This window comes from Durio zibethinus, chromosome 18, assembly GCF_047325235.1.
Source record: "Durio zibethinus cultivar Kanyao isolate XHJ-2024 chromosome 18, ASM4732523v1, whole genome shotgun sequence".
Taxonomy (NCBI): Eukaryota; Viridiplantae; Streptophyta; class Magnoliopsida; order Malvales; family Malvaceae; genus Durio; species Durio zibethinus.
The window spans coordinates 14,752,592-14,824,680 of NC_143179.1; the positions used below are offsets into that span (position 1 = coordinate 14,752,592).

General features: G+C 29.2%; 4 protein-coding genes, 1 non-coding gene and 1 pseudogene across 8 annotated transcripts; 2 read left to right on the forward strand and 4 right to left on the reverse strand.

Annotated features, from left to right (window-relative positions):
* Window positions 1-24,466: 24,466 nt before the first annotated feature.
* On the reverse strand, window positions 24,467-25,521 carry LOC111300602 (PLASMODESMATA CALLOSE-BINDING PROTEIN 5-like). Its single transcript, XM_022896228.2, has 3 exons — window positions 25,026-25,521; window positions 24,916-24,943; window positions 24,467-24,757 (listed from the first exon to the last, which is right to left on the reverse strand). The coding sequence occupies exons 1-3, from the start codon at window positions 25,360-25,362 to the stop codon at window positions 24,592-24,594; spliced, it is 531 nt and encodes a 176-aa protein (XP_022751963.2). The 5' UTR covers window positions 25,363-25,521; the 3' UTR covers window positions 24,467-24,591.
* A 3,630-nt stretch (window positions 25,522-29,151) lies between these two features.
* Window positions 29,152-29,258, reverse strand: LOC149513755 (small nucleolar RNA R71). The gene has a single exon (XR_016330178.1). It is a non-coding gene; the product is annotated as a small nucleolar RNA R71 (small nucleolar RNA).
* Window positions 29,259-30,165: 907 nt separating this feature from the next.
* LOC149513756 (uncharacterized) lies at window positions 30,166-39,276 on the forward strand (annotated as a pseudogene).
* A 1,471-nt stretch (window positions 39,277-40,747) lies between these two features.
* Window positions 40,748-46,033, forward strand: LOC111300603 (extradiol ring-cleavage dioxygenase-like). The gene is made up of 3 exons (XM_022896229.2): window positions 40,748-41,143; window positions 44,381-44,751; window positions 45,669-46,033. Exons 1-3 carry the CDS (start codon window positions 40,904-40,906, stop codon window positions 45,859-45,861), a joined length of 804 nt encoding a protein of 267 aa, XP_022751964.2. The 5' UTR covers window positions 40,748-40,903; the 3' UTR covers window positions 45,862-46,033.
* Window positions 46,034-50,866: 4,833 nt separating this feature from the next.
* Window positions 50,867-53,388, reverse strand: LOC111300604 (cell division control protein 2 homolog C). Its single transcript, XM_022896230.2, has 3 exons — window positions 52,547-53,388; window positions 52,320-52,458; window positions 50,867-51,267 (listed from the first exon to the last, which is right to left on the reverse strand). The coding sequence occupies exons 1-3, from the start codon at window positions 53,236-53,238 to the stop codon at window positions 51,175-51,177; spliced, it is 924 nt and encodes a 307-aa protein (XP_022751965.2). The 5' UTR covers window positions 53,239-53,388; the 3' UTR covers window positions 50,867-51,174.
* A 12,242-nt stretch (window positions 53,389-65,630) lies between these two features.
* LOC111299705 (glucosidase 2 subunit beta) lies at window positions 65,631-70,041 on the reverse strand. 4 transcript variants are annotated; one of them, XM_022895086.2, is made up of 6 exons: window positions 69,669-70,036; window positions 69,481-69,594; window positions 68,489-68,584; window positions 67,729-67,911; window positions 65,983-66,120; window positions 65,631-65,890 (listed from the first exon to the last, which is right to left on the reverse strand). In XM_022895086.2, the coding sequence occupies exons 1-5, from the start codon at window positions 69,787-69,789 to the stop codon at window positions 66,017-66,019; spliced, it is 618 nt and encodes a 205-aa protein (XP_022750821.1). In that variant the 5' UTR covers window positions 69,790-70,036; the 3' UTR covers window positions 65,631-65,890; window positions 65,983-66,016. The 4 variants fall into 4 exon arrangements, with proteins under 4 accessions (XP_022750821.1, XP_022750822.1, XP_022750820.1 ...); XM_022895087.2 differs by having other exon boundaries at window positions 65,631-65,887; window positions 69,669-69,955; XM_022895085.2 differs by having other exon boundaries at window positions 65,631-66,120; window positions 69,669-70,041.
* Window positions 70,042-72,089: the final 2,048 nt, after the last annotated feature.

The window sequence follows — 72,089 nt, forward strand, 5'->3', positions numbered from 1 at the left end:
AGGAACTTAAAAAGATGATTTGAAAGGACACATGGTATGATCAAATGATGAATATGGTAATGGATTGGTCGACACAACTTGTGAGTTATGATCAAATAATGGAAACATTATGGATTAGAGGACATAATTTATTCTGAAATTACTAGAGCTGAGAAGCTTATGAATTGTGATCAAATGATGAGGATTAGTGGATGCTTATGAGTTGTGATTAAATGATATGGGGCAATGGGCAAAATTTGTTCTGAAATTACTAGTGCTGAAAGGCCTATGAATTACGATCAGGTATCAATTGACAAAACTTATTCTAAATGGCTAGTGTTGAGAAGTTGGAAAAGAAAGATGAGAGATGGTGGAGTCTTGAGAACCATATTACCACAATTAATTAGAATTTCATGACATGGACATTCGCATTACATGCATTACGCATTGTTGTTTGGAGAATATTTGAAACTTTGAAATCATGGTTGAGAACATGACATTTGTAGTATTGTGAGGATCTAGATTGTTGCATTTGCATCATTGATCATGACATTCATTACATACAAAATTTTAACTTTAATAAAAGTTTGAAAGTCATCTGAAAAAGAAATTTTAAATTTTTAGATGAAGTCTTTTAAGATAAAATTATGAATCTTCAAATGAGAATCTTTGAGTCTTAAATGAGAATATCCATAAATGAGAATCTTTGACTCTTAAACAAGAATCTTTAAGACGTTTTCAAATGAAAAGTTTTGAGTCTTAAGTGAGAATCTTTAAGATGTTTTCAAATGAGAATCTTTAATATGTTTTCAAATGAGAACTTTGAGTCTTAAATGAAAATCTTTAAGATGTTTTCAAATGATATTAAATGAGAATCTTTAAGACGTTTTCAAATAAGAAGCTTTGAGTCTTAAATGAGAATCTTTAATATTTTTTCAAATAAATATCCTTAAGACATTTTCAAATGAGAACCTTTGAGTCTTAAATAAGAATCTTTAAGAATTTTTAAGTTTTCAAATAAGAATCTTTGAGATGTGAAACTTTGAAATTTGTCGGATGTGAACCTTTGAACTTGAATGAGAAATTTTGAAATTTTGGATGTGAATCTTCAAAATTTGAGCGAAAAGCTTTAAACTTTTTGGATGTGAATCCCAAATTTGTCAAATGTGAACTTTTGAACTCGAATGAGAAGCTTTGAATTTTTGGATGTGAATCTCCAAAATTTGAATGATAATCTTTAGATGTTGCATGTGAGTTTTGCAATTTACAAGTGCGAATCTTGAAATCATACAAATTTGAATTCTTGTGAAACTGAAATCTTGATAATCAAATTTCAGTGAATTCTTACAAAGGTGAGAGGTTTTTACGAATCTAAACCTTTGAATTTCAAACTCAAATTATGAATATTTGAGTTTCCATTACAAATTTCATCAGATCTGATCTACGATTCTTCTAGACATGATTATCGAGGAGCTTTATTTATTTTTTTCAAAGTTATTGTGCCTTTGTTTAGAGGAGCCTTTTATTTGTCAAAGTTATTGTGTCTTTGTTTTGAAGAGCCTTTTATTTTTCAAAGTTGTTATGCCTTTGCTTAGAGGAGCTTTATTTATTTTTTCAAAGTTGTTGAGCCTGTGTTTAGAGGAGCTTGATCTATTTTTTCTAAAGTTGTTGAGCTTCTATTTAGAGGAGCTTTGTTTACTTTTTCAAAGTTGTGGAGCCTCTGTTTAGAGAAGTTTTATGATGTTTAAGGAGTCTGAGTAAAAAAAAAAAACGTCATGTTGATTGGGTTATTTATGTTTTTCCATAATTTTTGTTTCATAAAAAATGTGCAAAGAGGGATAGCTGTAGACACCTTAATCTGTCTGGGGGTCTACTAGATTGGGATTATATTAATTAAAAATAAAAAATAAAAAAATGAGAAAAAACAAAAAAAAAAGGTGATTTAGTTTGTGTGAAATTGTCTGATTTGGTTTGAGATAGGTTTATGTCTGAAGTTTAAAAAGAAATGGGATTTCTATTCGGATTAAAGGTTTTTAGATTGAAACCCTATAAATACAAACATAAATCACATAGAAGAGAACACACAGCAAGACAGATTACATAGAAAAACATAAATCAATAAAAAAATTTTAGAGTTTTTTTGGGTTAAAAAAATGGAGGATTTTTCTAAAATTTTTTTTGAAAATTTTAGATTTTGATGAAATTTTTTTATGTCGGTTAAATTTTTTGGTGACTTTTTTGGCGCCGGCTAAATTTTTCGATGAACCAACCCAAATTTCGATGACTTTTTTCAGAATTCAGTGAAGATTCAACTGGAGTTCTTTAGTTTGTAGAAAGCAAAAGAGAGAAAAAAAGGGAAAAAAGAAAAAGAAAAGGGATATCTGAAGCAGAAAGTTGGAATTTGGCCTTTTATAGCATCTTGAAACGATGTCATTTTGGCGTTAAGTAACTTCCCAAGATCCGTGCGTTTTATCGCTAGACAATCTGACCCAAGCGCGCGACCTACCTTCAACCCGCTTCCTAGCCAAACCCTGTTGTTGAGTCTAGCTGAGCCGATTTCCCCCTGAGCCACACCTTCGAGCCGTTATTTATGCCTCAAGCCGAGCCACTTTAGCCGCCAAGCCGAGCCGTTTTTATTTTTTGGTATTTTTTTTAGTATTTTTGCATGATTAAATTTGTAAAAAATAAAAAATAAAAAATAAAAAATAATTTGTTTGAGAATAAATAATAATTATCCAATAATGAAATTTTTAGAAATTTCAAATGATAAATTTTTATAAAATTTTTAGGTGAAAAATTTTATCTAAATTTGTCCCAAATGGTGAAATAATTTAGATAAAGTTTCAATAACAATAGTTAATATTTATTTTCAAACAAAAAAATAAAAAATAAAAACAAAAAAAAAGTTTTTGGTTGAAAATATTTGATAATTATCTAAGGATGAGATTCTTAAAAATTTTAAATGATAAATTTTTTAAAGAATCTCTGGGTGAGAAATTTTTTTAAATTTGTCCCAAATGGTAAAAGAATTTAAATGAAAGTTCAATAAAAAATAATTATCATATTATTTTCGTTCTAAAAAAAAGAAGAAAAAAAAACAAAATTTCTAAATAAGCTCAAATGGTGAAAAATTTAGAAATTTAAAAAAAGAAAAGAATATCTAAATAGGCCCAAATGATGAAAAATTTAGAAATTTCAAAAAAAAAATATTTTTAAATTGACCCAAATGGTGAAAATTTTAAAAATTTAAGGGAGAAAATATTTTTAATTTAGCCCAAATGGGGGAATAATTAGATATATTTTTAATAAAAAAATAAAAAAATAAAAAATAAATATTTTTTTGACGACGGAGCTTCTTTAAGAAAACAAATGAGATTGTTGAATATTCTTGAGGTAAAAAAATATTTTTAAAAATTCTACCAGATTGATGGAAGAATCTTATGAATTATTTCAAATATTTCAGCAAAAAAATTTGAAACCATTAGAACTAAGACCCTATGATGAAGTTAAAATAAAATAGTACCATCTTTCGAATGGGTATGTGAGGGTGCTATAACATTCCTCACATGTATCCGAACTTCTGAACCCTATTTTGGTTTGTAGACCCGAATCTATTCTTTTAGGGACCCTTAGTCAAGCTTAAGAGCTCTTTAAAAGGATAGATTCCTTAGATGGCCAATACACCTAGTTAAAAAAGATTGGTGACGACTCTATTTGTTAAGTCTAGCTATAGATTTATGGATCTATATGTTATGACAATGAATTCCAAGGGTTAAACTAAGTTCAGCCAAATTTGATTGAGTTTAACCTTGTATGAGTGTGTTTGATCAGATTTGACCACAAGGTATTTTGATTAGCTTAACCCAAATTTCAATTATAAAAATTCATAAATCTTAAAAAAAAATTAGATATAGACTAGGTTGGACCTTAAAAGCATCACAACTAGTTAGAATGTGCTCGGCCAAAATGAGGCATTTACAACAACACATCAAGCTTCATTTAAAAAAGATAACTTAAATGTGAGTATTATGGAAAGCTGAGACACATTAAGAACACTTGTTGGAAACTTCATGGTCGGCTAAGTAAGGGGAAAAGTGGTAAAAGAGTTGGTGCCTCTAGGCCATAAAGTTATGTGTTTGACATTACAGACACCAACTTATCCGAAGGAAATGTTACTACAAGTGGATTATTTAATAAAAAGTTGCAAACTTTTCGACATCTTATGGCTTGACTTGATCTTTACCCGTTATGGCTTTTACTTTTGCTTCCACTTTCTTTGCTCATTTTGCACATCCAAGTATATCACATTAAGCTTTTACATCTTTCCTAATGTTGAAAATGACCTTTGGATTATAAACTTTGGAGTATTTGATGATATGAATGGATCTTAAAAAGATTTCCTAACCTATTTTCCTTGCTTAGGTTAAGATAAAGTACGTATAATTGATGGCTCTTTATCTCTTATAATTGGGAAAGGTTCAATTATTTGTACTTCTACTATCACCTTAACTCTTGCTCTTCATATGCCTAGTTTTTCCTTATAATCTCCTATCTATTAATGCAATTACAAGAGGTTTAAACTATTTAATTACATTTTATCTTTTTTATTATATTATGTAGGAGTTGAGCACAAGAAAAATGATTGGTTATGGTAAAGTGAAAGATGACTTATATCTATTGAAAACATGTATTATTTCCCTATCTTTATCTAAGGGTTAAGCATTGTTAAGTGATTCTAGAGCTGGCTATCAACAAATAATACAATGACATAAGAGATTGAGTCATCATTCTGTCTTTGTGTTGAAAAAACTTTTTCCAAAATTATTTCAACAATGAAGTAAGGAGTCTTTAGTTTATGATGCTTGTGAATTTGTAAAGCATATTATAACTTTTTTTATCCTCCTATTGATAAAAAAAATGTCTTATTCCTTTTGTGACAATTCATTCAGATGTACAGGGTCTTAGCCCATGGTTTCCTTGTCGGGTTATAGATGGTTTCTTACATTTATTGATTGTTGCATTTGAATGACTTAGGTTTATTTGCTGCATGCAAAAAATGAGGTGTTTTCTCTTATTTCAAATCCTTCCATAAAATGATTAGTACTTAGTCCAATGCTAAAGTTAAAGTTTTAAGAATTAACAAGGTATAGAGGATACGAAAAATGCCTTTCAAAATTATTTAGAAAGCCATGGGCTTGTGCAACAGACTAGTTATGTCAATACTATTGCATAGAATGGTGTCTTGGAAAGGAAAAATAGAGACTTATTAAAAGTTGGTAGGTCTTTTATGTTCATTATGAATGTTCCCAAATTTTATTAGAGGGATACAGTACTCTTAGTAGCATCCCTCATTAATAAAATGCCTTTAAGGATGCTGAATTTTAGAAGTCCTTTGGAAATTATTCAAGGTTCCAATTGTTATCTTATCCCTTATAAAGTGTTTAGGTATGTTTGTTTTGTCTGTAAGAAAAACAGTAGAAACTTGATCTTTAAGCATTAAAATATGTTTTTATTGAGTATTGCCTCACTCAAAAAGATATATAAGTGTTATCATCATCCAAGTAGAAAAGTTGTTTTTAGTATAGATTTTACTTTTAGGGAAATGAAATCCTATTTTCTTCCCAACTCATCACTTTTTAAGGTGAGAATAATTGTATAGAAAAGGTGAACCCAATTTATAGGTTATCTATATATAATGGTCAATAGGAGAATAAAGGTCATCGGGATGATGAGAATGTTGGCATTTTAAATACATTGGATGAGAGAGATGGGTAGAGTGTACAAATTGGAGTTATAAAAGTATACTTATAAGAGAAAAGAAGTAGATATAGTTATTGATACTATACCTAGTCAAATGCCATTCGTGGACTTAACTTCTATAGAATCAGGTCATTCTCCATCTAATTCTTATATACCTAACTTTAATTCTCTTGATAGTGATCTTGATATTTCAATTACTATTAGGAAAGGGGTTAGGTTGTACCCAACATTCTATTTCTAACTTTGTTTCATATGAATCTCAATCTTCTTCTTATAAAGCTTTTTTTGTTGTCCTTACATTCTATTTCTATTCTATAAGGATGGAAGGAAACATTTAATGATCCTAAATGGAAAGAAGGCATGGTGGAAGAGATAAAAGTTTTAGCCAAAAATGAAACGTGTGAGCTTATTACTCTTTTTTTAGGTAAGAAACTAGTAGGGTGTAAATGGGTGTTAACTATTAAAAATAATATAGATGGCTCCATTGAGAGACCTAAGGCTCAGTTGGTAGCAAAATGATATACTCAAACTTATAGAATATATTATCAAAAAACTTTTACACCATTTGCAAAGATGAACTCTATTAAAATTCTCTTGTCATGTGCAATTAATCTTGGTTGGGATTTACAGCAATTTGATGTAAAAAATGCTTTCCTACATGGTGAGTTGGAGGAGGAAGTCTAATGAAAATTCCACCTGGGTTCACTTGTTAGAAAATTGAAATGAAGGTTTGTTATTTGAAGAAAGCTTTATATGACTTAAAACAATCACTTAGAGCTTGGTTTGACAGGTTTAGTAAAGCCATGCTAGTTTTTGGCTACAAGCAAAGGAATGTGGATCACACTATGTTCATTAAACATCACAATGGTAAGATCACTATTCTCATTGTATATGTTGATGTTATAGTTATGATAGGAGATAATCAATAAGAAATGTCCTTAAGGTGTGGATGCACAATAATAAGCAAAGCTTGGCAAAGAAAGATAAATTCTCTGCAGGTTGAAGCATTCTCAAGATTTGATATCCATCCTTTTTCTCTTAACATTTCTTTTATCCAAGCAAATTAGTCCTACATATCCTACATGTCTTGCAATGTCGCTTACAAGTACTCTTGTGAGTTATTAATGTTTGAGTATCTCTACCTACTAGTATCATTTATTCTGCTGTATCAGAAATTGCACCTGTTTTTTTTAACTTTTATCTCTCTTTTTGTTTTTCACCTTTCGAAAGTAATGGTAAAAATGCTTTTGATATTTATTACTGGTAAAAAGATTTTTGAAAAATAGATATCTATAAGTTATTTTATAATTAACGAGAGTATGCGATCATTTTTTTCCTTTTAAATGAAGATTGGAATTTCAACTCGAGATTTTTAAATTTGAAATTGACTTTAATATTACAAAATAAATTTATAAGAAGTATACAAATGGGATCCATAGTAATTATTAATAGGGTGAAAATTAGATAAGCATCTTGGATCAAGTTCATAATGAGCTTGTTCATTTAAAAACAACCACACTAAAATTATATTTATAAATGAAAACCAGTAAAATAGAATAAAATGCAATAAGAGATCAATTATATGCAAAAAAAAAAAAAAGTGTCTATATATACAACTTTTTATCAATAATGTTAAACTTTAAATATATACTTAATTTATCACAATTAATTTTCAAAAGATATCAACTTAAATAAATAATCAAAATTAATTCAAGTTATTCTGAAATTTGTGTACTTAATCTGTTGTTCTACATACATATACCATACGTTCGGTTTATTGTTTTGGATTTCGATGGTAGTTTTTATTAATTAATTTTTTTTTGAATTTTCATAAATTTAACCTAAATAATTTTACATAAGTCTTACTCTAATTAACTCTTAGACATGCAAACCAAAATCTACATTTGAAAAGTAATAAATGTCAATCCAGCTTTCATATTTATAAGAGTTTGTTCATCAAGATTTTAATTTAATCATTAAAATTAAGAATATAACATTTTACCAACAAATCACAGTATTGATTTTAGGTTGTATTATTAATTTATTTTCTATAATTACTCTCTTTATTTCATATTAAACATTTACATTTGATTTAAAATTAAGGTTTTTTTTTTTCTTAACAAAAGTAGTAAGTGACTCTACTAATAGACTATCTAGCATAGGTGAATATTGTGTAGGTGACTCTACTAATAGACTATCTAGTGTAGGTGAATATAAACTAAAAGAATCATTAAAATGCAGTCATTTACATTTAATTTATTTTTATTTTTATTTTTATTTTTTTGTTTACAAAAGGAGTAAATGACTCTACTAATAGACTATCTAGCATAGGTGAATATAACCTAAAAGAATTCTTAAAATGCAATCATTTAAGATTCATATATGTTGATAAAATATTAAATTATTAGTTTTCATACATAAATAATAGAAAAAAGTAATTGTGTAAGACCGTTTGCAGGTCTTATAATAGTAAAAAGGTCTTTAACTCGGTCACAAATATAAGATTGATACATATATAATAATTGAATCAATATAACTCAAATTGAAGGCGTATGTATTATAATTAATATATATATATATAAAGAGAGAGAAAGAAAGAGAGAGTTAAGCTTAGGATAATATATATAAATTATGAAAGTTAAATGCAAATTAAAGGGGTTAAATTATGATAATCATAGCCACTAATTGATGCCTCCACCATTCTATTATATAATTAATAAAGCTAGACTACTGCAGCTTGTACACAACTAACCTTTTTTGTGTAGGTTTTTGTTTAGGATTTGTTTTTCTTTTCACATGTGAGATTCCAATACTTTTAAGGTAATTGAGCATCATGTGGATCATACCAAACCTTATTATTTCAATGACTATCTAGGCCATGACTTAGTGAGAAAGACCAAGTCAAAAGAGAGTCGACCTTTAAAGCTTTATTAGAAAGTTTAAACTCTTTAGACAATTAAGTAGAGGCAATTAAAGCTAGGTATGATCTTAAACCTACTTTTGTCCATGACTTTCCAAGCCAATATAATAATGGTCAAGTTTATGGTGGAGTTTACCATAGTGATTGGTGTCCAAATGAACAATACTTCCAATTTTACTTAAACACCTACATTACTCAAACTTGGGAGGCTTATCCTAAAAATGTGTTGGACATTAGTTCTGGGAATTCCTTTAGTTCACTACTTCAATATATCCCAACTTATCCTACCAAACATTCACTTCCATAATGCCCTCCACCACCACTACAAGTTCTTCAAATGCCACACTATGCTCCACAATAGTAACATTTTTCTCCATTACAACACCATTCATCTTCACATCATTTTCTATCAATGTCATATTCACCACCATCTTCTCTATATAAAAAAAAAAAACGATCACTAAATTGCTCCAAACTCAAAAAAATAGCAACAAGACCTAGAGGCATGCATTAGAAATTTTAGGCAATATAGTCAAATTGTACATACCTTAAATACTTGCTTTTTTGATCCTATGCTTAGGACTACAGAGTCAACACCTTGTTGGAATAAGAAGAATGAGCATACATTAAAGAATCATTTGAAGTGAAAAAGGTCTAAGATGGATTGATGATGATCAATAACCCATTATGGTGGAAATGAAACATTTTGTAAAACTTGTAGAAGAAGAGATGGTGGAGGTAGAGGACAAGTTTAGGGCTAGGAAAATTGGTGATAAAGGATCATTTAGGGGAGTTGAGATAGAGGATAGCATTCAAAAAGAAGTTGAGATTAATATTCCATTCATGCCAGTTTCATAAGTTCTTTTTATGATCACTTACCTGATTATATGAAGATACATGAGGTGGATAGATGTTCGATAAGGTGCGCCTACTAGATAGATCATTTAAGCCTTTAGACACATTCTTTCTTGAATCTAATATTAAGCTTAAAGAAGAAGACAAACTCATTAAAGAACTTGTTTAATAGCTTCACCATTCCTTGATTTTATGCCTGAAGCTATAAATATCTCACTCTTAGAGCTTTTTTTAGATAGATTGTCCATGGAGGACAAAATGACTGATATGAATTTTGAAGATGATGGTTTAATTCCTTACATAGAGTTAGCATTGGTCTTGATCAAGAAGAATTTGGATATCATAGTTCACTCATGCTATTTCTTGATTCTTTAAGACTCCATTGTATGATGATTGAAAAATTCATTTGGTTGAAACTCTATTTTTTGACACTAGTAATGAGCCTAGTGAAAAAAGATGAGGATGAAGTACAAGAAATTTTGAGCCAAATATCAAAAGTTGATAATGTAGAAGGTTTGAATGATGATAGTATAGAAAAATTCTCTAGTGGCTTAGAAAATTTTCTAACCTCTACTTCTCAGCTTCGTACCTTTGATTTCTCATCCTTTATGCTCACTTGATTATATCATTCATGGAGAAAATTTTCATTTTAAAGCCAAAACCCATATTCTTTATGGTGGTACCCATATCATTGGTACCAAAGCCAATAACCACCTCTATTGGCCTATATTGCAATATATTTAGATTATTCATAGAGGTGAGATACAAACTACCTTCAAGCACCAAGATCACTTAGAGCTTGCCATTACATATTTGGTGCAAAAAAAAAAAAAATGGAATAGGTAGATGCTGGAACTAAATATGGTGTGATTTTCTAACACCAATGAAAATCAAGCTTTTGACTGTAAATAAAGCTTTTTTTTTTTTTAGGCAACCTAAGTTTTACTTTTCAAGCTTTTTTTTTTTTGTACATGCTTGTGTATATATGTTTTTGCATAGTTGTCATCTTTGTTTATTCGGTTAAGTTATATATACTTGTTCATGTGTTCATTTTTTTCTTTCAATTATATTTTTTCTTGTACATATTGATGTTTGTTCTTATTGTAGGTATTTTCTGTTGTTTTATAAGTGACTAGGAGCTTGAAATGGATAAACTAGTTTTAGCCAAAGCTTTTATGGGAAATTCAACTACCATATCTCTAGGATGACAGGAAAGTTTTTTTATTCCTCTCTTTTATGTTTTATTTCTTTATGCTTACACATTAAGGATAATATGTTATTTACATTTGGGGGTATAAGAAAATTGCTCAAAATTAAATTTTTTTTTTTAATTTTCTTTGATTTTTGCCTTGAAATTGAACTTAGCATGTGGTAGCTTGAATCATTATTATGTTTTTTTTTTTTTATTAGTTCTTCAAGAAAGTAATGATAGGTAGTGATTGATAACAAATATAGCTTCAAAAAAATATTGAATATGTGTGAAATATGAGATGATACTTAGGTTAAGTGAATTCTTGAATATGATATTCGTTTGTGAGTGATGCTTTAAACATCAAATTGTATTTTTTTATCTAGTATTAATTATGTGAGCATAAGATTATTTTTGCATTGATCTTTAGAGTTTTGTTTTATGATTTTAGAATTTATTTTGACCATTTCTCGAGATAAAATCTTAGAGGACATATGATTAGGGAAATGATATAGGTCATCTTTGGATCAATTGAGCCTATCGAGCCGTCTTTGATAACACCTTTCATATTCATCCCATTTGAGCCTTATGATATTCTTTTCTTTGTTTTAAAATCACATTAGAAGCCTATAGCCATAGTTTGATATTTTCTATCTTTTTAGTCGCTTACTTTATATGCAATAGGACATTCATGCACTATTTGTGGGCTTTGTTAATGAGGAAGAGTAAAGCTTGGAAAAGAATGAAAAATTGAAAAAGAATGAGAAATTGGAAAAAAAAAGTGAAAAAGTAAAAGTAAGAGTCTAGTTAGCTTTCATAAGAAAAAAATAATAATAAAGTGGTGAAAAAACAAAGAAAAAAAGAGAAAAAAAATACATAAAATCAAAGTTTGAGATGTGATACTTTAGTCAAACTTACCTTTCTAACCTTGAAAGCCCAACTATGGATGATCCTAAACAAATGCATTATTAGAATACTTGAGCCTAAAAAGACTTTTATCATACCTTGACCTAGGCCTTACATTACAAGCTTATAAAAAATTTAAATAATCCTTGGTCATGTGTTTATCTACATTAGTGAAAAAAGATATGTGATAAGCAAACTTATGGCAGTTGAGTATCCTTTGTTGAACTTTGTTATTAAAGTTTTATATTTTGCATAACATTATTAAATTTTATATTATTAGGATATGTGAGAGGTGTTGATTGCTTGCGGAACCATAGTTAAGAATGATCTTAGTCTTGGTAAATTCTTATATATTAGCACTTGTTCATAATTTTATTGTAGTTATATCCATTTATCAATTTATGAGGCATTCATGTTGAATGAAGCATTGAGAGTATAGTATGATTCTTACTCAATCTTTTTTTGCTTGAGAATAAGCAAAAGCTTAAGTTTGGGGGTTTGATTACATTAAAATTTTAGTATTTTTATATTTATTTTTAGTACAATTTTACTTATATTTTGGCTTGTTTCTTATGATTCGGGGCAAAACTACTCCTAAATGCATATTTATTTCATGTTTAGGTGCAAATTATGAAATTAAGAAATTTTGGACAATTTTGATACAATTTGAAGGATTTTTGGTGCAATTTGAGCAAATGACCTAAATTAGTGCCAATAAGCAAAATTAACATTGAAGGAGTTGCTTGATTTTTTTTTCATGATTTTTGAATAATATTTTCATAGTTTTTTTAGTGAATTGTTTGTTAAAAATATTCATAGAATGTTTGTGAATTTTTTCGAAAAAAAAAATGAAAGGTGCAAAAATTTATTAAAAGTGCATAGGTGCATGATGTATGAAAGAGTGATAGGCCCTTTGGACGTAACATGCTAGTTGGAATGCATCAAGGCTTGGGGTTGATGTGGCAATTTAAAGAGCTATGATTGGATACTAAATTGACTTCTTGAATAGTCAATTCCACATGAAAGAAGAGCTTGCAAAATGTTGAGAAGAAATAATAAAGTAGACCCGTGTGCACCAATCGTGTACTAAGAAGAGCACGAAGGCACCAAAGGACCAACTACTTGGAGATCATTTGTAACTTGTTAGGACATTAGACTCCACTCTTCTGCCTATAAATAGGGGGTGAGGGCTGGCCATAGGAGGAGAGTTAGTTTAGGATTTAAATTTTTTCTTTACTTTCTTGCAAATTACATTTTCTTAGTTTTCAAACGCTTTATTTTCAGCATTTTTCCATTGAATCTTATTGTAATTTTACTATATATTAAGTTTTTTTTTAGTGTTCTTTTAGAATATTTTAATAAAATTTACATTTACATTCATTTTTCAACTTATATCTACTAATTTCTCATGGGTGTTCAAATTTGTTTTAAATCTACCTGTTTTGACCTATCGCAATTTTTCAATCATATCTCTATCAAATCTTCATTGTCTTTGCTCAAGTTCTTTTATTATAGTTTCCTAATCCATAAAGCTACAACATAGTTAAATTCTAGCTTCAAACTTGTGACACATTGATCCAGATTAAGGTTGGAAGTCATGTATAAATGCAGGTGACAAATGCAAGCTAAATGTGAAAATCAACTTTGGTGTGGATCTTCTCTCTACTTTGGTAGTTTGTTTGGCTTTCTTTTTTCTTTAGATCTTTAGCTTTATTAGTCTCCTTGCTTATTTTAATTTTATACAATTTATTTCATGTTTTTAAATGCTGTTTGGTTAATTTTTATTGAACATATTTTATTTTTCCAAATTCTATACTATTTTTGAAGTTAAGTTCATTAAACTGATATTTTGGTTAATTCATGCTATTTTTTTATTGATTTAGGTAGTTAATTCATAGATCTATGTTGTTCTAGCTTAGATGAAGTTCATTTTCATTAAATAATTGTAGATTGAATTTTTCTTTTGCACTTTTCATGAATTTCCAACATATATCAGAATTGGAGTAGTTTCTGTTCCTGTGTTGCTATAAATTTCTACATGTTTTCTTTTGCAATTTTAATTTTTCACTCAGTCCTTTACTTTATTATAAAAATTCTAGTTTAGGTTTAGTTTTATTTGTGCCATTTTGTGAAGTATAAAATCAATTTCTAGCTTGCTTGTTTTTTGCTATTTTTAGTTTGTTGTATATAGTTGGTTGATCTTCTTTTGTATTTGGTTTATTTTTTTTTACTCTTAGATCATGTTTTCATATAGCTTACTTAATGTTTAATTCAAAATTTAGTTCACATTTAGTAAGCTTTGCATGTGTTTAGTTTGAGTGTATGTACACTTTATAATTTTATTTTGGTTATGTTCATCTTAGGCGTCAATTTCAATTTGATGTTTCTTCATTTTCACATAATTTTCATACATACTTTTCATGCATTTTATTTTAGATATTACATATTTTTTCATTTGCATTTTGTTCATTTTTTTTTTTGTTTTCCATGTCTTGTTTTCTTATTTGGTTTTAGTTGATCATTTGCATTTTTTTAGTAGAATTTAATTTTGATATGTTCATGAATATTATTTGATTGAGCCAACTTTAGGAAGAGTAGGGTGATAGCTGGTAAGTAGCTTAAAAAGTTCTACCTAATTTCTGTGGGATTGACATTCCGATCGAAGTCACTTTTACTACTTGTCTAGCTTGTATACTTACAGATTTTCTATATCAAATGCGTCATGAATTGATCAATGGATATAACTAAAAAAAAAAATCATAAACATATGCTAATTTACAAAAATCAACCAAGGCTAAACTCATTCCTAACTATGGTTCCCAAAAGCAAGCAATACATTTCACAACTTCTTGCATATAATCTAAAAATGATATGCAAAACATGAAAAATTCAAGAACAAATATCAATAAAGTATGCTTAAGTTCTATATGTTTGCTTATCACATCTCTCTCCACTAATGTAGATAAACATATGACCAATGATCATTTAAGACTTTCATAAGCTTGTAATGTAAAGTTAGGTCAAGGTATGATTAAAAGATATTTTAGGCTCAAATACCCTAACAATGCAGTATTTTGTCTTGGATTATTCATTGTTGAGCTCTCAATGTAAGAAAACTAAAGCTTATCTAAAAAATCACCCCCAAACTTTGTTTTTGCAACCTTTTTCTTTCTTTTCTTCCTTTCTGTGCTATTTCACCACTTTATTGTTTTCGTTTCTTTTTTTTTTCTTGTTTAAATTTTTTTCTTTTACAAGCTAGTTTGACTTTTTTTTATCTTTTTTTTTAATTTTTTCTTTGTTTTTCTAAGCTCTGCCCTTCATCCCTAATAATGCATAGTCCAAAATGATGTATGAATCTCCCAATGCATAAAGGGTAAATGACCAAAAAGATATGAAATATCAAAACAAAATCTTGGGCTTGTAATGTGGTTTCAAAACAAAACAAAGATTTCATTAAGGTTAAATGGGGTGACTATTGAAATATTATACGAAGGTTGGCTTTAAAAAGCTCAATTGATCCAAAGATGGCTTATATCATTTCTCTAATCATGTGTATTATAAGATTTTACCTTGAGAGATGATCAAAATAAATTCTAGAACATGAAATACAACTTCAAAGACCAATGCAAAAATATATCTCGTGCTCACATAATCATCACTAGATAAAAAAAAAAACAATTTAATAATCAAAATATTAACTCACAAATGAAAACACATACTCAAGAATTCACTAATCCTAAGCATCATCTTTTCCTAAAGCTATACCATTCTCAATGTCTACCTATCATTGGCTTTATGAAAAACTAATTAAAAAAGCATACTAATGATTTAAGTTATAATAAATCAAGCTCAATTTCATGGCAAAACTCAATAAAAATTTAAAAAATTTTGCAAAAATTTATGCAATTATCCTGTACCACCGAACTTAAAAAAACACATTGCCCTCAATGTGTAAGCATTAAGAAAGAAAGCAAAAAAGAAAGGAACAAGAAAACTCCCTTATCAACATAGAGATATAATGATTAAATCTCCTATGAATGCTTGATCGAACTAGTGCAACCTTTCTTCAAGTTCTTATTCATCCCACAAAACAAAGAAAATAACTACACAAAGAAACAACATCAATATGTACAAGAAAAACATAAGCTCAACAACAAAATAAGCAAATGAACAAAAATTAAAATGTAAAACATGGGTTGCCTCCCAAAAAGCGCTTTATTTAAAGTCAAAAGTTTGACTTTCATTGGTGTTAGAGAATCACACGACACTTTGTTCCCAAATCTATGATTGCACCAAAATTTTAGTATTGTCGTTTTCATTTTTAGTGCAATTTTCCTTATATTTTAGCTTATTCCTTACAAATTTTGGCAAAAATAATCCTAAATGCACAGTTTTCTCATGTGTATAAAAATGAAGAAAATATAGAATTTTGGTCAATTTGAATTCATTTTTGGAGGATTTTTTATGCTAATTGTGAAAATGGCCTAAACTAGTGTCATTTAGTTACATTGATAATTGAGGGAGTTTTCTTGATATTTTCTTCTATAATTTTTTTAGCTTATTTCTAGAATTTTTGTATTAATTTTAATGCTAAATTTGTTCATCGAATAAATCGAATTCTTGGCAGCCAAAATGAAGAAGGGTGAAGCAAGAATAGGCACCTAAGGTAGCAAAGTTTGTGGTGTGAAATGTCCATGTGAAGTTGGCACCATTCTTTGGTGATTTGAAGAAGACTTCAAGGGGTGATAACATGGCATTATGGAGAGCTCTTATTGTCTATAACTTGAACTTTTTGGAGGTGGAAAAACGCATGAAAGAAGGCTTGCAATTGAGGAAGAACAAAGAAGCCTACATCCAGCTTTGCACGAAATGAACAAGGAAAAAAGAAGTCTCCAGAAGACCTATTATTTCTAGATTTTTTTGGAGATTTTTTGGGGCTTGATTCATTACTCACCTGCCTATAAATAGGAGTGAAGCCAACCATTTTAAGGAGACTTTTGCTTAGGTTTTTATTTTTCTATTCTTTAGTTTTTGCAGTTTTCTTTTAATGCATTTTACTTTCTTAGCAACTAAACAGCCTTGATCTTCATTTTTTTTATTGATTTTGATTGCACTTTTACATTTCCGAAAGTTATTTTCAATGTTCTTTACGATTTTGACAATGAAACTTGAAATTTTATTGATTTCTAGCTCAAATCTTCAAGTTTTTTTGCTGATCTCAAATCTGTTTCTGCATTTTCACACTTGACCTAGTTGCAATGTTTTAATCAAAACTCAATCATTTCGTAATTTTTTTGCTCCAAATTTTTTTCACAGTTTTGTAGCTCATTAGCTCTAACATAGTAAAAAATAAGCATAAAATTCGTTCCCAATCAATACAGTTAATTCTTGCAAGTTTAGGTTGAAATCTAGATCCAGTGCAGTCCAGGCGTGATCTCCAAGCTTGAGCACGATTCTTCTCTCCAATTGGCTAATTGTTTGATTCTTTCACCTTTGATCTCTTAGATTTACTTGTTATCTTACTTATTTTCATTTTTTTGCAATTTATTTCATGTTTTTGATGGCTGTTTGATGAATTTTGTTGATCATGCTCTGTACTCTACTTATTTGCACACTATTTGAATTCTTAGTTTGTTTAGCTATTTTTTTCTTATTTTGCTGCGAATATTTTGTTGGATTTTATAATAAACTTGATGATTTAGCCTGCCTTAGCTCAGTTTAAGTTCATTCCCTCTAGAGAATTGTAGATATAATTTTTTTTCTATGAATTGTTAGGTTCCAGCTTTCAAATGCAATTTCTGTTTTCATGCTTTTAGCTTAGATCTTGCAATTTTCTTTAATAACATGTACTTTAATTCTGTTTTTACTTAAGTTCACTCACTATTCTTGCAATTACAATTCAATTTTACTCAATTTGAAGAAGTTAGATCCAATTGCTGTTGATTTTCGGTTTTCCATGTTTAGCATTAAAGTGCAGTTTGCAATGTCTTCTTTAATTCTTGCATTTGCATCACTTTAATTCACTTCTACTTTGTTTCAATTCATTGCCTTATATTTTAGCTACTGTTTTTGCAATTTCTTTTAGTTTACTTAGTTTACATGTTGCTTTCTTTTACTTTGTTTACATAAGCACGTGAGATGTCTTGTTTGATTTTATTTTCTTAGAATAGTTTAATTTTCATGCTTATTCTTTGATCAAACCAACTTTAGGAGAGTGCAGGGATAATAAATACTTAGCTTAGGAATTTATTTACCTAATCTCTATGGGATGATATCTTGATCGAAAAGACAATATTATTACTTATACGGCTTGTGCACCTACAATTTGACCTAATCAATCTACCCATTTCATTATTTTTCTTTGCACCAAATATGTAATGATAAGCTTGGAATGACCCTAGTGCTCAAAGGTAGAATTGTAGTCCACCTCTATGATTAATCTAAGAATATTGCAATATGTTGTAACAAAGGTGGTCATTGGCTTCAGTGTCAATGATATGGGTACCACTATGGAGAATATGAGTTTTGGCTCTAAAATGAAAAATTCCTCCATGGATGGTATATGTTGAGTGAATATAAAAGATGAGAAGTCAAAGGTATCAAATTGAGAAGTAAAAGCTGGGAAAATTTCTAAGCCACTATAGAATCCCTCGATATCATCATCATCCAAATCCTCTACATTATCAACTTTTAGCATTTTTTTTTCAAAATTTCTTCTATTTTATCTTCATCCTTTTTACCAAGCTCATCAATGTTATCTAAAAGTGGGTCTTTAACCACATGCATTTTCAAATTATCAAACAATGGAATTTCAAAGAATTAAAGAAAGAGCATAAGTGAACTATGAGGTCCAAATTCTTCTTGCTCAATACCATTGGAAAGACCTTCTTGCAATTTGAAGTAGGGAATTGAACCATCATCTCCAAATTCTATATCATTCACTTTTTCCTCCATGGATGGTCTATATAGAAGAATCTCTATGAATGAGGTGTCTATAGCTTTAGGCATAAGATCATGGAATGGAAAATCCACTAGGCAAGTAAGTTCTTTACTAATGTTTCCTCCTTATTCTTATGCTTGATACTAAATTGAAGAGGGAATGTGTCTAAAGGCTTAAGTGCTCTCTCTAGTAAGCTTGCCTTATCAATACATTTATTCACCTCATGCATCTCTATGCAATCAGGTAAGTGATTTTTAAGAAACTCTGAAAATGGCATAAGTGGAATATCAAGCTTAACTTCTTCTTGAATGCTATCTTTATCTCTATTCCTCTAAATGATCCATCATCATCAACTTTCCTAACTATAAACATGTCTTTTGCCTCCCCTATCTCTTCCTCCACAATGTTTGCAAAATATGGCACACAATGGGCTCATCATCATCATCAATCCACATCGAAGATCCTTTTGAGCTCCTCTTCTTCCCAACAAAATGTTGACTCTACAATACTAGGCATTGAATTTTGAGGGCGAGTAATTAAGGTATGTGCATTATAACCACGTTGCCCAAGAGTCCTCATGAATGCCTCTTAGTCTTGTTGGAGTTTTTAAGTTTGGAACAATTCAGTAAGCATCTCCTCAAAGAATGGTGTCTTTTCTTGTGTTGGAGGTAATTCTGAATTTGATGTGGATGGAAAGTGATATGAAGATAAATGGTACTGTGATAAAGAAAAATGTTGTTATGGTGGAACATAGTGTGGCACTTAAGGGACTTGTAATGGTGGAGAATATTGAAGTAGTGGAGGGTTTTCTGGAAGTGAATGCATAATAGGATAAGTCGGGGGTGTACTGAGGTGGTGAACTAAAGGAATGCCCTAAACTAATGTGCCACATATTCTTAGGGTAACCCTCCCAAGTGTGAGTAGTATAGATCTTGTGTAAGATTGTAATTGTTGGGCATATGGACACCTAGCACTATGATAATCTCCACCATACACTTGAAAATTATCATGTTGGCTAGAAAAAGTTATGCACAAGATTAGGCTTACGATCATACCTAGCTTTAATGGCCTTTAGTTGATTTTCTAGAAAGTTATTTTCTGGATAAATCTTTAAGGGCTGACTCTCTTTTGGCTTGGCTTTCCTCACCGGGCCATTGTCCTAGGTGGTTGTCAAAATAATAAGGTCTAACATGGTCTACATGATGCTCAACTACCTCATAAAGATTGGGATCCCACATGTGAAAAAAAAAATCTTAAACCAAAACCTATGCAAAGAAGGTTAGTTTGTAAATAACCTAAGGAAACAAAAACAAGGCAAGTTAGTAAATATCCTAACAAAAGTACACTAAGGGGAAGAGCATGCTGAAGGATGATATTAGCTTAAGACTATTGACTTCTAATACCTGATAATGATGCCAACAACTTTATTAAGGTATTGTGCAAGAGCATAGGCCATTTAGGTAATAATAGTAATCGAAAGGTCAAGATGTTGATCCCATGAGGATTTGGTAAAGAAATTCATACACTAAGTACTTATTATCCGCATACCCTATTTAAAGTTGGTTCAATCAAAGAGTAAACGTGAAAACTAAGTACTAAGAAAATAAAAGCGAATAAAGCATCAATATGTAAAATAAGCAACATGAACCAAACAAGAAATACATGAGAATTGAACCAAACATGATATAAATGGTAACAATACAATAACCTAATCTAAGTGAAAACATGTTTGAAGTGAGAATTAACGAAATAAAGACACCAAATGCAAATACCATGCTAAAATCAACACTAATGTGCAAAATTGGAAAATTGAAATTTAACTACTAAATTCTAGATCTAAGTTGGAGCAAATTGAATGAACTTGCATGAAATATTATAAAACTGTGAATTATCTTAGGTTAAAACAAGATTCAAGTGCAAATTATGAAAGAAAAGTGCAAGATCTACCCAGAAGAAGAAAAACCGAAAATTCAAGCAAAACTGTAAACCACAACTTCAAGTTGAAATTCTACATCTACATCATGTAAAATCAAATGAACATGAACTGAAAATTGAAATAACATTGAAGGAACAACGTGAGAAACTAAATTCAAGAATAAGAATTTAAAGGAATTACAAAAATTGACAAGTAAAAGTGCAAAACAAAAACTGATTTTAGCTCAATAACTGCCAATTCAATGGAGAAAAAGTTAGATTTGGAAATTTATAGAGAGAATGAACAAGAACTGAGCTAAGGTATGATTCACTAACAAGTTTACAACAATATTCAGTAAGAAAATTGCATCACATAAGAGGAAGTCCAGCTAATTGAACTAGAAATTCCAACGGCACATAAATGTGGAAAAAACAGTGCATGTGGATCCTAACAGCAAGTAAATTCATGAAAAGAAATGCAACCAATTGAAAACTAACAAGTAAACATGTAAATCTAAGAGTGTGAAGTGAAAAAGAACCAAACCAAAAGCCAAGAAGGAGCTATGGTGTCACTTATGCAAAGAGCTCCCATTGGTTCAACTGACCTCAACCCTGCCTATAAATACCCCATTCAGTTGCCATTTGAAGGGAGATTTGATTAGAGAGTAGAAATTAGCATAGGAGTAGGAATAGTGTAGAGTAAATTTATTTTCCAGCATTTTCCTCCTTACCAAATAGTTTTGTTGTTTAATTTTCTATATTTAAAGTTATTTTAAGCTTACATTTACATTTCTTAATATGTTAATTCAATTTACATGCATTACATTTCTTTAAGCAAATCCTTTTAATTCAAGCATTACATTTCAAGATGTTCTACAATTTTCAACTCACTGTTTAGCTATTGTTTCATTAGAGATCATCAGCCATTTTGTCTTATTTTACTTCAAGCTTTTATTTAGTTGTTCATGTACTAATTAGCTAGTTCCACAAGAAATTTGGAATTTAAATTCGTTAATTTGAGCTTCCAATTTGAAAATTGTCCAACTCTATTTTGAGTTAGCAACTCTCTGTTTTCCAGATTCCGTTAAGCTTCGGGTTTTGTTAATTTTCAAATGCCATTCAGTTTTTTATTTTGTGTCAAGTTTTTTCCACTTGTTCATCTATGCGTCAAATTTTCCTACACAAAATTTGAGAGCCAAACACCTTGTATTTTGAGCTGGATCTAAAAAGGAATGAGCTGTACTCCAGGTTCTATTTTCTGTTTTCAGATTTGATTGTAACTATTGTTTCTTATGCTTTTCAAATGCGTTTTAGTTTCCATTGGTGTTGAACTTTTACATATACGTTCCTTTTTTACTTAGCTAAGTTTATATGAAATTTGAAGTTCAAATTCTAAGATGTGCTAGCGCAAATCATGAATCAAAGAAATGTTGTCCAGATTTTGATTTTCATTTGTCATGTGCGGCTTTATTATGTTTCTATTGATTTTCTTGGCTTTTGTTGCTAATTGACAATGGTTAATGATTCCTTGTAGGTAGTGACAGTGCTTATGAGATATTATCTAACTTGAATCAAGTCAATTTTATTGTTTTCAATTTTAATTCACTACATGTTTGCTTAATTTCCTGTTTTAGTTTTTCGTTACTTGTACTTTCATTTTCTCTACTTAATTTACTATTTAAATTTCAAATACTTTTACATCTGCATCTTAGCTTAGTTCAATTTCTATTGCATTGTAATATTGTTAGTTCAGTTTCAATTCTCATTCATTCGATATAGTCAAGATATTCAATTTCGGTACTAATCCAAAATATCATCGCAATCCTTGAAAGACAATACTTAAATTAAATACTTTCATTTTATTACTTGATCGATTCATATACTTATGATTTTTTATATTAAAATTATCCATTTAAATTTTTATTAATTTTCTAATTCTAGAATACTTATCACACGTAAGAAATTAAGCTCAAATATTATAAAATATTCAACCTAATACAAATACAGCCTATCTGTCCATGTATCAAACACATTTTCATGCAAATAAGACTCTATCCTAATATCAAAAATTAAACACCAAACAAATATCCAGCCCACGGTGGCCTAGTCAGATGTCAACCTTTAAATCTGTTTGGGATTCTTTTAATATAAAGTAGTATAGCTTTCATTAAAAAAATAAATAATAATTTTTCTAATGTGGCAAATGAGGTGTACATATTTATATAATGAATATTCTTATTATATTTTGTGTAAAATGTACTACTGATAACTAAATCATGGTCATATTTTTAAAATGATATTTAATAATTAAAATTTTCAATTTAGTCATCAAAATTTGAGAATGTGTTCATTCTTATCACCTAGACATTAGTCATTAATAGTGAACTGATATGGCAATATGTCATATTTTTAAAATGATCACTTAACAATTAAAATTTTTAATTTAGTCATCAAAGTTTAAGTTTTTTTATCATCTAGGCATTAGTCTCTAATAATGTATTGATACAGCAATCTCGCGTCAGCTATTAGGTGCCACATGACATTACCACTTCATCTAACCTACCACATGGCATTACTAATATAGCATTATAAATTTTGCAAAGCATAAATTTTGTTGATGTGGCAACACCACGTAACCCTTGACAACCTTTAGAGTGTTGAAAATATTGACTCAAATCTCAAAAAATTTGGTAAGAGATAAGTTTAAAATTTTTTTAAATTGGTTATATATTACTTAATAAATAATAAGACTTGTAAAAGAATAATTTCAAGAAAAAATAAATTCTTAATTGGCAAGTAATTGGCTTATAAATATTGAAAATCTCAATAAGGTTAGGTATAAGAAAAAAGTGTGAGAGAGTTGTAAGATTTTATTGTGAAAGACACCTCATAGGACTAGAGAAGATTGAAAGAATTCTTATAGGTGTGTATAAATATTTGATGTGTAAATTCTCTATAGGAGTAAAGAAGATTGGAAGGGTTCATAGGTATAATGATTATTATGCTTTAGAGTGGAATAAAGGTGAATAAAGGTTCTATATGTATATGTGAATATTTGTTTGGGTTGAAAATATTCGTAAGATTAGAGAAAAATGTCTATAAGTATTGATTACGAGTAATTGTTTGATTGTTAATGATTTTCTGTCATTCAAGAACATAGGCAAGTTGTGTGCTGAATTACATTAAATTATTATTTTTTATATATGGATGAATTATGATTAGATTATGTTCTCGCTTATGTTAATAATCAATTGATTACAATTTTTTTGTTTAATATAAAGACTAACGGTTGATTGAAAAAAAAACTTATTTAAATTTTGGTGATTACATCGAAAAATTTAATGGTTAGATAGTCATTTTAAAGATATGGCCATATTTGAGTAACAAATGATATATTTTAATTTATGTTTCTTTATTCAAAATTAATTCTAGATGTACCAACAACATATTCTATTTTCATAAGACAGAAAATTCTTTTTTCTATAAATGCAATTCAAAATAAAAAATAAAAAATAAAAGCATAATCATAAATTTCAATCAAAATAATAAAAAAAATAACGGCAAATTTCAATTTTTTCATGGAATAATAACAAATTCGCCCTATGATCCAAAATTTTGTACCATTTTATTCACATAATAACTAAAAAAAATATACGCTTCATATTTCAGCCTTCTAAGTTAACACCCTCATGTAAAAGCCCGCATAGAAATGTTCATCCCCAAAAATTTCAATAAAAGTATAATAATATAATCATAAATTTCAATCAAAATAATAACATAAAACGGTAAATTTCAAATTTTACCCGTAGTATAAATGGTATAATAACAAATTTGCCCTTCGATCCAAATATTAATGCCCATTTTCTTCACATAAGAACTTCAAATTTCAGCCTTGTAAATTAACATTCTCATGTAAAAGCCCGCATAGAAATGTTCATCCCAAAAAGCCACAACAAGGTAGCAAAGCTGGAATAAAACAAAAAAGAAAAAACTTGCAGAAACATACACGCAATCCAAGAGTTTAATTTGAAATAACTACACCTTGTCCACAAAAGGCATTTGCCTTACTAATTCAGAACAAATAAAAATAATTGCCAATGGTTTTCAACTAAAACGTGTCATTTTACTCTAAGTTTCTGAGAAGATCCTTACAATAGCAAAAAACAAATGAGCAACAATTAGCGGCCTTAGCCAGGAGTGAGCAATGCGATTAGAAGCGCTCAAATCTGCAGTATCTGGTCTCATCCCCAGTGTTCCCGTTGATCCAGAAATGCTTGCATTTTTCACTGTTTTGCTGCATTACAAAATAAATGTACTAAATCAATTCAATAATTAGCTATTGATGTTTTAAAACATTCAATGGCAGAAAAAGGAGAATGGAAATTCGTTGATGGTTATTCCAAAACAGAAATGAACAATTTTCAAAATCCAAATTGATACTGAAAGCATTACCTGGAAGGAAACTTGCAATCACCATGGCCTGCAACAAAACATAAACAAATTAAGCAATGCATTAACAAATGAAAGGGTTTTATGATTGTTAATGGCAACTCTGAACTGACTAGGGTTTAAGGAAGTGAGAGCGGCAGTGTTGGAGAAGGAGCAAGCGTCGTCAGTCAAACCGTGCTTCATGTAGTAGTCGTTGAAGGCATACGACGCCGTTTTCTGGATATCTGAGAGGTCATAACAGGGTCCACCTTTCTGGATCCGGCTGCAGTCCGCTCCGCCTGGGCCGCACGCCCAGTCCAGCGCTCCCTGCAGCGCCGCGTCCTCCGCGTTGTTCTTTGCGACGCACCAAAGCTCCGTGACCACCGTTCCGCCGCCTTGCTGGGCCATTGACCGTGGCAGCAGCACGAAAATGAGATACACAATTAGAGGAAAGAAGAGACTGTGCGACATGTTATGCAGGAAACAGGCGGTGGATGCTTTGACAAGAGTATTGTTTTGTATAATATTTAATAAGGTAAATGTAGGAGATTAATGGAACAACGACCGTTGGGACATTTAGGGGTTTGAGGAAGTGAGAGATCTAAGGGAAATAAACTATTGCAAAGAAGCGATGAAAGCCAAAGGGTGATTTGGCAGATATGAGTGAGAGTGAAACGAGACATGTGAAAGAGTAAAGTTTTGAACGAGGATCTGTTCCCTTTTGTGGTTTGTCTAGTAGCGGTTACCTATCCTTTTCAGTTTTTCTATGACAACTTTTTTGAAGGGTTAAATACAAAAATGGTTTATTTAGGTACATTTTTTGTATCAGTCTAGTTTTTAAGAAAATAAAAAGTTTTGTATTCAAAATTTTATTCTATCAAATATTTTAATACTTTAATCTAACAATGTTAGTCAAATTACTTATTAATACCTAATAAAATTATAACAAATATCATAAATTTTGAGTCATTATCTAATCATTTATTTTCACTTTAATATTTAAATAAAAAATTTAAAAATATTTAAAAATATCTTTTTAATTCCAAATTAAAAAATAATAATAAAAGGGAAAGAATCAAGGAAAGATAAAAAAAATATTTTGCTGATGTGATAATAACTAACTGATTACACTAGAAATTTAATATTTTCATATTCATTTTTAGTATAATTTTTCTTATATTTTAGCTTGTTCCTTATAAATTCTTAACAAAAATACTCTTAAATGCACATTTATCTCATGTATAAGTAAAAATAGAGAAAATAAGAATTTTTGAACAATTTGAACACATTTTGGAGGATTTATAGTGAAAAAGATTAGTGAAGTCCAAACTAATGTCATTAAGATACATTGCATTTTGAGAGAGTTTTCTTGATCCTTGTTTCTATGATTTTTTTAGCATTATTTCCATAATTTTTCTAATGATTTGTATGTTAAATTTATTCATGTAATGACTTGCATTTTGCAGAAAAATAAAAGCATTAATTCATCCATGTGGCACCATAAGGAAAACAAGGAAAGGCTATATTGACGTTAGTGGAATCAAGCTTCAAATGATTCATATGTTGGCGCCATTTCTTGGCATTCAAAAGAGGCAATGAATAGTTGCTGACATAGCATTTTGGAGAGCTCTTATTGGCCATCAAATGGACTTTTTGGCCGCAAAAGTCAAGAGAGAAAGGTGTGCAACTAACTACCAGCCTTGAAGCCATGTAACAAGGAGAAAAGAAGGATTTAGATGACCCCTCATTCTTAGATATTTTGGAGAGATTTTTTAGTGTTGAAGGCACCGTTCACCTAAATATAAATAGGAAGAAAGCCAGCCATTTTGGAAGATTTTAGCCTAGATTTTAGGTTAAACTTTACATTTTTTGTTTCTTTAATTTTTGCATTTTACTTTTCTGCATTTCATTTTCTTGCATTTTTTTACTTGTCAAACAATCTTTAATTCTAGTTTTTCCAATTGATTCTTGTTGAATTTTCACTTTCTTGATGTGTTTTTCAATTTTTTTAAGACTTTATAATGAAACTTGCAAATTCTTACATTTTCTTACTCAAATTCCTTTGATTTCTGATTGATCTCAGTTTTGTTTTCAAATTCATGCACCTAACTATTTTCTAGTTTTTTAATCAAAACTCCTTGATTTCTTGTTTCTTTTTACTCTATTTTTTTTATAGTTTCATAACTCATTAGCCTTACAATCTAGTAAGATTTTAGTTGCAAATTCAATCCTAACCATTCTAATTAATTTTTGCAAATTGCAGTTGAAATCCTAGAGGTAGTGTAGTCCAAACATGAACACCAAATAGATTCTTGGATTTTTTTCCTCTAGGTGATTTGTTTGCTTGTCTTAAACCTTATACTTTTAGATTTACATATTTACTTGCTTACTTTCATTTTATTGCAATTTAATTCATGTATTTGATGGCTATTTGGATGAGTTTTGTTGATAGTATTATGTTTTTCTCTATTTTAAGTATATTTTTGCTACAATTTTTTTTTAATTTAGTAGTAAACTTGTTGAGGAATGATATATTAGCTTAGCTCAAGTTCATTTTCATTATAAATTTCTAAATCTAATTTTTCCTTTCAACAACTTAGTGAGTTTTGGTTAACTTTCAAATTTAGTTTTAGGTTTTCCTAGTTATTTCTTATATTTTCTTGCACTTTTTGTTCTTCAAATTACTTTTCCTTCTAGTTCTTTAATTGAGCTTTAAATTTTTAATTCATGTTAACTTAAGTTTGCATCATTTAGAGCTAGAATGTTAGTTTTAAATTTGGTTTCTAGATTTTTTTACCATTTTCAATTTTCAACTTCACACTTGAGTTTTACGGTTTTGATTCAACTTTTGCATTTTAAATTTGTTTCTATTTTAGTTCATTCCTTATTCTTGCAATTTGATACTTAAGGCGATGGAAATTACATTAGCTTTAGGCTCATTTGTTGAGCATTGGTTTTCTAAATTTGGTGTGTCATTCTCAATTTTGGTTGTTTAAATGAGATTGGTGCCTTTATTTTTCAATCCTTATTTCAATACCATTTTATTCTTAGTTAGGCTACTATTTTCTTTAATTTTCAAGATGTTTTGATTAATTTTTTAATCATTTTTAGATTTTCTTTTATTAAGAAGTGAAGTTAGTTAGAAAGTAGTTAGAGTTAGTTAAAATTAGTCAATTCCGTTATGTTTGTTTTAGTTATTATTTTTCTTTTTCATGATACTTGTCATTTTCACTCTTATATTAGGTTTACATTTTAATTCATGATTCATGTCATTGCATTTTAGTTTAGCTACTATTTTTGTACATTTTGTTATTTTACTTAGTTTACGTAATGCATGGCTTTAATTGATTTTATTTTCTTAGATTAGCTTAATTTTCATGTTGATTCTTTGATCGAACCAACTTTAGAAGGGTAGGGTAATAATAGATATTTAGCCTAGAAATTTCTTTACCTAATCCATGTGAAAATGATATCTTGATCGAAAGGTCACTATTATTTCTTATATGGCTTGTGCACTTGTAAAATAATCCAATCAAGTTTTTGACGTCACTACCAGAGCTTAGAAGTCAAGAGTCTTAAGCTAATATCATCTTTCACCATACTCTTCTATAGATTAGGTTACATTTAGTGTACCTACATTAGGCTAGTCTTAAGATTGTCACGATTTTAGATGTCCATATCTTAGCTTCTTTTGTTGTTCACTTTTCTTAGATGTATATACTTAGGTTTATGTTTTTAGAATGTTCTTTCAGTCCAATGCTCTTGTGGTTCATGTATGTACTTAGTTAAGAGACATGAGTTGACCTTTGTAGATCTCGAGCTTGAGACTACCTTTAAAAGACTTAGAAAAGAAAGACAAATCGATCCTACCATCATTATGGCTGAGCAAGACACTAGAGCTCTTAGAACTATATTGTGCCTGATCTTAATGGATGTTAACCTAGCATTAAGAGGCTAGCCATTCAAGCCAATAACTTTAAAATTAAACCTATAATTATCCAAATGTTACAACAGTCAGTACAATTTAGTGGTCATATGAATGAAGACTCGAATGCTTATCTTTAGGAGTTTTTGGAGATATGTGATACATTCAAATATAATGATTTTACTGAGGATACCATTATGCTTAGATTCTAACCATTTTTTCTTAGAAATAAAGCTAAGAGTTAGTGAGCCTTGATGCCACTAAATTTCATTACTATTTGGGATGATTTAGTTAAAAAATTCATGGCTAAGTGTTTTTCTTTAGCCAAGATAGCCAAGCTTAAAAATGAGATTACAACATTTACCCAATATGAATCAAAGACTTTGTATGAAGCATGAAAAAGATATAAAGAGCTCCTAAAGAGGTGTCTACATCATGAACTATCGAAATGGCTGAAGATTCAAATTTTTTATAATAGGTTGATATCAAATACTAAGATCATCCTAGATACTATAGCAGCAGGTGTCCAAATGAATAATACCTTAGATAGTGCATATGATATAATATAGCGTATGGCCATCAATAACTGTTAGCAGTCAAATGATAAACAATATCCTAGGAAAGCTTCAAGGGTGTATGAGTTTAATAAGTTTACAGCATTAAATGCTAAGGTAGAGTCTCTAGCCAAATTTTTAGAATCCTTGAATCTTAAGGTCACATCCTCTGAGTCGAGTCCTAATCATTCTAGGTTCACTAATAGTCCTATAGTTTTATGTGACATTTGTGGGGTAGGTCACCTAGGGGAGTCTTATCCTAGTCTAGAGAGTATCCATTATTTAGGATAAACCCTTAGGTAACCTAATAACCCTTATGCTTTTGCATATAACCTAGATTGAAGGAATAACCTTATCTTAGTCTAGTCCATTCAAGCACCATAACAGACCTAATACACTAGACCACCTCACTTTCTAGTTTTTAATAGCCATCATATTAACAGCAGTAACACCCACACCCATAGCATTTTACACCTCTATATCCACTAATGCTACTTTTTTTAAAAAAAAAAAACTTTTAACCGAAGATCTTGTAGGTTCCCTTATTAAAGCCTAGACTTTTATCATATAAACCATAATACTATGTTCTAGAACTAAGCTGCGTCCATTAAGAACCTAGAGACATATATAGGTTAGTTAGCTACATTCTTTAGTACCCGACCCCATGGGACCTTACCAAATAACACGGAGGTAAACACTAAGAGAGAAGGGAAGAAGCAGTGCAAAGCCATTACACATTTGAATAAGAGACAGGTAGCTAGTGGCCCAGTCCAAGTAGGTTTCAAAAATATAGTAATGGAGAAGTTTGATGGGGATGAACCTGAGGGAGATCTAGTTCAAGAAGGGGATAAGGGTAAGAATGTGGATGAAAGTGTCATACCTACCTAGTTACCTCAAACACCTACACATTGTGTTATACCCAGTTCATCTAGGCTTGCTCCTCCTAGAATCAAGTCATCTAGGCCTTATATTCCTTTCTCTCAGAGGTTTGAAAAGTAGAAGAAAGAAAAGTAATTCTTCAAATTCTTAGAGGTGTTTAAGAAGTTACATGTCAACATCCTTTTTGTGAATGCATTAGAGCAGATGCCCACTTATGTCAAATTCATGAAAAACATTATCTTTCGAAAGAGGAGACTTGAGGATTATGAAATAATTTATTAACCATTGAGTATACATCTTTAATTTAGAAAGGCTATTTACAAAATTAAAAGATCTTAGTAGTTTTACTATCCTATGCACTATAAGTAGTATGTCTTTCAATAGTATGTGATTTAGGCTCTAGTATCAACTTGATGCCCTAGGCCATTTTTAGGAAATTAGGCATAAGATAGGCCAAACCCATATTGATTACTCTACAATTAGCTGACAGATCATTGAAATATCCTTAAGGGATTGTGGAAGATGTCTTAGTAAAGGTAGAAAAATTCATTTTGCTTCTTGATTTTGTGGTTTTAGATATTGAGGTAGATCATGAAATCCCAATTATTCCAAAAAGACCTATTTTAACTATTGCTAGGGCTTTGATTGATGTGAAAAAAAGGAGAATTAACTATGTGAGTTCAAAATCAAGAGGTTTGATTTAATGTTTTCAAAGTTTTGCAATTCTTTAATGATTTTGATGAGTGCTTGAAAGTAAAAATAGTTAGTGATGTGATTTTTTATGTTTTTCACCTAGAGCACATTGTTTCATATTTTAAGGAATCCCTTGTAGCCGATGAGGTAGAGAACATAGATTTAAGTGAGGATTATGATGAGATATTGATAGTCTTTACTTGTTGATTTGTACCATCCTCTATGCAAAGCCCTTAATGGATTCTAACACTTTTCGTTAAATGATTATACCTTCAAATCTAGATTCATTGAGCTTTGAGACATTTAAATTTGATAATGATGATCATAGTTCATTTATAATGGAGGCTAATTGTTTAGTTGTATATATGATGGGATATCTGTATTTGTTAATTCATCAATTTTAAATAAATTTCAATTTAACCTTAATTATCATAGTCCTTCTAGGAGGAAAGGTATGGAGTAGATACAATAAAGATATGATATGGTTAATGTTAAGGATAGACTAATTGATTGGATTTCAAAATTGAAACTCACATTAATCCTTCTAGGTGTGAGGTTAATAGTTTTATAAAAAAATTTATTGTCACTCTTGCTTGCCCACATGATCCATCATTAGACCCTATTTTGAATAAAAAGGTTAAGAAGAGGTCATTAAATGGTTGTATTCAAGATTTAAGTGTGAAGTGATAACTATGAACATATAGTTATAAGCTTATTTTGATAGTCTAACTTTTAATTTTAAATAAAGCCCTTTTTGGGAGATAACCCAAGTTTCACATTTTATGTTGTTTTTATTTGCTTATTTGTTGTTTTGCTTATATTTCTTTGTACATATTGATGTTTTTTTCTTGTTGTAGGTATTTTCTTATGTTTTATAAGTGAAATATGAGCTTAAAGCTAGAATCACTAGTTTCGGCCAAGCATTCATAGGAGATTTAGCTACACCATGCCTCCATGATGATAAAAAGTTCCCTTGTTCCTCTCTTTTGTGCTTTATTGTTTGTTTCTTACACATTGAAGACATTATGTTGTTTAAGTTTGGGGTTAAGGGAAAATTGCTCAAAATTTGAAAAATTTTTCTAATTTTTCTTGAGTTTTACCTTGAAATTGAACTTAATTAGTTGTAGCTTGAATTATTAGTATGTTTTCTTTGATTAGTTCTTCATAAAGCCAATGAAAAGGTAAAGATTGAGAATGAATATTAGCTTTAGGAAAAGATTGAATATGTGTAAAATATAAGAGGATGCTTAGATTTAGTGAATTCTTGAATATGGATTTTATTTGTGAGTTGATAGTTTGATAATTAGATTTTTTATTTAGTAATTGATTGTATGAGCATGAGATTTTTTTTCATTGGTCATTGAAGTTGTGTTTCATGTTCTATAATTTGTTTTGATCATTTCTCAAGGTGAAATATTAAAAAACGCATGATTAGGAAAATGATATAAGTTATTTTTGAATCATTTGAGCCTCACGATCCATCCTTGATCTAATTCTTTTATAATCACCCCATTTGAGCCTAATATTACCTTTTTTTTTGTTTTAAAACCACATTACAAGCCCATAGTCTTGATTTGCTTATTTGTTATCTTTTTGGTCTATTGCCATATATATATTAGGATATTTGTGCACTATTTTTAAGCTATGCATAATTAGAAAAGAAGGATGAAACTTGGAAAAGAATGAAAAAATTAAAAAAAGAAAAAGTTAAGGTAGCTTGCAAAAAGGAAAAAATAAAAGCAAAGCAAAAACAATAAAGTAGTGAAAAGCAAAGAAGAGAAAAAAAAAAATGAGCAAAATCAAAGTTTTATGGGGGTGCTTCTTTAGTCAAGGTTACCTTTTTTACCTTGAAAGCTCAATTATGAATAATCCTAAACAATTAATGCATTCTTAGGGTATCTAAGCCTAAATTGACTTTTCTCATACCTTTGACCTTAGCCTTACATTACAAGTTTATGAAAATCCTAAATAATCCTTGGTCATGTGTTTATCCACATTAATGGAAAAAGATGTGATAAGCAAACTTATGAAACTTAAACACACTTTATTGATCTTTGTTATTGAAGTTTCATGTGTTGCATAACATTACTAAATTTCATGCAAAGATGTGTAAGAGGTATTGCTTGCTTGTGAAACCATAATTAGGAATGAGCTTAGCCTAGGTTGATTCTTGTATATTTGCACTTGTTCATTATTTTGCTTTAGTTATATTCATTGATCAATCCATTAGACATTCATGTTAAATGAAGCACTGAGAGTTTATATTGATTCTTGCTCAATATTGTTTTACTTTGTATAAAGATAAAAGACATCTATTTTGTTTGGATCTAGAAAAATTAAAAAAAAAAATTGCAAAAGCTCCCCCACAACTGATTTGAAACTTTAAATAAAATGCACTTTCACAACTGAGCTTGCAACTTTAAATGGAATGCTTTCCTACAACTGAGGCTTGAAACTTTAAATAATCAAATCTAAAAAGATACCTAAAGATCTCAAAGATCATGCCCTGAGGTTTTAAAGATCATGCTTGGAGGTCTTGAATATTATATCCGAATGTCTTACAAATCATGCTTAGAGGTCTTAAAGATTATGCCTAAAGGTCTTATAAATCATATCTGGAAGTCTTGAAGATTATGCCTAGAAGTCTTAGAGATTATGCTTGGAGGTTTTATAAATTATTTTTATCTTTGGAAAAGCTCTTTCTTAATAGAGGCATTGAAACTTTAAAAATTTTTACCTTAAATTGATTTCGTTCATCTCGACTGGACCATCATTGCTCATCTTCTAATGTCTTTTCTCTAAATCATATCAACATATACTTTTTCTTTCTTACTTTCCAAGCATATACAATAAATACATGCAATGAATGAAAAAATTATTTCAAAATTCTCAAATTCAATTTCAACTCAAACTTTAATTTTTCTTCTTTTTAGACATCATAATAAATACAATGCATGAATGCAGTGAATGTATTGAATGCAATACAAGCCAATGAATTTAATGAATGTAGTGAATACAATGCAAAAGATTCAAGATTCGTAAGATTCACAAACTTTTTGAGATTTACAAAAGTTCCAAGATTTGTAAAGGTTTCAAGATTCATAAAGGTTAGAAGATTTGCAAAGATTTCAAGACTCACAAGATTCTAAGATTCATAAAGATTTCTAAGATTTGCAAAGGTTACAAGATTCGTAAAGGTTCCAAGACTCACAATGGTTATAAGATTCGTAAAAGTTTCAAGATTCATAAAGGTTCTAAATTCATAAAGGTTTTAAGATACGCAAAGGTTCCAAGATTTATAAAGGATTCAAGATTTTCAAAGATTCCAAGATTCACAAAGGTTCCAAATTTGTAAAGATTTCAAGATTTGCAAAGGTTCCAAGATTCTCAAAGATTTTAAAATTCATAAAGATCCAGATTCACAAAAATTCTAAGATTTGTAAAGGTCCCAAGATTTGCAAAGGTTCTAGGTTTTTGCAAATGGTCTTTGCTTATAGTTTCCTATGCATTTTTTGTTTGCTTTTAGGTATATTTTAAGGTTATGCATTCATGTTTAATATTTTCTTTATGTTTTCTACTTTTTTCCAACACCTAGGTTCTTATGTTCTTTTGAAATTTCCATTTCCATGGCTTGTTCTCAACTTTAATTTAGACCTTGTTCTGTCAAATTTTTCTTTGTCTCTTCCTATGGCTTTTATGTAGCATTTTAAGTCTATTTTGAGATTTTTTTTAGATTTTATTTTAATGTTCTTTTGCATTTCATTTCAGTTCTCTTAGCATAATAGATAATAAGTGCATTTTAGTAGCATTTTATTCTTGTTTTCTATTAACCATGTTTCAATTCTACCTAATCTGTTTCCAGCCCCTAAAATTAATAATTTTGGTCCTTATTTAAGTGTTGTTAAAGTTGTTTTAATGTCCTTAGCCTAGGTTTTATGCATGAACTCTTTTCCTACTAGTTTTTTAGGTGTTAGCTAATATGACTTAAAGTTATTTTGGTCATTCACTTTAAGTTTTGCATGCCTTTTTAGATTATCTTTGCTTTCTATTTAAGGATCTAACTATTGTATTCTAGGTTTAATTCATATTTAATTCATCTTTAATAAATGGCATGCATGTTACGACAGGCTTTGTGTGCATTTAATTATGTTTTGCACATGTTTGATATTTTGTTTTCCTTATTTTTTTTTAGGTTTTTAGATGCTATTTATTGCTCATTTCCAATTCTGTTTCAAACCCCTATTTGGTTTAAATTGATCCTTGATTTAGGCCTTTAACTTGCTTGTAAAGTATGGTTGCATGTGTTTTAATGTTTTGGTCTATTTAAGTTTATTTTCTTTACTTCTTTGTTAATTTTGCTTGCTTATCTTGTTGCATTAATTGTTTAATTTCTATTTTTACAATTCAAGTCATTTGATTTTATGTCATTTTGGTGTAGGTTATCTTTAATGCATGTTTTAGGGTTTAGATCCATTTAGATTAAAACCTATTATTTTTAGTAACTTGCCAATTTCAATAACTTTCTCGATTTAGTAATGTAGGTTTAATTTGTTAGTAATTTAGGTTAATTAACTGGCTTAATTTGGTTTTAATTCATGTAGGGTAATCAAATTAGAAATTACCCAAAAATTTTTACTCTAACTAGATAAACCTCAAGTGTTAAATCAGTACTTATCCTTAAAAAATATCACTCAATCCCTAAATAGATGATATTTGAAATGCTTTCCATCTGTATTATTTGTGTGACCTATACACTTGCAGTTTCAGCAACAATCTCTTATAGTTTGTGACTTTTCACTTATACTCATTATAGAAATTTTTTCCACTTATAACATTGTGATTCAATTCCATTGCAAGAATGAGGTAATGATGTCAAAAATCAACCATATTTTAGTGTAATTACAAAATTAGTTTCTTTCTTTTTTTGACGTTATCCCTTTTGTTAAGATAAGTGAACTATAAGGTGTAAATGAAAAATTGTAAATCACAAGAGGTGTATATAAGATTTACCTAATTATTTAAAGATATCATAAAAAATTTTAATGAGTTTTGTTATTTTATTTTTTATTTTTAACCACAGTTGTTAATTTCTTTTAGTACTGGCTATATCGACCAGTATGCTCAAATTATACCAAAACATGGTACCACTAAGGATATTTTTCATGTCGGATTTGGTATCAGGTAAAATCGATTGTTCTCGTTGGTTTTGATTGATTTCGATGAATTTCGATGGATTAGCTTGTTTTGATCGGTGCGTAAATGTGAAATATTTTTTGTAATTTTTAATTTATTTTTTGTTGTTTGAATATTTTTAATCTAATAAAAATAAAATTAATTGACAAAATAACTCTTAAGAGTTGAGTTTTTCTTTTTTTTTTATTGTAACTTGTTTTCTTTTATACTTTATTTTTTCAAACCTAAGTTCATAAGTATTTCAATCTCTTTTAAGAAAGTAATTGTGCTTCTTTTTTAAAGTTTAACAATCATGAAGCCAAGATTAATTTTTTCATCTCTTTGTTTTTATTTTAATATTTGCATAAAAAATATTTATTTGAATATCATATGATCAGATTAAGTGTTTCAAAATATTATGAAAATTTTACAATACTATTTTTATACTTTTAAACTTATTGGCATTTTTTTTCCATATTTTACAATGACAATCTATCAAGAGCCGCATCTAATACATGCTTATATTGGCTAAAAAAAGTTCTAGTGAGGCCTTTCCAAATCAATTATTTTTCTAAAAATTTATAAAATGTAAGTGTTAAATAATTTGATTTTTAAAGATATTGCATATTTATTTGTAGATTATTAATAGTATTATAATGTACTAATTCATATATATATATCTGTATATATTTATAAATATATTTATACTGAAAAATCTGAAAAATCTGAAATAATATATTGAAATCACTAATACCAATATATACCATATTTAAAAAAAAAATTAAAAATTGTTTGGTATGATATTAACAACCTTGTTTTTTAACAATAAACAATAATTATTTGTCTATCAATAATATTGAAAAAAGCATTTGTATTGTCAAAGCTAATATTTACATGTGAAATAGCTTTTATGAAAAAAATTGTAATTTGTATCATCTTCTATTTCCTCTTATCTAAACAATTAGCTCCCCAAAAAATTCACATTTTTCCCTATGGCCACCCTAGTGATCCCCCAAATCAACCACAGCCATACCCCAACTAAAACCATAACCCTGCTATGCCCTAGCGGCTTAATAAATCACCTAAAGCTCTACTCATAGAAACCCTTCAACCCCAAGACAAATTTGATGATCAAGAAAACCCAAACAAACATAAAGCTTACGTAGACTACCTATATTTGCCTTTTCTTTCATTTCCATTAGACACTGACATCCATGTCACCACCAACACTGGCTCTTGCTGTGGCAAAGGTCATAAACACAAGAAAGCAATAATGAAACAATGCACTCAAGAGAAAAAGTCCCTGAAAAAGCTAGAGATACTGAATGAAATCCTAAGGCCCATTTTTTTTATCCTCAATAAAACCCTAAATTTTTCATCACACAAAAAGCTCATTAAACGATTTAGTTTGTAGGATTTTGCTCATTTGAAACTTGATGGAAGAGTTCGAAGAGATCTAATCACGTAGTTGATCGCTACTTACACTTGTAAAATTGTTGTAACATACGTTAATGGGTGTTGCATTACGGTCAACCAAGCCAACTTAGCCCACGCCTTAAAGTTGTTTGTGAAGAAAGATAACTTTGTGGAAGTTTAAGAATCAAAGGAATTGATAGGCTTTTATTGAGGAATTTGTGTCAAACTATGTGCTTTTATGTGAGGATACTTGGATGATGCCAATTGAGATGTTGAGCTAGACCAAAATGATAAAAGAAGGCTATTTTGAAAAGGTAGATTAAGTTGGTTTGATTTGGTTTATAGTGGAGAAAAAACTCATGGCTACCTCTAAATTAGGGAATTTGTACTATGTTTCATATATGCAATGTTTAATAAAATTTTAAAAAGAAGAGTTACTTCAAAAGAAGCAAAAAATTAATGTTTACGATGCCAAGGAAAAAGACGAAGAGCATAATATTCCTAGAGTTTTCAAGATGGTTGTTGATGGAATTGATGAATTTCATAGGGTATAATAGTTGGATGAGCATAATATTGAGTTGAGTCTTAGTGGGCAAGATAATTTGATTAACAAGGATATGCTAAAAAGGAGGTTGTGGATGGGGATGTTATAAATTGTAAGGATGTTGTGAATTGTGAGGAAAGTAAGGAGGATGAACATCAACAAATGGAGGTCATTATGGTTGAAGAAGTAAGAGAGATAAACATCAATACATGCAGTGGCATTTGGATGGAGATAATTATATTGATTTGGGTGAGGAGAATTTATTACGATGATGTAATCTTGGCGATGTTGGCTGTGTTGATATGGAAAAGGAAAAGAAATAAGTAAAATGAGAAAAGAAATAGGAAAGAGAAGTTGGAAGAAAGATGGAAGAGGGAGCAAATGAAGAGCAACAAGAAGAACAACATGAAAAAGGATTTCCTACTTCACCAAAAGATGATAATTTGAATGATAGTATTCAACAAATCTTCTTATAGCAATGGAAACTGCAAATCTCCCTTTTACAACTAGGTTGCACATTCATGATAACTCATTAATGGAATTTATTATGTTTAAAGATGTTACTCAAACAAATCTTAGTGTCTCATCAATTCTAGTTAATGGTAATAAGAGAGAGATTGGTTATGAAAATGACATTTCTTATTATCCTTTGAATAGGTCCAATAAGCTGTTGAGAATTGATGGGCGATAGATTGATAAGTCATCTGATTTTGATATGTGCATAGAGCAAAAGCAACATTGGATTGGTAAAGCAAAAATGTTGTATGTTGCAAGAGAACATCCTTATGGAGATTCAAGTATACATCAACAAATGTTGCTTGATGAGTTGTAATGAAGGGATAGCATTATCAAGCATTTGCATAATGCCAACTATAAATAGCAACATAAGAGACAAATGAAAGTTTATAGGCTTGACTATGAGCTTTATTTGATGGAAAATCTATTAGATAGATATAGAAAGGCTTTGAAAAAAACAAATCGAGCTTTTGTAGAGTACAGGCAAGTTGTCCCTTACCTGATGCACTGTTTTACTAGGATGTTAGTAGGTTTGGGGGTTAGTTTTGAGCATTATGGAACTAGAAAAGAAATGCCTAAAACAAGAAAAAAAAAAAAAGAGGCTTAACAGATTGTTAATTGAGAAAAAGATTAAAAACTTTGAAGCTGGGTGGATAAGCAAATTTGCATGTGTCTTAATCAAATGAAAGATAAGAGATAGAAGTTCTTGTACTATTAAATTCCTTCATGGCTAAGCAAAATAATCACTTTTGGATTAAACCTCTTTGGCCGAATAAGGTGGTGTCTAAGCAAGCTTGCAATTACATGCAATCCTTTTTAGAATAGAGGTAGTCAAATGTGATGAATCATGAGAGAGTTCTAGTGCATGCCACATTCTACAAATATGCATTATCTTTTTGCATTTTTGTTTTGGTTGAACCATAGAAAAGTTGGATGAATCCTTATGTAAGTAAAAATATTTCTTAGCAACATGGATGGATGAATTTGGACTAATGCAGTTCAACTATAGGCTTCCAAGTTAAAGTAGAAAGTGCTCTTTGCATGCTTGCATGCAAGGGTTGCATGAAAATGGAATCCATAAGCTTGAAACCCTAAAAATCACAAAAAAGGTAAAAGGCACCAAAAATCAACCAAATTTTAAATTTTTGCACCCATTTTAACAAGTAAAAACACTATACTTTAGGGTGCTATCACCTTTTATGTTGATGGTTGGGTGCCATGCAACTTTTGCTATGTGCTTTAGATTGACAGTTAGGTGCTATTGGTTGCCCAAGTTGTAAAAGCTGAGAACTAGAAAGCCAATATAAATGGTTAGGGAATGATTAAATTTATTCGAGCTGGCCTGACTCGATAAGTTTTTTATTATTTAATAATTAGTTTTTATTTAATTAGGGATAACTTTAATTAGGTCACTAAATTTCTAAGGCTGGTAGCTTTATAGTGGCTCTTTACCATCCTTCTTAGGAATTATTTTAGTGTTACTAAATAGAGTATCCTATAAAAAGTTAGTAAATGAATTAGCTAATTGACTTAGTTGGATTTCAAGATTTTTCATAAAGGATGCTTAGTTTTGAAAAACAATTTTCTTGAGTTTGTATCATGGAGGTTTGGTTTTGCAGCATAAAGCTAAGCATTTATAATTCTCTCAAATGCTTTAATATATAATATCACAAGTGAGAATGAAATATTAAAACAAACAAAGAAAAAATTCAAAGAAGGAAAAACGTCTACTAAAAAGGCCAATAAGAATTTGGAGTCTTTACCTAGTAAATGGGGTTCAAAACTTGCTGTCAGATTATGGGGTTAAATCTTCTTAAGGTGTCTTAAAACATACTTATATTGAACTGCCTCAAAATCCAACTAAGAGTATTTTAAAAAATGTAAAAAAAATGATAAAAATAATAATTAAATAAAAAATTATAAAAAATTAATTAATAAAAAAAATGGTATATAAATAATAAAATTGAGATTAAATTAAAATAGGTGACTCTACTCAATTTGATTGATACTAAATGTTGGAGAAAAGACATAAGGTGACTGCTAAAGCTAGAAAGGCGAGAAAAGCCAAGGGAATGATCTGAAATTATAAAAAACAAAAAAAAGGCTTCCGTACTTTTATGTATAATAATAATAATAGTTATAAAAATTATATAATGATAATAACAGCAAAGGTCAGGGTCAAACGAACTGCCAAGCCAGGGCAGGCCGGGCCTGAGGTGGGTATGATATTGAACCATAAAATCAAGATCGGTCCCAGAGTTGGCATTTCCAACTGAGCTTTAATTGTTTATAAAACATTACTGTCGTCAAAAAATGGCGTTGACGATGAAGGATACTTTCTATATATCGCACGGATCGCCGACGCTGTCGATAGATGAGTCGCTTCCCGCTAGGCATTTCTTGCAGTCATGGAAAGACAAAGTGTTTGGCCACACACCCAAATCCATCCTCGTAATTTCTGGGCATTGGGACACTTCTTTCCCTGCCGTTAATATTGTTCAACGCAATGATACCATCTATGACTTCTATGGTTTCCCCGACCCAATGTACAAGGTGCCTTTCCTAACCTGAAAACTTTTCCATTATTATTATTATATACTTTGTTCAGTTCGGGGTCTGGTAGATTGATCTTTCATTTCTGAAAATTAAAGAAACGGGCTGAGGTTCTTGGATAGACGGGGATTTAGGCGATTGGATTTTATTAATTTGCGAAAATTATTGTTGTTAGAAAAATAAATAAGAGTACAGAAATAATAAAATTGAATTTTGGCTTTGAGATTTGAAGACAAATTTTTCTATTTATAATGAAAAAGTAGACAAATTTTTATTAAAATGATTATAACTATTTGTTTAATCATGACATACATGAAATGTTATTTGTTTGTATTCAAATAATTATGATCATTTGTCTTATAATAATTGTTTTTGTGCAAATATAATTATTCAAAATATGAGTAAAATTAATATAAAAATTAAGTTTATTCACTAATTAAGTCTTTTTATCCAATATAAGATGCACCAAATTTTAAATTACCAAAAATCCCTCCACTAGTTTGAAATGTTGGTATTTAATTTTTCACCTTTCATACAAATAAATATTATAAATACAAGACATTATTTCTCTATTTAAACTTTCAATTAACGTATATAACTTAGAATTCTAACGAAGCTGATAGCATCCACAGATTAAACTTCAACTTATAGTGTTACAATTGAACATATAAAACACATAACACTTGTTTTTCTATTAGAGGTTTGTAACCGCTTTAGCAGTATAATGGTCATATGCTTATCCTATTCACAAACATCTAAAAGAGAGACCCTTATTCTTCTTGTTGAAGCAGCACTACTTTCATATTTATATGGGTAAAGTTTTGTTGATATCTCCATTTCTTTAGATATTTACATAATTAACTCCATTAAGAGTATAAAACTTATTCTTTCCATGAAATGGACCTCACTAATCTCTAAAATTTTAATGGGTTTTACTAGTGTTTAACAAACACATAACAATAACTTATTTTTACCCATTAAACTTTGTAATTAGAGGTTGCTAATTCAAAGTTTGGTTTCCATTATTGGTGTCTAATAGTTTTAGTTTAAACCCATTCCACTCGTAGTATTACTAATTGAACATCTTGGGATTCAATTTTCTTTTATGATAATTACTCCCACTTAAGATTGAATCTCTAATATAATCACTCCATAAGCTGACATGTCAACACTTCTCATTTTGCATTTCATTTATATACTCTAGACATTGTTGCCTCATTCTTGTCATTTGTAAGAAATAATTGATATTAGTTGGGGCCATAACTCCATACTTATTTATATAACTTTCAACCATTCTATTTCCATACCTTTTTATCCAACTTAAATAAAATTATACTTCTAGTATAATTAGATAAATTAAATAAATAAGCCAATCACTATTAGTCCTTTAAGATTAAGGATCATTTTTAATGACTTTCCATTAATAAGTTGTACTAAACTTATTAACTTGTATAATTTAAATATAGTAAAATTATACAGATTAATCTTATTACATTATGGTAGCATTTATTATTTATTTCTTTTGTTTCTTAATAATTTATAAGACCCACCATATGTGTATTAATTAACCTTGCTCTTTATTTATCTTTTTATTATTTAGTGTATTTTTTTTCTAGTAGGTCTCCAACTATCCACCTCTAGTGAAAGATTACTATCAAGTATTCAATATCTTGATATTTTCTTCTCTCTAAAAATTTTAAAACTTTTATCTCAACTCAATATGAAACTACACAATAAGTATTAAAATATCAAATACAATCACTCAAAGTTATTATTCTTTTAGTAAACTCATGCTTCCATAGTCTCCTTTGAGACTTGCATGCCAATTCATGCGGTGAATAACTTATTAATTTATTTTATCATGGACACTAAAGTCATATCCACCATAGTTCATGCCTTAATTAATTTAAGAACAATCATAATTTCATGTATAACCACACAATGCTATATAAGTTTATGTTCATATTTTGAAATACATACATGAAATATTCCATCAAATAAAAAGGCATTTTAACAAGTCATTTATAAAAAATCATACAACTTCTTCAATGAAATTGAAGTAATCTCAATAATATGTTTATTCTTGCATAATTTAAACAAAGTATTTAATCCATAAGAAATAAATGCCGAAACAATATGTGAAATAAATAATATGAATCATACATTCTACTCTTGTCAATAAAATGCAAGCATGGAATATGAACATTAAAATATGATTTTTATGGTAAGAGCATATATACTAGCTTCTCTTTAAAAAAAATACAAATTAATTAATTCTTTTATGCCTTGAAACAATTCTCGAGAATTTCATTTTTAATAACCATGGTTTTATCAAAATATAACAAGGTTATAAAAGGATATAAAGTTAGCAACTAGTCAATGTCCTTTTAGGCTTATGACCATTCAATGCCGTAATCAAGAAAATCCACATAGAACATACCATATAATCATAAATCATATAATTAATTAATTTAATTTAGAATTGAAAATTAAAAAAATAGTTAATAAAAAAAATTCAATAAGATGCAAAATCTCCTATGAATTATTAATATCAATTCTTTGAATAGAATATAAAAACTAGAAAGATAGAAATAAGAAACTTATCTGATCTTTAGTATTTACTTCACCAAGAAATCATTTGGATATTTAAGACTTTCCATGCATGTTTGAAAAGTCAATTTTGCCAATTTTTTTCTTATATCTTCTTATGCAAAATATAAATTTCACATAATTGCCTTTAAATTGTTAGAAAAATAAATAAGGGATATAGAAATAATAGAAACAAATTTTAGTTTTGAGGCATGAAGAATGCTTTCTTAAAGATAATTATGTCTCTAAGATAAAACAAAATCTCAATTTTCTAGACAAAAATAGTGAAAATGGTTATGCATAATGATTTATTTATAGCTGATGAATAGACATGTTCTTTTGATGAATAATCATATCAATTTGTTTAAATAGTTGTAACTCTTTTATTATATAACTATTATAAACAAATATTTCTATTCAAATGTAATTATTCATTTAATAGTTGTAACTTTTTTGTTACATAGCTATTTTAAACAAATGCTTCTTATTCAAACATAATTTTTCAAATTATGAATAATTAATGCAAACAGTAACTCTATTAATCAATACACAACATTCTAAACTATCAACAATTGCTGCAAAGCTTATATTGTTGTATTGGAAATGGTAGTCCTAATTTATTCCGAACTCTTCATTTTCTATTAACAGCTTAAATATCCAGCGCCAGGCGCTCCGGAGTTGGCATTAAGAGTGAAGGAATTGCTTATGGCATCTGATTTCAAGCGTGTTGATGAAGATAGAAAACGTGGACTCGACCATGGTGCCTGGGTTCCACTGATGCTCATGTATCCAGAGGCTGATATTCCAGTCTGCCAACTCTCTGTTCAGTCAAAAAGGGATGGTAATTACCATTACAACTTGGGAAAGGCTTTGGCCCCCCTCAAGGATGAAGGTGTTCTCATCATTGGTTCTGGAGCCACCACTCATAACTTGAGGGCCCTTAGAAACTTGGGTGGTGCTGTTGTTCCATGGGCTTCAGAGTTTGATACTTGGCTTAAAGATGCTCTCCTTCAAGGAAGGTGATCATTCTTTCTTGTGAGAGAATATTTCCTTTTTTATGTTTATACATATGTTAGATTGACAACAACATGCCATTGGTAATTAAACATTGTGACTCATTCTAGCGTTCCTCTAAGTTCTAATGACCTATGATCAAACTAGCAAATTTAATGACTTGACAATGATATAAATTGGAAAGCTGAAAAAATTTTAAAGTTATTTAGTCGCATTTCTTACTTCTATAATCATACTGTCAAGGGGCTGTGTCTAACAGTAGTATTACACACTATGTAATGAGGTTCTGAGTTTGATTGGATTATGGTTCTGATCCTAAGGGTGTGCTTTATGGCATCCCTTTGTCCATTTTTTCTTTAAATTCTCCTCAAGTGTATATTTAACTAAACCAGGCTTTAGGAGTTAAGTGCAATTATGCAAAGAAAGTACATTGTCTGAGAAGATTCTAAGTGCTGAATTACAAGTTACATTTAACATTGTGAAGCTACTGAACTTGAAAAAAAAAAAAAAAAGAAATGGGAATCTATTTTAATGAACCAAGGGTCTATTTTTCTATTTATTCTCTTTTAGATATTTGTTTCTTATATTTCCTGTGAGCAAAGGCAGAGGAGGGGTGCAGGATGGGGGAGGGGTGCTGCCATTGTGTTTGTTTTGGTTGGTGGCGAGAGAGGCTTTTCCTATTGCAAATCATAATTTAGAAGTATGTCTTCACATTCTCTGTTGATGATGTTACCTTTTAAGATTTTCCTTCACTTAATCCATTTTTGTTGGGTCCAAATTTAGTTCTTTTAAGGCAAGATGACTTGATATTTGAATCCATCTTTGTATTCAATGCCAGGTCTGAGGTTTCTTTGTTTACTTGTTTTGTTTTTGTTATTGGGTAGGAAGTTTGACTCTTGTGGTTATTTGATTGTTCTTGTAGATATGAAGATGTGAATCACTTTCAGGAGAAGGCACCATATGCAAAGATGGCTCACCCTTGGCCAGACCACTTCTATCCGTTGCACGTAGCCATGGGTGCTGCAGGAGAAAATGCAAAGGCCAAACTTATCCATCACAGCTGGGATCTTGGTGCTCTTTCATATGCTTCCTACCAGTTTACAGCCGCGAGCTGAAAATCCATTGAAGAATTGCCTTCCGTATCACCTCTTTGTTCCATCTTATTTTATCTCAAATAAATTAGATACAAGGAGTAATTTGTATGTTAATTAATGTGCAGTATGTATATCTACACTTCGACAACTTAACAATTATATTATATATATGAGATGTGAGAAGTTTGTTCCAGTTAAGTTTGATACATAGAACGTTCGTTCTACAAGCAGCTTGCTTTCTGTCCGGTGGGTGTTGAGTCCTCGTGGGTGGAGGTACGTTTGCAGCAGTCAGGGAATAGGGGTGAAATGAGTCAAGGAAAAAACTCAGTTCGACTCGTTTATTGTCCATCTTGAGCTATTTGAGTAACAAGTCGAGTTAAATTTGAATATTTAATATTTGATTTGAGAGGCTCATTAGTTTAATTAAATTTAATTGAATTTTTAATTTTTAATATATATAATAAATATATAAATAAATGATAAAATTATAATGTTTAATATTAATATTTTTAATTTTTCGAATTTGGTCGAATTTATTAAATTGAGCTTCAGTGACTTAAATAATTAATGAATCAAGTTTGAGCATAAAAAATAAAATTTCATTGAGCTTAGAGTCAAATTTCTAATTTCAAGTTTTCTAATGATATGATAATATATTAACTTCATTTGACTTGATTACATCCAAATTCGAAAGAATATTTAGGAGTCTAAATTGACATTTGAACAGAATATGAAGTTGAGCAAATAAATCACAAATATTTAGCAACATTGTTTTTATTTAGATGCTGTTATCTATAGACATTTGTTTTTGTTTAGGGTGCGATCAATTTCTCGATTTGGGTCTTTTCAGGATCATCAAGCTTCGGAACATTTCTTACATTTTTATCTCGTTTGGGCTTTGGCCCAACTATTACTATTATTATTATTATTATTATTATTATTATTATTCGAAAGAAAAGTCAACAAAAAAAGGGAAATGAAATCAAAAAACTGTTCCAACAATCATATAAATGTGGAATTAGAAACAAAATTGGCCTCAATTAATTAAAATTAAAATTCCTAAATCAAAGAAAATTAAAATCATATATGTTGGTGATAGATCCGATCTTAAGGCAAACCCCTAAAATCACTATATAATGTTCTATAAATCGCATTTCCAAAACACACAATAGAATGGGCTTTGGATTCATCTTAGGTTACTTTCTTTTAGATTAGTGTTGTCTGAATAATTTTTTTGGCTATTACAGGAAGTTCTTTGGATTTTGTTTAGGAGTCTTGGTTTTTTCTTAGGTTTGATTTGTTTTTTGGGAAGCAGATTTGAGCTCAAAGTTTGATTCCCTTTCTATTAGTTTCTGGGATTTCTATTAGAATGTTGTAATGGTTCTGAGATCTTCTAAAAGAAACTTATTTTTCTAAAAAATTTTGGATTTTTTTTTTTGGTTTAGGATAAATTTTTCAGTGGGAGTTTGAATTTTCAAGTGAGATTCACAGTGGCCGGATTTTGAGTTCATTTGGTTTTTGAATAAACTTGAAGTTTTCAGTGACTGTTTGAATTTCACGATGCTAAAAAAGTGGGCTTTCTGGTTGAGATTTAGAGATTTTGAAGTTTTCGATCAGGCCTTTTAGAGAGAAGGTAAAGCAAAAATCCTAGAGAAAGAGAGAGAGCTAAAGGATTCTGAAAAAAAAAAAAATCTTGACTTTTATACTAGCGTCGAACGATATCATTTCTTTCAACATAACCCACGTCTCAACTCATATGGATCTGCACATAACCCGTTTCTGAACTCAACCCGATCACATGCTTTTCTTTTTCTTTTTATTTTTTATTTTTTGTTTACATTTTTTATTTTTTTTATTTTTAGGTTTTTTACATATTTTTATTTTATTTTTATTCTTTATTTATTTTTTATTATTTTCCTTATTTTAAATTGAACAATTTATTGCTTTTTTTAATACATCTGTAAACTTCATTTTTATTATCTTATTTTTGAAAAGTAACCAAAAACTATTTCTAAAATAAGTTTATGAATCCTACTAACCTATTAAAGAATTTTTCTTGAATTTTAATTTTTTATAAATTTTACCAAACTATTGAAAAATCTCATTAATCAATTTTCAAAAAAAAATAATTGTTAATAAAATATTTTGCATTTAATCCTACCAAACTATTAGAGGATTTACATTTTAAATTAAATCATACCAAACTATTAAAAGATTTAATATGTTTTCTAAAAAAAAAATCTTATAATAAAATCTCATCAAACTATTGGGAGATCTGCATCAAAATAATCTTATCAAATTATTAGAAGATTTTACTAATTATTTCTTTAACTAAAATTTAAATGAATCTGACAACAGAATCTCTTCAAGGTGAAACACTAGTCTTTATGAACACTCCTGAAGTGAGAGAATTATCTTAAATTACTACTAAACTATTAAAGTAATTTTAATATTAATTTTCAATATTAAATACTTTGGTAAACCATAAATATAGTTAAGGCTTGCATAATTTGAAATTAAACCGATATCATCATTTGGATGGGCGCTATGAGAATGCTATAATCTTTCTAATGCATAACCGTACTTTCGAATCTAAAATATGATTTTGTTGACTAAAATCTACTATTTAAAGATACCTAAATTAATCTTGATACTCTTCTTTAAATAAAACAGATTTGATCAGGTGGTCAATCACACCTAAATAAAAAATATTAATAGCAACTCCTTTAATCCATATCTAGTGGATCTATACGTTATAACAGTTTGACGACCCTACTGAGAACTCGAGAGTTAAATCAGTAAATAATTTCTTGTTATCCAAGCTTAACCTAATAAATTTGAGATTTTTTTAATTTTTTTTCTTTCTTTTTCCTTGATTATGTTTTATTTAGCTATTCATGTATTCATTTTCATATATCTATAATTCATTTGCATATGCATAACATGAGTTCTACACCCAAGTTCTATCTTTTATGAGAGAATAAAATACCCTATACCTTCGTGAAATTTCATGTCTTCGCATAAACTAGCAAAAAACTCACACTCAAATTGAATTCTTTACACTTGTAGCCTATAATAGCTGAAGATTTTGTGCCTTATTAGTCTATAATAGATAATAATGTAAGGAATAATTTAAAAACTCTTAGACTATCAAACCTTTAAACATAGCATATAAGTAAACCCTAAAAGTCCAAGCTTAAATTAGAGCCATACCTTCCTTTATGTTAAAAAATCCTAAATAGGATATATGATTTGATGTTTATTTTACTTGTAAGCTTATGTATTGTCTTTTTCGTGTATATATATATATATATTTGTATTTATATTTTTACATACTAACCCTTTATGTTGGTCTTTGTATTTATATATTATTTTTTATGCCTACTAACCCTTTTTTTTTATTATGCATTAACATCATTAAATTTATCATAAGAAATATTTGTCACAAAATAATTTTAATAAAAAAAATCTCAATTACATCCATAAAAAGACTAACAAAGTCCTTTACTGGCCTTAAAAGAGAGTTTAAAAGAGTTGAAGCTTGCAAACAAAAAGCTAAAAAGAGAAATTCAAGCATTTAAACAAGAAAATGATGAATAAAAAAGTTTATTCACTAACCTTAACACAACATGATCATCCACTAATCGAGAATTGGCTCAACTTTAAAAAAAAAATGAACAATTGCAAACAAAGTTACAAAAAAAAAATGAAATGCTGTTTAAAGCATAAAAGCACATTTAAATGCTAATTGGAATAGTAGTGGAAATTAGTGCACAAATAAGAGTTGTGACCAAAAACTATGAGCAAATGAATGAAGTATATATAAGAAAACATGACCAATTGAATATATATTATCACTTGTCAATGCTTTCATTCCAACCGTTACATAATATGAAAGTTCAACCTATTAGTCAAGAAACCTTATCAATATTGGCTTATTTGCATCTATATAGATAAGAGTGAAAAAAATTAAAAAAAAAACCAAAAATTGATTCAAAAATATAAAATTTAATTTAATTCAAATCAATTTTTTTATTCAATTTAAATTAATTTTAAATATTAAATATACATATTAAATTAAAATCAATTTTTGAATTGAAAAATGAAAAACTAAAAAAAAAAGGTCAAACCATACTAAATTATATATTTTTATTAACTTATATATTTTTTAAATTTTTATAAAATAAAAATAACTATTTATATTCAAATTTATTTAAATATATTAAAAATCTTATTAAAATAATATATAAAAAACAAAAAATTTAAAATTTAAAAATTAATGAACTATACCAATAAAATTCGATTTGGATCACATAAATCATATAAAAACTTAATTCAAATTGAGATTGAATTTTAAAAATTCATAATTTTATGCATTATCCAAAATTAAACCAAATTCAATTTAGTCCAAATCTTTATCACTCCTATTTACAAAATCTACCCAACAAAGTCCATCCTTCAATCGCATTATTTTCATAGTTGTAGCTATATCCAAATCAAAGTATCAAACTATCACAGCAATGTACAACCAAGACATTAAGAACAAGGACATATGAAATCCACTACCAAGACATTAACACTTGATAATATAGTATTTCATAGATTTGAATCGTACGCCAGGGTTTCTCTCGATTTTAAGATGCACCAGATAAAATACAAATAAGTTCACATTAACTTAACCTAAGCTTGATCACAAATTCATTAACAAACAAAACAGAACATGCTACTTCAGGCATATGTTATCCGACCACAGAAATCAAGTTTCAGATCCGCTAATCTACCCACCTGGTATCCTAAGCTCCACTATTAGTTCCCCATGGGCAGCTGCATCAGATTCAGACAGCTATCGTGAAAGTCAGGTTAATACTAAATCGTAAACGCAAGACAGAACTTCGGCACCGCGTCTAGCCAGAACTTTTACCAACTCATTCAAGAACTAAGCATTCCATGGCAACAAGCTATAATAAGCTAACTACTACTAAAATCAATCCATTACCTTGAAGGCATTTAAAGTTACCTAAAGGTGCTTAATAAATTGATTTAAATCGCATTAAATCAGATATCAACAAGAGTTGCAAATTTAACAAGTTGATGTCACTCAATCATAAGAAACTTAAGTAAAGCTAGAAGATACATGAACACACTTGCCAAACAAAATTCGCTTGTTAAAGTTGTTTGGATCACCTAAATGATGACAACTAATTACCCCACACGTTTTGAAACTTTCTTCAAAGTAGGTGCTTTGAGCTCAGGGAAGTGAGCACCTAGTGAATAGCAACATATCATTCAACACAAGAGTAAGTTCCTTATAATTCTATAACATGCAAAGCAAATTTAGAATTGGGACTTGTCAAGACTGTCAAAATAAGGATGATCCATTACTGCTTTCGCTGATATTCTTTCTGCTGGATCATACTTAAGCATCTTCTGCAATAACCAAACACAGCAAGCTATTAGCCTCTAAAATCTGTAAGTAATGCAGAGGTAAATCAATAAAAGGGCATCACGAGCATGGATTAACAGATGTCAGACAAGCCAAAAAAATTTTGTCATCTGTTTTATTGTTATGTAACCATTTGATGATGATCCAAGGTCTATGACTTCAAATTGACATATCTACTTTCAAGAAACTTCATTGCTATACAAATTACAAAATGAAAACTTTGATTTCAGCTGAGCCCACTACAAGGAGGAAAAAAAACCCATAGAAAACATTTCAAGTTCTCGAACAAACTTTTTTCTCTTCTACAATAACAATGTCCATAATCTTTTAAATAAACCTTTTTTTTCCCTCACTGTTTCTTTTTAGCCTTTTCTCATTGGATATATCACCATGAATTGATTTAGGTGTTCTTAAAACCACAGAACTCTTTCCCGACCCTCCTTCAGGCATATCCTGCATTACCTTTTGCACTGTTCACAAAAGGGCTTGCATCAATGTAATATAAATTAAAAGAAGAAAAGGCAACCAAAATGACTCATTCTAATTCCGTCTATTGCTGTGCATAAATACATATGCAGGTAGGCATATATGTCTTATATTCACTCCGGTTCAAGTTTTGATTATACCGACCAAAGATATTTCATCCGTATTGCTTCATGTTCCTTTCTATTCTTTAAATTGGTTTGACTATGTGACAGAATAAAAAGCTTTTAATGACTGAAATCACTCAAACTACAGCTATATTCCAACTATAACATATGTATGCCATGAAATTCCAAGTGAATTGTGATTTGCATAAAATTAATCCATGAACATCAAATTGAAATTTTATGGGACTTTGCTTGTTACCAGGTATATGTACAATTGTTGATGCTCAAATGAGCCTACATCATCAACTGGGATTTGATGTTATTAAAGAAAAACAAATCGACAGTAGAAATAGAGCAGTATTATTATGTTTTGGTTTGGACAGCTTTTGCCACTGTTTCTTAAAGATTTGTAAAGGAATGACGCGAAGAGGAAGGAGAGGACATACGGATAGAAGATCAACTCCATCAGCAGAAAGTGAAGGAACAGCACGTGTCAAGCTCTGTGGCTCCCACTGTGGATAGACATGCCAATCCCTTAGAGACGAAACCCCAGGCCACTGCTTCTCGGTTGGGGTGCCCAGCAACCTTTTCAATTTTCAGCCAACCAAAAATAATTTCAATTAGTAATTAGTAAAACTGCGGCTGCGAGGGGCAGAGGAAGACACAAACAAACCTGAAAATGTGAAGCAATTGCTGGAATTCGGAATCCCCGGGAAACAACGCTTGCCTTCTAACCATTTCAGCGAAGATGCATCCGACGGACCACATGTCGACGGCGGTGGAATAGTGAGTGGCGCCAAGAAGAACCTCCGGAGCCCTGTACCAGAGCGTGACAATCTCATGAGTGTAGCTCTTGAGAGGAACAGTGAAAGCACGGCCAAGGCCCAGATCTGCAATTTTAAGGATGCCCTTGCCCTTGTCCAGAAGAAGGTTCTGGGGCTTCAGATCGCGGTGGAGGACACCGTGGCTGTGGCAGTGGGCGACGCCTTTGCAAAGCTGGAAGAGAAAGGACTGAATGAGGGAGGGAGGAAGGGGCCTGGGGTTGGGACCCTTGCGATGGGAATCGATGAACTTCTTGAGATCGGTGTCAAGGTACTCGAAGACCAAGTAGAGGTTGGCCTTGGTGCCGCCGTTCTTGTTTGTGTCGACGTGTTCGACACAAAGGAGACGGACAACATAGAGGGACTGGGAGAGCATCTGGAGGAGGGAGACCTCACGGAGAGCGGTGGGAGGAATGCCCTCCTCGTCCATCTCAAGACGGGTCTTCTTAAGGGCAACCAATTGGCCGCTAGCCTTGTCTTTGGCCTTGTAAACCTTGCCGTACGTACCCTCCCCTACCTTCTCCAGTTTCTCGTATTTGTCCATATTTTGATTTTGATTTTCCTTTTCCCTTTACGCCTAAAATGACTCTACAACAATCCACAATGGGATTTCTGATATGTTACTTGAGAAAGAGAGAGACAGCAAGCCCTGGGCTTTGAGTTAGTCTTGCTCCTCGTTTGAATTTCTCACTTTAGAGGAAGAGGGGGGAGAGGGAAAGAGATATAAGACGCTCGTCTTTGTTTTGAATTTCAAAAGTTTTGAAAAATAAGCGGTTGCCGGACCGGTTATTATTGGGCTCAAATTTGTAAATCATATATCATATCATATATAATATATTATTTATAATATTATATTATAATATGCATAAAATTTTAATAAAATTTACATAGATAAACGCTAGGTAAATGATTTCTTTTCACATAAGAAAATTTTTAAAATTTTCTTATAATAATATGTAATATATTTCTTAATTTTAAATTATTTATTAAAAAATATATATTTAAAAATTATTTAATTATTCAAAACTTTAAAATTTAAGTGAAAAATAATTCGATTAATTTTTAAATTGCTAACAAAAAAACCTCAATTTAAATATATACATATTTTTTAAAAATTCATTTTCAAATAATCTAAATATATATCTTTCTCAATCTAAAATTTCAAATATAATGATATATTATCTTTTAAAATAAAATAGGTTTCCTAATAATATAAATATATATCATTTTAAATCTAAAAATCTAGTAATACTATCAAATAGAATTTTAATAATTTAAATATATCTCATTTTGAATTTGAAATCTTAAAATATAATTTTTATTTTTAGAGATTTCGTAATAATATTTTATTATTTGATTATTTTTAAATTTAAAAAGACTAAATATCATATACATTAGAAGGTAATTTATTCTTTAGTGATAATCTCAATGTTAATTGTATTTCTCTTGTTTTTTTTTTCAACCTTTATACTTGCAAAGAAATTATTTTTTACCCTATGAGATACACAAAAAAAATTTTATTATATTTTTATAACTATTTTATATGTGAGATGCATAATTTTTTTATAATTTGTGCATTCACACATTAAAATATTAAATTTAGCATTTTTTATGAATTTTTTATGAAAACTTTGAATATTTTGTTTATTTTAGAATGTATACATGAATCCTATTGAAATTTCTTGATAATTCATGAATGTTAAAGCGAAGGAAGAAAACCAATCTAATGCAATAATAACTTTTTCAAAATATTTTAACAATTGAAGGTAAAAAATATTGATTTAATTGTTTAGATTTAATTTGTTGCTTTTATTTATTAATTTAGAAAAGACCATATATGCTTACTTTCAATTATTAATTTTGTTGCACTTTTCTTTTATTTGTGTTTTTAAATTTATAAATAAAATCAAATGACTAAAATGCAATACTAATTTTAACATAATTATTTTATATAAAAGTAAATTCATGTTTATTTATTTGAAATTAAGTTTTTATAATTTAATTCTTTTATAGTATTATTGGTTTTTTTTTATAAGTGAAACGGATTATAAGATCATATGAATAGGAATTAATATCTTCTCATTGAAACCTTTTTATAACAAGTTTTTAAAATAATTATCTAAAATATAATATTGTTTCTTAAAATTTAAAACTATTTCATTTCACTTTTTACAGTAATACAATTTTGCATCAAATATAAAACTTAAAAAAATATAAAAATTAATTTGAAAAATCCTATAAATGTTGAAGACCAAGATATTACTAAAATTCATGCAAAAATATACATACAAGTAAGCTATTACACATATTATTTAAACATTTAAAATAATTTTTTTCTATATAAATAAAATTTATCTTAAAATTATATAAACTTAAATGAGTATACAAATGATTGCACAGAAATGACACAAATTGAAAAAAGTTAATTTCAAGTGGTGAAACTTTTAGTTTTCAATTTAATATTTTGCTAGTGCATTCAATAATATACTATTTATCTATAAATCTTTTAGATATTTTATTTTTCCTCCATATTTATTGAACATCTAATTAATTAAATAAAATTAATTTATAATCTAAACACATTTTAAATAAGTAAAAATAATTTGTACGTTGAATGGATAACAAGCTAATATATTTAATATTTAAATATACCCTTCACCTTTATTGTCATTTATCAAATGCACTTAATATTTGGATTTTTGGGTAAAATTCACTTGTCACTCGTACAATATTCGCATTTCTCATATTTATTTTTGAAATTTTTTTTCATATATAACCTTAATTATTGTAAATTTAGGAAAAGATTAAGGGTAATTAGGTCTTTTTTTTGTCAATGTGCCTTAAGGAAATTTTTGGGGTAGAGAATTGAAAGGTTGGTACATTTGAGGCCATCTAATAAAATTTAGGTGATTTTGGTTTCGGCACATTTGGGATTATAGCATAATCTTCACACATTAAATTACCAACTTTCAGATTCTTTAAAAATGTGTCATGTTTGCTTGATTATCTAGAAATCTGAAAAAGTCTTTTTTTTTTTTTTGTAATTGACTATCTCATTGCTTATTGCTTGGGAAAAAGATTATCACCCTTCTAAATTATAGTATGATAAAATGAAAACAAGATTCACGAATTAAGGTTTATGCCCCTTGAAAGGGTTATGGCTTATGAATGAAATTCTTCAAGTGGTTTGGAACATGAGAGTATTAAAAAAAATGTATAAAGGTATATGATGAGTTTGTTTCTGATAGTGATCACCAATTTTTTAAAGGCTCTTTTATCCTTTCATTATAAAAGAAAATTTTTTTTTTCTTTTTCCTTTTTTGTAAGGCATTTTCTTCTCTTTTTTATAGTTTTTGGAAATTAATTATATAAGGCTTTATTCAAATCTGATAGTTTCTTTTTTTCTTGTGGGAAAAATCTTAAAAAGTTCAAAACTTAAAAGAAATTAAAAACCTTAAATGACAATTTTCATAAATTCATGAGACAATATGGTACACAATATCCATTCATTCAATGCAAACATTTAGGCCCAATCCAAAATTAACATCATCAATAATGCTTTTAAAACAGAATACAAGTTAAACAAATGCCCTTACTTGGTGTCTCAACCTTAGAATTTTGACATTTAATTCCATCGCCATCAATTATCACAGCCACCAATCAGCTCTTTAAATTTTACAGGATCTACGTCAAACAAAGATTGAACTATATTCTTGATAACAATGTAATTTTTTATAGAATGTTTTTTAACCCCATCATAATATTCACATTTAGCATTGGGCTCATACCACTTTGGGTGAAAAGGTTTTCTAGGCTTTTGTACTGATAATGGAAATCATATGACTATTGACAAGTAAAAGGAAAAGCTTTGCGTAGGACAGTGGAAGTGGGTGGTGTATTTTAACTCTTTCTTTTGTGACTCTACAGATAACCTGTGTTGATCTTTTGTTCAACAAATTTTCATGGCAAAAAAGTCTAAGACAAAGGCATTGAAGCATGAGGATAAAATTATTGAGGAAAGTTACCAGCATAAGGTGTCAAATAGCAAAGAAGTTGGGATAGATTATTGACATGTGGTGACAAATAAAAATAAGATTTTAGAAGATTTTTTTGTATCATGCCAAGGTTTCCCTTGTTTTGCCCTTCAACAGTTATTTTTAGGGCATGCCCACTAGAAATATTTTCCCTCCTTTCATTATAAGTTTTTGCACTAACATCCATAACTATACCATTTTTTATCACATCCTCAATTTTACTCACAGTAAATAGTAAATCTATAAACTCTAAAGAAATATTGCTAATTAACCTATCATAGTAAGGAAAAGGAAGAGTATCCATAAATAGAGAATTCAGCTTCTTATTAGTAAGAGATGGTCATACTTGTGATGCTATCTCCTTCCATCTAGCAACATATTCTTTGTAGCTTTCATCGAGGCTCTTTCTTATGCTTTAAAGGGTCAATCGATCTAAGGTCATCTCTAACATGTACTAGTATCGCTTTAAGAATGCTCAAGATAAATCACTCTAAGTGCGAATCTTGTTGCTTTCCTAACTATAATACCAATTGGCCATTACTCTAGTCAAACTTTCTTAAAAGACATGAATAAATAATTTTTCATCACTAGCATAACCAACCATTTTGTCATGGTATTGGGCCAATTGTGTCTTACGACATCCACTTCCATCATATTTCTTAAACATTGAAATCTTGAACTTAGGCAGAATGATCACATTTGGAACCAACCAAAATTATTTTACATTGTGATATTTATCCCCAGCTGAAATAGTTTAAATCCTTTTTTATAAAAAGCTATACCTTTTTTGTGCATCTAGATCCCATGCCGTTTTTAATGAGTTATCCCCCAAAGGTCCTAAGCTAGGTCCCTTAGGTTGATTATTTCCTTTAGCAAAAAGTTCTTTCATAGTCTTTTCCAATTGCCCCATACCTTTTATTTCGTGTGACATCATATTTTATTCTTGTTCTATTTCATCCATCCAGACTATATGCCCTCTATCATTTTTATGTTATCACAATCCTAAGAAGAAATTGCCAAGATTAATTATAAAGAAACTATTTTTATCTCTAGGGCACACATGATTTGAATTTTATTAAGTCAATATATAAATGAATGAATAAATTAATTAATTAATGACAAAGCTCATTAATAAAATGCAAAAAAATTAGAATAAAGGAAAAAGTTAGAGAAATTCAAGATTATAATCCATACATCCAAATTCAAGGAGACAACACCATATTTTGTAACATTTAAAATAGAAGATTATTCTTTTTAAACATTCACAAAATAGAAGAATTCTGTAAAACATTTCATTTTTCTAGCAACTTATTGCTCAAAGATCCTTTTAAAGAAAAAACTCCATCAACGTTCACCATCATTCCAATGTTTTTTTATCGTCCTTAGATCTCTAACCTGTTATTGTCATTGGATCAAACTATTTCGCATCAATAATCATTTACATCTTGTGTTTGAAAGCCTCACAATTCTCATTGTAATGCCCCATGTTTCCACCATAATATTCACATCTTGCTTTCTGATTATACCATTAAGATATTGAGGTTTTAAAAGCTTTAAAGGCACGAAAGCAATAAGGTGTTTCTGATCTAAATGGGGAAAAGTTCTCAATATGGGATGGGAATAGGATCTAACTGTGTATGTTTTTTCTTCTTAAGTGATTTTTGGGTAATAAATTAGCTAGGACCCCAACTATTTGATAGCGGTGCAAAGGTTCAGAGTTGAAAAAATGATTGAGCAAATGGTTAGAGAATTGCAGGCTGAGGATATGAATTTAAATATGGGATTCTATGAGATTGCATGAAGTTTGGGGCCTAGTCCTAGACATTTGAAAAGGAGGTTAAAGGCAGACATGACGAGAGTTTGAGTGCAGGTTTGGGTGTGAAACAATTTGTAAAGGTTGTACGAAACCTATGAGCTTGGTCATTTTTGTGGTCAAATCATTCATTCATTTCATGACCTTGCCCAAACTTTGATCATTGCTTAAACCACTAAATGCCTTAGAATGCTCAAGAAAAGTATTGGACCCAGTAGGAATTAATTGATCATGACCCGATGAGTTCTTAAGACTCAATTGGGCTAAAATTGGTAAAGACCTTTTAGAAGGAACCAAACTAAGTTCCTTGAATCTCTCAACCATTTTTGTCAACTCAGTGAGCCATAAAGTCATATCTAAATTCCTCTTGATTGCACTAATTCGTACTTCTAATTGATCCTCAATATTTCTAGCTTTTGATGTGAATCAAAACAAATGTCTATTTTATTATGGAATTTAGAAAAAATAAATGAAAAATAAAAAAATGATATCAAACTAAGTTGGCAGAACGATAGATGATATGCCCATGGATGCATGATGCAATGATATTCGATTCAAGAAAATGTCGTGAAATACAAAGATGCTTAAAATAACGACGTAATGACTTACTACATGAGAAATGAGACGTATGTATATGACTGATGAAACATACTGATATGAAATACATTGACATATTCTATGCATGACGAGATATGTTTACATAAAGTTGAATGCAAGTGTTATGCAAATCTAATGAAATTGACACTACTATTAAAATGTGCACATAATAAAATGTATATACCAACTTATTATTTTCAAAGACAACACATGATGAAAATGAACGAAAAAAATGATAAAATGAAATGCAATGGATACAACAACATTTCGAAATCAAAATTTTCTATTTTTAAAAATAAAATAAGGATTAAAAAAGTAATTACTATAAAAAAAATGGTACATAAAATGGCCTAAATTCAAATATTTTTCCTTTTTTTTTGTTTATTTGACTAATAAAACAAAGAAATTAAGAAAAACTTCTTTCTTTAACCAAAAATCTTTTAAAAAATTTTTTTAGAATTGTATTTTTTCTTTTTTTTCCTCAAAATTTTACTTTTCTTCACATTATTGTTACCCCTAAATACAAGTTGTACCACAATGTTCCTTGTGTGTCTTAATTCGGATAATTTTCTACAAAAAAAGTAGATAAGGCTCTACCTAAAGCTAGTCCCCTAAGGTTCATTATATGTTAAGTTAAGATTTATATATTTAAAGGTCTTTAAATTATTTCTCATATCATCATCCATTATAAACTAGTAAGGCATCTCGATTCTCATCCATTACAGGCTACAAATGAAAAAAGGGTTTAATCTGAGTAAAAGTGTTTCATTAGCCATTACGAAGGTATTTACTTTACAAGAGCATAACTACTTTACTTCGTCCTAAAAATGTAACAGCCTAAGTATAAAGCTTATGCATGTAATGTATATGTGAATGTGTGCGAAAGAACATATAAATCTTTGATATTTTTACTAAAATACCCTTATCTTAAATGTTCCATAATTTATTAAAAACAAGATAAATAATAGCAACTTAAAAAGAATGGCATTATTAAAAATATGCATGAAATATAAATTTTTCTATTTTTTAAAATTTAAAATTTTATATTTTTAAAAAAACAAGAAAATTTAAGTCAAAACATATTTTTTCAACTTTTTTTAATTTTTTTTCAATTTTTTCACTTTTTTTAGGAAAACAAAAAAAATTAAAATTAAGGAATTAAGATTAAATACTAACTAGGACCGTTAAACCAAAACTTAAGATAACATGTAATCAATCTTTGGCCTAAGCCTTAAAATTGTCCCCAGCAAGTCATCAAACTGTCACAACGTACGGGTATGGGAACCCGACCGCAAGACGTGAAAAATATTTTAAAATCTCAAAACCAAAGGAGTGGCCACTAATCTTTTTCTAAGGTATGATTGGCCACGTAAAAAGTTTATTATTTTAATAAAACAATAAAACGAGTTTAAAATTTATTAAAAAAGATATTTTGATCTTTGAAAATAGAATTGGGTTCAGGAGTTCTGTTACGCATGCGAAAAGATTAGCACCCCATAACACTTATTAGAAAACATACTAATTGATTGCATGTTATCCTTGAGTTTTTGTAAAAATAATCCTAACTTTGATGTTTGCATGCTAATTCCTTAAATTATGTTTATTCCCTCTAAAAAGTATTTCTTAAAAACAAATCATTTTTCATTTTGTATTTTGAATACAAATTATTTTATTTTTGAATTCTTGAAAATCAAAATTAATAATTTAGGATCAAGATGAAAAATCCTTAGTATTGAAACATCTTTTTCATTCCCTTATATGTAGGTGAAATTTCAAAAATACCTCTTTATTTTAGGAGTTTTCATAATGCTTCCATAAAACCAAGATAATATTTCTCATAAATGATAATTATTAAGAATACACTCATATCTAGGCTAGATAAGAATTATTTTTACTTGAAATATTATCTTATTTTATTTTTTAAAAATAATTTATTCATAAAACATGTAAATAATATGTATGAACATAATAATATGTGTGACAATTTATTAAAATGAAATGTAAAATGCATGAAAACGAGTCTGGGGTTGGTTTTTAGGGTTTAAGGTTTGGCTTAGGGTTTAAGGTTTGGTTTAAGGTTTAGTTTAGGGCTTGGGTTCAGTTTGGGGTTTGAGGATTTGGTTTAGTTGGTTTGGATTGGGGTTTGAGTTTGGGTTTGGTTTAGGATTTAGGTTAGGGTTTGAAGGCTTGGTTTAAGGTTTGAGCATTTGGTGATTTGATTTAGGGTTTAGGGTTGATTTGGGGTATAGTCGGTAATTTGGGTTTGGTTTGGAGTTTAAGTTTAAGGGATTGGTTTGGAGTTTGAGTTTCGAGCTTGAGGATTTGGTTTAGGGTTTGGTTTGGATTAGGGTTTGGGTTTGATTTAGGATTTAGGTTAGGGTTTAAGTTTAGGGTTTGAGCTTTTGGTGGTTTGATTTAGGGTTTAGGTTCGGTCTAGGGTTTAGTTTGAGGTTTGGGTTTGGTTTGGAGTTTAAGTTTAAGGGATTGGTTTGGAGTTTGAATTTTGAGTTTGAGAGTTTAATTTAGGGTTTGGGGTTTGATTTAGGGTCTAAGGTTTGGGTTTGGGTTTCGTTTGAGGTTTGGTTTAAGGTTTGAAGGTTTGTCTTAGGGTTTAAATTCTGTTTGGGCCTAGTTTCAGCTTAGGGTTTAGGTTCAGTTTAGGCTTAGTTTCAACTTGAGGTTTAGTTTAAGGTTTAAAGATTTGGTTTAGGGTTTAAGTTTGAGAGTTTGATTTAGGGTTTAGTTTGGGGTTTGGGTTTGGTTTAGGATTTGAGTTTAGGGATTAAAGGTTTTGTTTGGGGCTTCAGTTTAAGGTTTGAGTGTTTCATTTAAAGTTGGAGATTCAGTTTAGGGTTTGAATGTTTAGGTTTGGTTTGGGGATTTGAGGATTCAATTTAGGGTTTAAGAGTTTGGCCTTGGTTTAGGCTTTAGCTTAGAATTCGAAGGTTAGGCTAAGGTTTGGGGGTTGGGGGTTGGTTGCATAAGTGATGCATGTGACAAAATAATTAAACATAGTATCAATGCTAAGTGTAAATATTTGATGCATGAAATGGACCTAAAAAAGAAAGCCAAAGGTTATGGTAATTTCACAAACACTAAAAAAACTAACCATGCATGCATAAACTTAACAAAAGAAAATTAAATGATAAGAATCAAGGGAAAGAAAAAGGTTTGGCCAAGCTATGAACAATGCTAAGGCCAAAAACCATGGCCATTTGAAACATTTCTTGTGTTGGCCAAGTATGCATGACTATGTATCCTTTGAAAATTTTATCAAACAAGATTAAATCTACTAAAAATCCATTCATCCAACATTTTTACCCTTTGAAAATTTTATCAAACAAGTAGAAAACATGAATTTTAGCTAAAAAAATAAAGCAATAATGAATTTAATGTTAACCTTTCAGCCATGAAACAAGGTGGAAGTCTCAGCCAAGCAATGGGAAAGCTAGACCAAAAGCTTGTTATGGCCATTCCCACAAACATGCCATTATTTTCTTTATCTAGAACATGCGTCAGACACTTGAAAAACCACCTTAAAAAGGCCTTTTATTGTTAAAAGATTTTTATCAAACGTGTAAAGAACCATCAAAAATGAAAATGCTAGAAAACATTCCATACATAAAACACCAAAATAGTAAACTAACATGAAAGTAACAATCTCTAAAATCACAAGCATACCATAATATCTCTAGACAAACAAACAAATAACAAGCCAAAGACAATGGGAGTTTCGGCCAAGCTATGGGAAAACATTAGCCATGGACTCCTTATGTGGATTTTGTTATTTCTTTTATTCTTCTTTGTTTCAACACCATTAACTTGGTAGGGTGAATTATTGAATCAAGAGTGAAAATGGTGAAGAGAACAACTATAGGAAGAGTTGTCTCCTCTTAAAGTATCATAAAAAGTAAAAGAAAACTACATGAACGAATATGAAAGCTTGCATGAATATGCATGAAAGTGAAGAAAAATTATACATTCCAACATTTCTCCAATTTTTTCTTTTTTTCTTCTTTTTTTTTTCCTTTCACATCACTTTGCTATTGCCTTCTTCCTAATTCCCAACCTTTATAATGAATCTAAAGGCCAAATCTTCATGTCCTAACTATTTGATCAAATCTCATATCTAAAGACCAAAATAATTCTCACTTCTCCCTCAAGCTTAATAATCAAGCAAGCAATCTTGACCTTAGGACTTAAACCCTCACAAGACCAATGGCTCTAAAAGAATACAGCATAAAATTTTGGCTTTTAGTGCAACTGTCTTAATGGGAATATACCAATTTGCCCTTATTAATGCTTTTAGCTATTTTACATGATTTTATTAAAAGCTTATGATCCAATTTTGATTCTTATAATTTTAATGTACCAAAATTCATTAAAAAAATATTTAATCATGATTTGGAGCTTTTCGTGAAAAATCAACCATGAAAAGATCAAATTATGAAAATACCACCAAAGGGCATTTAGGTAATTTTAATATTTTCATGTTGCAATCAGGTTTTTCAATGCTTCAAAATTCATGATATAATACCTAAACATGATTGTAGCTTTTTGGAAAAAATCGACCTTGGGCTTAACAAGTATTTTGGTAATTTCAATCTTTTTAAGGTGTGATTAACGTTTTTAATGCATTTAAAATTCATGAAATCATACCAGAATTTGATATGGAGTTTTTCATGAAAAATCGACCTAGAGAATGTCAAATTATAAAAATATCTCTAAAAGACATTACCAAAAGTGCGATCAAGGTTTTTAAGAATCCAAATTATAATTTTATCCCAAGCCTTAATAGTCCTATTCAATTTTAAATTTTAAAGGTTGACCCAAGTTTGATAAAGTTTGATCGATTTTGATCAAGTTTGACTAATTTTGATCACAAGACATTAAGGTCAAATTAGTCCAAAATTCAATTTAAAAATTCATGAATCTTTATCCTTTAATGTCTAGTTTTTGTAGTGAACTCCTATCCATATTTTATTCAATAAAACATAATTTTCATTATTCCAACTTCTTTAAATTGCTTTAGTATGCTTTCCATTTCAAACATTACCTTAAAATACTTAAATCCCTTGGCAGCATCAATTAATTAGAAAATTTTTAATAAAAATTGTGAATTTTTTTAATATTTTTGCCTTCATTCATTTTTTATCAATTACTTTCAGTGTGGTGCTATTAGTACTCAAATGTTTATTGGACACTCATTTGAATATCATCTTTCAATTTAATTGGAAACTTTTGAATTGCATTGGTACTAAAATTTTAACTGAACCCTTAAGGTACATTTGAATGGAAATTTTTGAAATTTCAAATAATTTTAGAATGCTAAAATTTTGTAATACATGAATTTAAAATAACAGAATTTATAATTATATTATATTTTAAAATTTTAAAAGTCTCTTTACAAATGAAATTCCATTTTAAAATCCATCATGCAAACACATCCCCTACGAATTCATTGAAAATTCCCTTTCCCAACCATAGTTTTGTTCCATTTTTACCTTTTACTCTTCTCTTCGCTTGTATTTTTTTTATTTTTTTAATTATTTAAGTGATCATTAAATTTATATTATTGATTTTTATTTATTAATTTATATTTCATTTTTTTTACTTAAAACGCTTTCAAATTATTTATTTTTGTTAACTCGCATATTTTTTACTTTCATTTTGTTACTTTACATTTCATTTTATTTTAATTTTAAGGGATTTTTAATTATTTAGCCATTAATATATAAATAAATTTATGTAATTATATATTAAATAAATAACTACTTAAAATGTTTTTATCCCATGGCATTTAGCCTTTCTTTTTTTTTTTTTCATTCTTTTCCTTTTTGTTTTTTGTTCACCTTGGATTGTTCAGTTCAAAATTTTTAAATAAATTTTAGTAATTTTTAATTTATTAACAAAATGTTATTTGATATAAAACAATTTTAGTAATTTTAATTATTTATTAATATAAAAAATCAAATATATACTATAAATTTCATTATATCAATTTTAATATAATATTTTTAACGATTATTTTCTATTTTCATTACATTTTACTTTATTACCACCACTGTATTTATATCTAAATACATGTCCTACTACTAACTTTAATATCACCGTTATAATACACAATCTTATAGCTACAATACTCAATCTAATTACTCCAATAGCTACTCTTATCATCATTGTTGTTTTAAATTTTATCAAAATCAACCTCATTAATCATACAAAAATCAACCTCTTTCATCAAATAGTCTAAAAGTTGTTTTCATTTTTTTAGGCCGGACTTTAAACCTTTTTATTAGTGTAATACTTAACTTTAATTGAACCCCAATATTTTACCCTCGCCTACGAATATTAAATTTTTGCATAAGCTTGGCCATTTATTGGGTGACCATTCAGGCTTAGGATAGAAAAGTTGGCTCGTGGACAGCTTCCCACCTTTTTCTTTTTTTTTTTCAGCAATTTTTTCCAATGTTGATTGTGGAGGCGAAAAAATGAAACAAAAAAGCACATGCCTAAAAGAACACATAAATTACATAGAATCCATTTCAGAGCTACCGACTATAATTGAGTAGTATACTCTTATGTCTAGACCTTTTTGCAGCTATACAAGTTTACACAATCGATGCACCAACGTCAATGATATAGTCTCAATCCTATAAGCCTAAGTCTAGATGAATTACAAAAGTAAAGTTAGAAACAGAAGGCTGGATAACCCCTCCACTCCTTCCTCAACGTGCGTCCAAGGGAACCTTCTAAAGAATATATTAACATGTTTTGGTAAGGATGGGGGTAAAAAAGGAAAAGAAAGTGAAAAACAGAAGAAAAAGATATTCTAAATTATTACCATAAATAAAATTGTGAACCAATGGTAGATTGCTTCATCTATGATGTCTTTTCTTAGACTTCACGCGCTTATAATGTATCCACTTAACCACCAGAAAACAACCAAGAGCCATCTCTGCCATTGTTATCATCTTCAAACCTAGATTCACCAATCCCCAATTTAGTGTTTGTTTTTTCATTTATACACGAGAAAAAGAAATCACACGTGCATGCTAATCAGTTGTTTTTCACCACATCTAGTGTGTGTGTGTGTGTATATATATATATGTATGTATGTATTCATATACACATATATGTATGTATGTATATATGTATGTATGTATATACACATATACATATGTATATGTATATATACTTGTATATGTATACATACATCTATGTATATATATGGATGTATGTATGTATGTATACATACATATACATATATATATACACATACATATACATATACATATATAATGATATGGTAATCTTGTAGTTTGGTATGTAAAATTGTAGATTACATATATATATATACATATACATACATATACAAATACATATATAATGATATGGTAATCTTGTAGTTTGATATGTAAAATTGCAGACTTGATAACCAAAGTTTAAAAATTCATAATCAGGTACTCCAACTTTACTTCCAACAAAAGAACAATAAATAAGATTACACCACGTGTCGAATTATATCATGTAATTTTACTTTTTTCTATTTTTCTTAAATTAAAAAAGTTTTAGAAAATAAAAAAAATTTTGTTTTCTCTTGAATTTTTTATTTTGAAACTAAAAAATAAAATTTACGGAAAACTAGAAAAAAGATGAAAATTTTTTTCTTTCTTAAATTTTTTTTATTTTTGAAATTCAAAAAATGGAAAATCAAAACATCAAAATCAAAAAATAAAAATATGTTTTTTATTTTCATTTTTAAATTAAAAAATTTTACAAAAACAATTTTTTAAAAAAAAATCAAAGTGAAGGAATTGGCGAGAGAGAGGAGAGGAGGCAAAGAGAAGAGTGAAAGAAGTGAAGGGGGCAAGGAGGGAAGGGGAGGACCAATCAGCTGTTGATTTGATTGACCTGAGGTTGATCGACATTGATCTACCCGAACCAGCCGATCCTCCTCAGTTCCCCTTCTTTTTCCCTCTCTTCTCTTACTTCCTTTCTGCTCTTTCCCCCACTTTCTCTCTTAGAGATATTTTTATTGTATAAATTTTAAACATAAAAATTTCAAGAGAAAAGTCCAAAATAAAAAAGACAGGAAAATTTTGACGCATTTATAATAATTTTAATGAATGTTTTGCCACATCAGTGTCAAATGTACAAACTAATTAATGAAATTAAAATTTGAGTACCTAATTATGAAGTTTTAAACTTCAAGTTCCAAATTCACAATTTCACTATAGTTTCTGGTACCAAATGTGTACTTAACCATATATATATATATATGTATGTATATATATATATATATATGTATGTATAATCAAACATAGGGGTAAGGGTTGGGAGGGAGTAGGGATTCCCGTCTCCACCAGGCATACACAGGATTGGGAATGAAGGGTGCGTGCAAGTGTGTGGGGAGTGCATCCCTGCTCCATATCTGCCCTGTTGCCATGTCCTAGTTAGAGCTTTGCTTCCTCTAAACAAGATGAAATGAAACTAAAACCAAATAAATTGAAACACACATTTTAAGTGAGCTTTATAAGTCTAACCATTAGATCATGATTGATTCAGTTTCATGAATGATTTTAAATACCTGGAAGTGTCTGAATCAAATCATCCAAAGTAATTCCAATTTTCCTTTCCTTCAGTTTAGTAGAGTGCAGATGACTTGTTGCAGAAATATAATTTTCAGATTTATACTCGATATTACCACCCATGATGCATGTGTTAGGACACATGATGCCACCATCATACTCATCACTTCCATCACAGCAATCTGAACAGATGACACATTAATTTAACAAACAACCAAATTACAGCAAATCTCACTGACTACTAATATATCAGGCTCATAACCACAGAATTCAACAAAACATTGAGCTGAAATCTACACCTGCAAACCCAGCCCATTAGCAGGTCAACAATTTGGATGGAATAAAGACTGTAAATAAGTTGAGATGCAATAAGACCAGGTGGTAGAAAAAAGTTTCAATACCATAAGAAGGGGTTGTTAAGAGACCAGTTTTCAGTTGCAGAGTTGGTCCTTTAAAGGACAAAAAAAAAGAAGGAACAAGACAGAAAAAGGCATGCAAAGATGCAATCCTAGTTATCTAAATCAATCATTTATTCTGGGTATTAACTATTAGGATGACATCCACCACCATGGAACCCAAAAAACCCTCTCCCATTATCAGGATCACTGGCTATCCCGTTCCATGGAAAATGAAACATTTTCTAAAACATTGTTAGTTTCCAGCTTGAACCATCTATCCATGTTTACAAAAGAACTAGTGCAACCTTAACCAGTTGTAAGATCATAAATAAAGAAGAAAAAAGCTTCAAGTAATACTCACCACAAAAACGATCATTAACATGAGAAGAAAAAATTAATTGAGGTATACTTCCTGCATTCCTACAGTAAAATTTGCCTGCCGGGCAAGCTGAAGTCCCTGCACAAACAAAAAGGGAGGCCACGGGATTCACCAAGTCAGAAACCAAAAAAAAAAAGAAAGTGAAAAACAATAGGTATTCCAAATATTCAAATGAATTAATCAATCTTTGCAGAAAAGAGATAAACAATGTACTTCCAATATCAATAAAATGCACAAAATTAAGTAATTAAATTGATGCAAGCAATATCATCGGCAAGTAAAATTTGAGACTGTCTGCCCGGCTCCAGCACCAAAACTGATTAAAATACCAATCATAGAGCAAAGATAAAACATTTTGTACCCCAGTTAAATAAAGATTGACTCAAATTATGATGAACCTGAGAACCCATAAATTTCAATAAGCTTCATTGACTATGGGAAAGAAAGGCGACAACAATAACCACGGGATACACTACTAATAGAGACGTACATGGCCTTATAGTTTCAGACGGGAAGATACATATTTTAATAGGTTCCCTACAATCCTTGCTGATTAGATTATATAACCATCCACTGTGCTTACATTAGCTTCGCCTTTGAACTAGATCATAGCCTTTGAAGTCCTTAAGGATGGAGATGAACTGTTTATAAATTTAGTAAGCTTTTTTCATAGTTATGATCCTTAATTTCATCATGTTTGACAACAGATGGTCATGGTAGCTGTTTTCATTTCCTTAAAGGTCTCATAACCCTAAGTACGATTTTGCTTGTCCAACAATAGTCTCCAGTGCAAAATTATTCAAAAATGTTCCATCAATTAGCAGTTATCAGTCCAGATTATTGAAAAACAAAATAACCTGCAACATGCTATACCATTCAACCCAATTGAACAAACAATTGCAATCTAGCAACTCAGTTAAACTGTAAAAGAATCGAATAGGACTGTGATAATAAAGGAGAGGTGAGAGAAATACCAGGCTCATCGGTGCCGTCGATGCAGTCACAGAAGTTGTCGTTAAGACGGTCTCGGGTAAATGATTTGGACCCATCCTTACACTTGATGACCTCCGCATCAAAATACTTCTTATCTATTAATTATAAAACAAATTAAAAATCTAAATATTAATCACAATAATGAAATGGAGTTTGGAATTTGGAATACCTAAGGGATGGATACCGAGGGTAGGAGACTTGGACAGAACAGAAGAAACAACCAGGAAAAAGAAGACCGCAACACAAACGGGGATACCGTGTTTACAACATAGCCACGGTGATGTCCCCATGAAAGACTGCTTTTCTTTTTTTCTTTTCGTGATTTATGTTTTAGTCTTAATCGCCCTCTTAAATCTCGAGCTTGATGAAAGAAAAAGAAAAATTCTTGAAGCTTGGACTTGACCCAAGAGTCATTGGCGTCCCTTCTGTTTACTCTTTTTCCTTTTGGAGTACAATAAATTTGATTTCAGTTATCCTTACGAGCATAATACCCGCAATTAGGGATGGCAATTGATCCGATTTCATCTAGTTTTGATCGATTCGATCTGATAGAATTGATTTTTTTTTAAATTATGTTTTGGGTCAAATTAAATGGTAATAAAAAAATCGAGTTTGAGTTTAAGGTAAATCTATCTCAATTCCATCTAGTGTGTATATATATATTTATATATATATAGTTATATATATATATGTATATAATTTTTATATTATTTAATTTTATATTTATTTAAATTTATATATATTTAAAAAAAATTATTAATTTTAAGTCGAATGTAATTTTATATAATATCAAATTTTAATATAAAAAATTAAAAAAATTTTGAATTAAATTAATTTTAAATATTATAGATATAAAATCAAGTCACATTTAAGGAGAGCAAAAATTCGCTCCACCTCAACACATTGCCATCGTTACCCGCAATGCTGCAGATCATTTTTTCTTTTTACTTTTATTTATTAATTTTTTTGTAAAGTTTATTAAATTAAAAAAAAATTTTAAAAAGCAAAGATCGAAAAAAGCTATTTGGAGATAACATTTGAATATTTCAATTGACTTCATTTTTCTCATAAAATTTATTTAATGAAAAAATAAAAAATGCAAAAGTGAAAAATACAAAAACAAAAAAAAGTAAAGGAAAAATAAAAAAATAAGAAAAAGGTTTATAAGAGGTGCTACATAAACATTTTCATTAAACTTAAAATATGAATTTTTAAAATTAAGGTATCAAATAATAATTTTATTAATATAATACGTATAATAAAATTAAAAATAATATATATACAAAAAAATGGATTGACACAGAGTATTCTAAATATACTTTTGCCTTTATCTCGTTTTTTTAAAAAAACTCATTTACTTCAAACTCGATTTCAATTTAAAAAATTGCTTTCTGATCTAGATTGATCACAAGTCTTTGAACAAATTATTTTGACATTTCTATTAATTGGTATATTTTCTTTTAAAATTTATCTAATTAAAAATAAAAAATGTGAAACATAAAAAGCCAATTGAAGGTACCACTTTGACATTTTCATTTGCATCTTTTTTTTTCTTTTTTGCATAAAATTAATTTAACATAAAAAACCATAAAAACAAAAAAAAATAAATGAAAAAAAAAAGAGCTCATTAGGGCTTAACAAGACATTCTAATTGAGTTTTAAATATTAATATATTAAATTAAGGTATTAAATAATAATTTAATTATTAAAAATTAAAAAATAACAATTAAAAGAAAAAAAAAGAGAAATAAACAAAGAAAAAGAGATACCATAGACTACCATATGAATATTCAAATTAAGTTTAAAATATTAATATATTAAAATAAGCTATAAAATAATAACTTAATTAATAAAAAAAAAAAAGAAAAAGAGATACCATAGACTACCATATGAATATTCAAATTAAGTTTAAAATATTAATATATTAAAATAAACTATAAAATAATAACTTAATTAATATTATACGTACGTATAATTAAATAGATAATAAAAAATATTTTTAATAATAACAACAAATGAACATCACTGAAAAATTTTATAATATTACAAAAGTAAAACAAGAAAAAGGAAGCAAATAACTTAATACTTGACTACTTTAGGTATTAAGTGGATCACACAAAAAAATTTAAAATCTTTAAAAATTTAATCAATATATAAAAAAAAATTGTTGAATACATTTTTATTCAAGAACTTTATACTTTCTGTCACATTGGTACTTAAAGAATTATAATTACCAAATATATACTTAAACTTTCAATTCGTAATCATACTTGGTAGCTTGAATTAATATTGTTAGTCAATTTTACTAACGTGCCATGAATATCCTATAAGATGCTGATACACGTAAAAACATTCAGTAAGCACCATATCATCAATGTCACATTATCATTAAAAGAAAAATTCATAAAAAATTATAAAAAAATCACAAAATTTTAAAAAATATTCAAAAATATAAAAAATTCTAAAAAATTTTAATAAATTTTAAAATAGTTTTAATTTTTTTAAAATTCTAAAATAATTTTTAAAAAATTTTATAAAATTTAAAAAAATTTAAAACATTCAAAACAAAAATAAAAAAACTTCTAAAATT

Bases quoted from the DNA above. Each gene is read 5' to 3' on its own strand.
- LOC111300602 (XM_022896228.2), bottom strand. From the start codon at position 25,362: ATGTCGCACAGTCTCTTCTTTCCTCTAATTGTGTATCTCATTTTCGTG. The intron at 24,944-25,025 runs GTCAGTTCAGAG...GTTTTGTTGCAG, and splicing joins TCTCACTTCCTTAAACCCTA to GCCATGGTGATTGCAAGTTT. The intron at 24,758-24,915 runs GTAATGCTTTCA...TTTGTAATGCAG, and splicing joins GATTGCAAGTTTCCTTCCAG to CAAAACAGTGAAAAATGCAA.
- LOC111300603 (XM_022896229.2), top strand. From the start codon at position 40,904: ATGGCGTTGACGATGAAGGATACTTTCTATATATCGCACGGATCGCCG. The intron at 41,144-44,380 runs GTGCCTTTCCTA...TTCTATTAACAG, and splicing joins TCCCCGACCCAATGTACAAG to CTTAAATATCCAGCGCCAGG. The intron at 44,752-45,668 runs GTGATCATTCTT...TTGTTCTTGTAG, and splicing joins GATGCTCTCCTTCAAGGAAG to ATATGAAGATGTGAATCACT.
- LOC111300604 (XM_022896230.2), bottom strand. From the start codon at position 53,238: ATGGACAAATACGAGAAACTGGAGAAGGTAGGGGAGGGTACGTACGGC. The intron at 52,459-52,546 runs GTTTGTTTGTGT...AAAATTGAAAAG, and splicing joins CAATTGCTTCACATTTTCAG to GTTGCTGGGCACCCCAACCG. The intron at 51,268-52,319 runs GTATGTCCTCTC...TGGTTATTGCAG, and splicing joins ATGGAGTTGATCTTCTATCC to AAGATGCTTAAGTATGATCC.
- LOC111299705 (XM_089747681.1), bottom strand. From the start codon at position 69,789: ATGGGGACATCACCGTGGCTATGTTGTAAACACGGTATCCCCGTTTGT. The intron at 69,595-69,668 runs GTATTCCAAATT...TATAATTAATAG, and splicing joins CCTCGGTATCCATCCCTTAG to ATAAGAAGTATTTTGATGCG. The intron at 67,912-68,488 runs GTGAGTATTACT...TCATCTGTTCAG, and splicing joins TGTTAATGATCGTTTTTGTG to ATTGCTGTGATGGAAGTGAT.